The sequence below is a fragment of the Meles meles genome, chromosome 15 (assembly GCF_922984935.1).
Source record: "Meles meles chromosome 15, mMelMel3.1 paternal haplotype, whole genome shotgun sequence".
NCBI lineage: Eukaryota > Metazoa > Chordata > Mammalia > Carnivora > Mustelidae > Meles > Meles meles.
The window spans coordinates 27,579,905-27,651,993 of NC_060080.1; the positions used below are offsets into that span (position 1 = coordinate 27,579,905).

The 72,089-nt window shown below is 38.3% G+C and overlaps 1 non-coding gene across 1 annotated transcript; it reads left to right on the plus strand.

Annotated features, from left to right (window-relative positions):
* The first annotated feature begins 27,807 nt into the window (after positions 1 to 27,807).
* LOC123926209 lies at positions 27,808 to 27,926 on the plus strand. The gene has a single exon (XR_006815170.1). It is a non-coding gene; the product is annotated as a 5S ribosomal RNA (ribosomal RNA).
* The last annotated feature ends 44,163 nt before the right edge of the window (positions 27,927 to 72,089 follow it).

Below are 72,089 nucleotides of genomic sequence, written 5' to 3' on the forward strand. Positions count from 1 at the left end.
TCAGGGCCAAGGAGCCAGTAGCACCATTCTACCTCAGTTTCTCTAGAATTTACTGAAGTGGTTAGTGAGCAACAAGAGGTAGCAACTGCCCAATCAGTGAATAACTTAATTCACCTGGAGAAAACTCGTAATGTAAACCTGCCATTCTTCTCTATTTTATCTATTTCACTCTTCACTATTTCACTGTTTTTCTTTATTTGCACCAATAAATGCACCTGGGCATTTACTGTGGGATGCTGGTTTTATCTCAGACCTCATCTTTACCTGTTTCTTCTTCCCCAGAGCCCTGGGACAATGCCTGATGTCACGGACACCAGCAGTGCGCTGACCCTCCGTGGAGCAGAAATGACTTGCCTCCAGATCCTGCTTCTAGTGGCTGTCACACTGGCCTTCCCAGGTAACCACTCCTTTCTGTATCCTTAGAGATATACAAGTAGTAAGAATCTTAAGAACCGAAGCTCAAATTAAGACAAGCATCCGAAGTCTAGTGTTTATTTTTCATGTTCCAGTACTTTGGGAATATTTGAAACATGGAACCATACAACTGTCCTGAAAAATATTATTGAGCTTTCTCATTTTGCAGTCCTGTCTGAGACAGTGATAAGGTGTTTGTTTGTTTTTTAATTATCATTTGTAAGCTGAAAGCATTTTCTGCTTTATAAGTGGTTGACACTTGAATTCACTTTTAGAGCAGGCTGTCCCTTTGTTTTGGGAGAAAAAAACCCCACTTGAATGTATTCTTTAAGAACCCATTTTATAATGCAGAGGTACCTCTCAATTTTCCTAAAGAAAAACTATTTTTTATTTTATTTATTTTTTTTAAGAAAAACTATTTTTTAAATGCAGCTTTTGTAGCCCAAGATTCTGAATGAAAATGGGTAAAGTAAATCTTATGGAAGGTTGATGCAGAACTGTGGCTGTAAGACTTTTTTTGGAGTGTATGTGGGAGATTTCCTTTTCTTGATACAAACAGCTTGTGTCTGTAAATTTTGCCTTGCAAATCTTGGGTAGATGCGTATGTCTGTGCAAGTGAGAACGTGACAGAGAAACAGAGGTGGGTAGAGAACTTTTGTCTGAACAGCTCTACACTGGAAATAGGAGGGCAGGAGATGGGAAATCAGTAGGAGGGCTTTCAGGATTGTTGTTCATCTATGGGCACCAAAGACTGTAAGAAAGGACCAGCCTCTCTGCTTGGCTTAGTTCAGTGTGGATTGGTCAACCGATATTCTGCTCATCCTGCTACACAAGGACAAGTAATTCAGTATAATGATTATATTCTGATATAATTGTTATTTCGGGACCAAAGGGTAAGTCACCTTGTGGTGGGTATTAATGGTCAAAATTATAATAACTAATACCTATTGAGCACTTACTTTGTGCCAAGGAATGTTCTAAATGCTTCACATATGTCAACTGTTGCCCCCATAACAGCCCTCTTCATTGGGGACAAATTTATCTCCATTTTATAGACAAGAAAACTGAGACTTACAGAGATGACTTTCTCATGGCTCCAGAGAGAAAAAGCTATAATTTGGGAGGCAGCTGCCTCAGGGTTGTTGAACCTGGGTTGCGTGTTTTGTCTTTTTTGGGTTACCAAGGAAGATAATTAGTTATGAGAGCACTGAAGAAGGCCTCTCTCACAGTGGGCTTCCCATCAGGCTTTCATGAAAAATCCATGAAAACAGCCCATCAGTGGAAGGGCCAGCCACACATACACAACACATAGAATTCTGTCAGCCCGGTAAGATTTCTGTGGCACCCTTTCTTTGTCTTGATCACTTTTGCCTGAAATTCAGGTTTCCTGAGTCACTGTGCTATTTTCTTCTAAATCCATTTTTATGTGTTGATCAATATCAAGCTATGCTTACTGCTGGTACCTTAATATAGACATAGTTTTGAATAAACGTGACCAGTCTTATCTTTTTTTTTACTTGATATCTTTCTGTCTTCCTGAAGGCAACAACTGTTCTCACTTTTGGTGTATGTGTGTGATTGGTGTCTAGCTTTTACAAGTACTGAATTCAGGTGGTAAAAGCAGACATCCTTAGTTTGTTCTTAATTGCAAAAGAGAATGTATGGCTATTCATTAAATAAGCTTTTTGCTGCAGGTCTTCTGTAAATATCCTATAGAAGTAGAAGAAATGTTCCTTCCATTGTTATTTTCCCAGGATTTTTTTTTTTAAATCGTGAATCAATATTAAATTTCATTATACTTTCTTCTATATTTATGGGGGTGATTACATGATTTTTCTTCTTTACTCTGTTAAAAGGGCGCAGGACAAGGCTTTTCTAATGTTAAATCAACATGCGTTTCTGAAGTAAATGCTACTTCATCATGCTATATTGCCTGTGTTACTGAAATAGTTTTGCTAATACTTTGTTTAGAATTTTTTGCGTCTATGTTCATGAATGAGCTTGACTTATGTTTTGCTTTCTTGTACTGTTCCTTTTGTAGTTTGTCATCAAGGTTATGATGGCCTCATAGAGAGTTGAAGAGTGACTCACTTTTTCTATTCTCTGGAAGAGTGTATGTAATATTAGTGTTATTTCTTCCTTATGTATTTGGTAGAATTTGCTGGTGAAAACTTATTTGTCTAGAGTTTTCTTTGTACAATGATAATACAGTCCAATCCCCTTATTTACAGAAAGGGGGGGGAGGCCAGGAGAAAGAGTGACATATTTATCTGACAGTACCCGGTGCTTCACTTTCCTCATGTACCTGAAATTACTGAGATTATCTTTAATAGTTAAAGAAATATGTAGATTTTTCTTTTTCAGTTTTATGAATTGTGTTTTCTACAACTCAACAATTGAGTTGTTTTATTTCATCTAAAATTTTATTTATCAACAGATTGTTTATATTACACTCTTTAATGTCTAATTTATAGTGATGTTTCTTTTTTGTTCTTCATATTGGTTATTTGGCTTGCTCTTTTTATCTTGATCAAATGTTATTGGAAGTTCTTCAAATTTATCATTTTTTAAAAAAATCAACATTTGGCTTTGTTGCTCTTCTCTACAGCAGTACCCCATTGAGGTGGCCAGAATTTGGAGGTTCTGCCTTCATAGTGTGTTCAAGAAAGCACTGTCCTAGGCACATGGGGCAGAAGTACATAGTCACTAGCGGCAAGGAACCAATATTGCTGAAGATGTCAGGGGTCACTCAGAGAGGTTCAATATTAGAAATCCGTTCTTTGAATATCACATTGGGGATCTTTAAGATTCTAATGCAATATGGGAATGGAGAAGGAAATTCAGTAATGACTAAGATGTAATTTTCCTTCCATCCCAGAAGTGCAAGCTTGGAGATAGAATTTTATTGGTATTATCTGACTTTTCATTGACTTATCCTTATACCATCTCTCTCTCTCTCTCTCTTTCTAACATACCTTGGTAAAAATCAAATTTTCATGGACTTATCTTCATACGCTTTCATTTTTGGTTTCCCACATAGACAAATCACTTTAAAGAGAAGGGCCAGATTCTCATGAGTCCTGCCCCCATGCTGGCCTAATCAACTTGCTGCCATTGTTCCTTGTCACTCACTTCTGAACAATTTCACTTCCAGAGCCTAGAAGGGGTTATTCTGTAGATAAATAAGTTGTGTATGTGTGTATAAGGGGGATTTGATTATAATTTTTAATTAGTCCAACTTCAGGTTTATATATCTCAAAGGAACACTACAGGTATTTGGCAATTAATGTTTGTAAATCACCTTGAGATCCTTGAGGAAGAGAGATGCTATATAAATGAATAATGTGGTAATGAAAATAATAATACGTGCACTTAACATTCCCAAGTCATTTGCCTGAATTAAGTGTTGAAGTCTAAGGAAAGCTTTACAAAATGTCGCTTTTGAAATAAATATTTTCACTCCCCTGTTTAATTCATTATCCAAAATATCTGTAAAATACAGAATACAACCATAATGCATAATTATGATTTATAATACATTTATGAATGCTTATTGTTTAGGTAACTAACTGGTTCACTCTTTGTATACAATTATTAGATTAAGAACTACAGAACATTATCAGTTCTTTGAGATGATAGTATGTAGAAGCTAACTGGCAGTTGTCTCAACATAATTGCTAAATGTTGCTCAATAATAAATTATGGTTCTGTCATTAATTCAAGTTTTGTCAATGGCATAATAGCTTTTTTTACAAAGATTTTTATAATTTTTGGAAAGACAAAAATTTCCCAATTCACCCTCAAACCATAAAAGAAATTGCTTTCTCTCCGCCTGATCACCTTTCATTTCACTTCAATATTGAAGGTCAATGATCAGATGCCTTTGATAACATCCCTGACCTATGGCACTGCACAAGAGGTTAGGGGGAAGAAGAATATACCTGTTTATTTTGCATATGCCACCAAATTCCGCCATTTTGTTTTTTGGTCATTTGGTTGCCGAAAGTTCTGAAAATGGCATCAAACATCACAGCACAAGTAAAAATGAGTTGTTTTCCATAACTATACAATGTCAGTTAAAGCACTGGGTTTTTACTGGGACTGAGAGAATAGAGGAAAGAGCCATTCTGTTAGATATGAACCACTACTATTCTCTAATTTCAGAACTTCATTTGTTTCCTACTTAGCCAATTTTATTCTGAGAAACTATTTTTTTGTTGTTGTTGTGTTGTTTGATTGTTGTCTGTCTCCCTCAACAAGAATATAAACTCTTGTCTGTCTTTTTCACATGTATTCCCAGCACTGTAAGTTTGCCTACCGTGTCATAAACATGAGCTCTACCACCTTGGGAGAGCTTGTTGTTAAGTACTTGACAGTACACCACTTGTTGGAATAGAAAAGAAAATAGAGGGTTCCATGATAACAGATAACTCATGGAAAATTATAATATAGGATAATATAACGACTGTTTTTCTTCTGTGCTGGTATCAGAACAGGAAGAGAAAATATGTCTTAAACGCTGGCGAATTTAAAAACATAAATAGCAATGAAATATCCTTATGGTCTTTACAGCATTCTCACATGGAATATCACCAGTCCCAGCAGGATGTATCTCAGTTCCAGCAGAATAACAGTGTGAAAAGAGAAGTTTGAACAAATGAGAATGAGTGTTTTTGGAAAAAGAAAGATCACATTCTACTCATTAATGAAATTTTGTAGACTAAAAGATTTATGTTGAGGGTGAGGATTGGAACAACACATAATTGAAGGACTCTCTAAGCAGTTGAATGTGTGCCTGGATTTGGGTAGAAGTACAGGTCCAACTTAAGGTTTTAGAAACTTCTATACAGTTTATAGTCAATGTTTAGAAGTAGATGTGGCCACAGATTCATGGAGAAAGAAAGCTCAGTTCATAGAGTTGAGAGAAGCTCCATCATTTAGAGCATGAGGGAATATATTAAAAAGTTTCAAAAAAGTGGGGTGCCTGGGTGACTCAGGTAGTTGAGTATCTGACCCTGGATCTAAGTTCAGGTCTTGATCTCAGGGTTGTGAGTTTGAACCCTGTCTTGAGCTCCATGCTGGATGTGGAGCCTACTTTAATTCCCCCCCCCCAAAAAAAGTTGAACAATGAAAAACAGTAATTGAAATAGGTAGGACTCTTGGATTGTATAGAGTCCCCTAAACCAATAGAATGGTCAGGAAGGGAATGTTACCTGTCAAATTTTACAGGAAGGCCAAAGGTAGAGGATGGAGCAATAAAGCTGATTTGGAAATCCAGTCTTAAAAGAGAAGTTTCCAGGGGCGCCTGGGTGGCTCAGGGGTTAAAGCCTCTGCCTTCAGCTCAGGTCATAATCTCAGGATCCTGGAATCAAGCCCCGCATCGGGTTCTCTGCTCAGCAGGGAGCTTGCTTCCTCCTCTCTCTCTGCCTGCCTCTCTGCCTACTTGGATCTCTTTCTGTCAAATAAATACATAAAATCTTTAAAAAAAAAAAAAAGAGCAGTTCCCACTGAATAATAGGAGTGGAAACTAAGTTATAAAGGATTTACTAGTGGATGGAAGCTGTGGGGTAGTGAACAAGAATTTTTGAGAAGCCTGGATATAAAAAGAGAACACAAAATTTCATGAAGGTGTGAAAGAGTTTATAACACCAATCTTGCAGAGTTATTTTACATTTAGGGTCACCGTGACTAACATTAATTGAGCACTTTCTATCTACCAGCCTCTATTTTAAAAACTTTACATAAACGAACTCATTAAGTTGTTAACTTCTGAGGTAGGGGTTATCGTTATCCCGATTTTACGGGAAAGAAATTGAGGTATCTAGATATTAATAACTTTTACAAGGTCACAGATGCTTCCCAAGGCAGACCTAGGGTTTGAATGCAGGTAGGTAGTCTACAGTCTCTAATGTACCTAAAAAAGCTTAGCACAATGCTTGGCATATAGATGATTCAATAACTAGGATTTGTAATTACTGCTAACTTTATTAAAGACTTGTAAAAGTACTTCTAATTTTAAACTCTGTTAAACCTGATAGAAAATCATCCAGTCAGGAAGTAAACACCATAGGTTAATTCTGAGTTCTTACCTGAGGTTAGGTATTTATGACTTTATGTAGGCAAAGATGAGGGGCTAGGTATGTCTTGTAGTACCCTAGATAACTTTTATTTGCTCTTAAATACATTTAATTTCTATAGTGATTCCATCCCAATATTATTAGTCAAGTTATTTTTCCCCAACTTCGTTTCCCTTGAGGATTTATAGCTATCAAGGTATTGTTTGGGATATATTGAGGGACTGGTCTTTACTAATTAATCATCAGGTAAAACTCATATCAACTGAGATGTTCACTACCTTGGATCCTTGGTATCACCATATCTCCCTGTTCTGGAACTCTGCCATCTCGAGATCTATATTCACGCCCTCATTTACAAACAGCACCTTTTGTTTTCAGTGGTAGTCTGAGTAGTTTTGAATACCAAGTACAAATAGATGAGTTGAACAAATGTATTAACAAACAAAACTTGGGCTTGAGGGGTTAAAAAGCTGATAGTAAAGAAGTCCTGTACCAAAATCAGAGAGAATAAGCAGATCTCAAATGGCAGTGAGCCCGGACTCTACAGACACAGTTCCCCTAGGGGCATTTTCCAATTCCAAAATAAGTTATCAAGAAGTGACACAATGCATGACAGTTTTGTGTGACTCAGAGAACAAGAGTTGGAAATGTCGAGCCTCTTAAAAGTAGGAAAGGATCCGTTAAACTCTCCACTACTTCATTTGGGACGCTGAGGTTCTGCTTTTTAGGAATAAGGATGAATTAGAAATAGAATAGCCCTCGCAGGGAATGAAACCTGGCACCAAGTCACCTAACATTGCAAAGGGAATTACAGTTATCCAAGATTTCTGGTATTCCCAGGAATCTGGCAAAAGCAAATAGAAATTCTATTCTATTCCATCATTCTAGGCGCCAGATTATTTTATTTTGTTTTTTATGACTTTTAAGGATTTTGTTATATTATTATGAATTTAACATGTTTTGCTAGTTTCCTGTGGATGCTGAAACACAATAGCACAAATTTATTCTTATATAACTTAAAATATTTGTATTATTTTGTAGTTCTGTGGGCAGAAGTTTCAACCCTGGTCTCACTGGGCTTAAATTAAATCAGGGTGTTAGCAGGGTTACATTCTTCCTGGACACTCTAGGAAAGAATCCATTTCCTTGCCTTTTCCAGCTTCTAGGGGCTGCCTACACTCCTTATTTCATGACCACATTCCTCCATCGTCAAAGCTGGCAACATCTGGAGGAATCATTTTCATACATTCATTTCTCTCATTCTTTCTCTTTGGCCTCCTTTTTCCATTTAGATAGACCTTTTTGATTATATTGGACCCAGCTGGATGATCTAGGCTCATCGTTCCATCTCAAGATCAGCAGGCTAGTAACCTAATACCACCTATGAACTTCAGATTATTACTAAAAGCTGTTACTTATATGCAGTGTTTGGCATGCAATAAAAAAATAACTGGATGCATAATGCTGTGAGACAACATGAATGAGAATCAGGAGAAACAACAGAAAATAGAAACAGACTTTTAGGAGGTTGAGATATTGTAGTTATGAGAAAGATTTTAAAATAAGTATGCTTATGTATTCAAGGAGAGAAAGAACAAGATAGGGAACTTTAGTAGGTCACTGGGAATTATTTTTAAAAAGGAGATAGCAGAATCAGGGGCACCCAGGTGGCTCAGTGGGTTAAAGCCTCTGCCTTTGGCTCTGGTCATGATCCCAAAGTCCTGGGATCGAGCCCCACGTCGTGCTCTCTGCTCAGCGGGGAGCCTGCTTCCCTTTCTCTCTCCTCCTGCTTCTCTGTCTACTTGTGAACTCTGTCTGTCAAATGAATAAATAAAATCTTAAAAAAATAAAAAAAAATAAAAAGGAGAAAGCAGAATCAAAAAAGAAAAAAAGGATATTTTAGAACTGAAAAAATAAATTAAAAATTAAGATTTCAATGGATATGTTTTAAATAGGCTAAGGACAACTGAGGGTATAATTAGTGAAATATTACATTGAAAAAAATACATTCAGAATAAAAAACAAAGACACAAACGAAAATTACAGAAGAAAAGTTTAGTGATCAAAAAGATACAGTGACAAATCTTAATTTAGTGTAGTTAAGTTTCTAGAAGGAAAGAAATAAGAAAATGGAACAGAAGGGATATTTGAATGGATAACTTTTTTTTTTAATGATAAAATATATCAAGTTAGATGTTCAGGAAGACTTGTGAACCCAATGGAACCTAAAACAAATATGCAACATACTATGAGACATAGCAATGAGCTAAGAATGGTAGTGACTCTCGGAAAAGGTCTTTCTATTGTAGCAGTACTGAAGCAGAGATCTAAATAAAGAACAGAGTTAAGTAATAGAGCAATTGGTGAGCAGACCTTTCCACATAGGAAAGACTGTACGGGAACTCTAAGGGTATGTTTGAGGACCACAAGGCAGGACAGTGTCTCCAAAGCAGTCTAAGAGAAGTAGAAAATGCTAGCTGGGCCAGACCAGGTCATCTGTGGACTTTGGACTTATTCTGTGAGGATGGTGAGGAAGGAAGAGGGTGCTTGGAAGACTTTATGAAGGAGAGTGCCATGAAGAGATTTAATAGAATCTGTTTGACCGTTGTTAGGAGAAGGACCACAGGAAGTACTCAAAAGGGGAAGGAAGTGTTAAAGACGCAGAAATTCATATGTGAGACGTTGGTGTTTTGCACTGGAGAGCTATTGGTGTACATGGCAAGAAGATTGGGTATATACTTCAACTCTCTGCTGAGGGTTAATATATGGAGTATTTTGATGAAATGTTTGTATCAATCCTGAAGGATATATTTAAAACATATAAATTGAATTAAAATGAGAAAGCTTAGGGGCAACGGTAATAAAATCTTATTAAAGTGAACCATAAGAGTTCTAAAATTGTTATCTTACTTGAGTGGCTTCAGATTATCACCTCTTCAGACATGGAACAGCAATTTTTTTAAATTCAAAATATATTTCAATGGTACATTTCCAATATAGCATTTGCTTTGAATTAGGATCTCTTCTAAATTAGTCAATATGAGAAGTTTCTCTGCATTACAAGGTTTTTCTCAACAACAGAAGAAAGGGGTTCAGAAGATATTGGGTTTCTGATTCTCTGAGCTCCGGAAATACTGGTCTCGTTCCAGAATAAATTTGTGTCATTATATGGGTGGTGAACTCTATTTTAAGTTAGGAAATGATCCCCAGAAGATGTGTTCATAGAGCTATTCTTTTTCAAGTAACGAAATCACCAGGTGTCTGTCTTTGTGGGATCCGGCATTTTTTTCCTCCACCTACCTCATTACTCTAGATACGCTTGGAGTAGCATTCCAGTTTAAAATGAATATTGGATGAGTTACCGCTCGTGTTCCAGGTCTGGCAGGAGAATCACCATCCAGGCAGTAATTAAATTTCAGGAAATTGCTGCAGTGAGCCATTATTGAAGCAAACATGGAAACAGCATTTAAGTGGTTTCCTTCAAATGATGAAATTACGTACATAGCTATTGAAGTACATAATCCTAGGATTAACCTCTAACATTGAGATTCACTCACTCTTTGTGTCTCACCTCAGTGTCTTACTTCACTTTCAAAGTCAAAAGAGTTTTGAGAAAGGATTTTTAAATGGCACCCATGAGTTCATTATTAAATCTAATTTTAATCCTGTAACAAGATTAATTAACTGATGGAGAATTGAGTTCTTAGGTTTCAAAAATAAATTATTGAAAGTTTTTTTTTTTTTTTTTAATAAAAGGGATTAAAAGGTGGGATCTGTGACTCTCAGGTAGCCTGAATGAGCACAGGGGTGGACTTTTAAAAAATTTCTGAAATGGAGAAAGCATTGATAAAGTATCATTCCTTCGTGGGGGAGAGCTTCACAGAGTGTTGTAAATGCACACCAGATAGGCTTGTTTGACTTTGATATTTTTTGGAGGTATTTTTTGTTGCCAGTGCTGATTTATAAAAGTAATACCTGTAAATACCAAGTCCATTTCCCCGACCTACCACCTCCCCACCTCCCCACCTCCGCACGCTCTGAGATAATTGTTGCTAATAATTTAATGTGTATTTTTTCATGATATTATATATGTAGTTGGGCATGTGATAGAAATATGATCTATCCCTTGTGTGCACAGGACCAGGATCTTTGTAACATAACAGTGTATCATCATTTTTCACATCAGGCTATGATTTACGCTCTTTGTTTGAAGAGCTAAGTAATACTGCATTGAACCAGTATATTGGCATGGATGTGTGAATGTGTGCGCATGTGTGTTACACGAAAAAATTAGACTTATGAAAGTTAAGACATTGCCCAAGATCTTAGCACTCAGAATAATGGAGTTCTGATCCCAAAGCCCGTATTTTTAAGATTATGCTATAAATCCTCCCACATTTTACTTGTTAAATAATTAATTTCTCAGTTAAAAAAGTAAGAAAGGCTCCATTAAAGATAGACATGCAAATATGCAGATTTGCATATTTCCATTTCCTTCCTTTGGATAAATCTCTAGAAGTAGAGTTGTCAAGGTAAAGGATTGTTTCAATTATGATAGTTATTGGGAAAGAAAGGCTCCTACCAATGGTATATTTGAGTTCCTATTTTCCCAAACACTTGCTGAGTCTAAGAATTACTGATCTTGTTAATTTTGACATATTGATAGATGCTTAATTAAAAGAATTTAAACGGGGGCGCCTGGGTGGATCAGTGGGTTAAGCCGCTGCCTTCGACTCAGGTCATGATCTCAGGGTCCTGGGATTGAGTCCCGCATCAGGCTCTCCGCTCAGCGGGGAGCCTGCTTCCCTCTCTCTCTCTCTCTGCTTGCCTCTCTGTCTACTTGTGATCTCTCTCTGTCAAATAAATAAATAAAATCTTAAAAAAAAAAGAATTTAAATGTCTTTTCAGAAGTTTAATGCTTTATTAGTATATCCTTCTTTTATGAACAAGCCATGCATTAGAGGGTACTTATCTTCATACTTACTAAATTATAAAAATCCTAAATAAAAGACATAACACTTTGTCCCATAGGTTGCAAACATATTGTAAAGATTATTGCGTCTCCTTAAAAATTTGTGACATTTTCCACATACAGTATTTAAGTACAAGGGAGACATTACTGTGACTTTTTATAAATTAGTTTTCTGACCCTGGCATTCTGCTTAGAAAGTCTTTAGCCCAGAATTACTGAAATATTCTGCTCCTTATTCATCTTATCATGATTTTATTTTTAGTGTTAAATTCTAGCCCATAATTAATTTTTTGTGTAGATGGTAGGCATTCCCCCACACCAAATGAAGGGTTAATTATCCCAAGATTTAATGAGGAATCTATTTATAAGTGTAATTTTCATTAATTTCTAATTCTCACCTATCTACTTTTTTCCCTCACTTAATGTATCATCAATTTTATTTTAATATTATATATTCTGTTTCAAAATCCTTTCTCAAACTGTACTAAACTTCAAAGAATTAATCAGCAACTACATGGACTTAGCCCTAAGTGGATATAATTTCATTGCTAGTCCTTACTTATAAATCACATTAGTTCACATTGTTTCTAAAAATATTTGCCCTTCTCTCTGCTTAGCTGGGAGCCTGCTTCCTCCTCTCTCTCTGCCTGCCTCTCTGCCTACTTGTGATCTCTATCTGTCAAATAAATAAATCTTTAAAAAAAAAAAATTTGCCCTTCTCTCTTTGACTCATTATTATGATTCAGTTCTTGTTTGGTTTGATTTAATTCTTAAGCAATTCTTTTCAGGACTGCTGTATGGGTATTACACATTCCAAGCCCCTAAATGACTGATAAAGTTTTTCTTTTACCTCAAAATGAAGATGAGTTCGAATATGCCAAAATTCCTAAATTGTGCTTCACTGAATAATACTGTTCAATGAGGTATTAACATGTTTCAAAGGGAAGGGAGACATTATTGTCAAATACATTTGAGAAAGAGAATTAAGAAATTAAAACTAGTTCATTGATTTTTTTAGAAGTTTGGTTTTATTCCAGAATTTCTCAGAGCTCTTAATGAAATGTGCTGTCTGCTTTTCTAAGAAATAAATGTAATGTATATTTCTAAAATGTTATTATTCAAGCACGCCCTTTAGTAACAAACATAAGATCTCATAAAAAATAATTGGAATATCCCCCTAACCCCCCATGTTGCAAGATGGAATTGGGAGGGAGACAAACCATAAATGACTCTTAATCTCACAAAACAAACTGGGGGTTGCTGGGGGGAGGTGGGGTTGGGAGAGGGGGAGGGGGTTATGGACATTGGGGAGGGTATGTGCTATCGTGAGTGCTGTGAAGTGTGTAAACCTGGCGATTCACAGACCTGTACCCCTGGAGATAAAAATACATTATATGTTTATTTAAAAAAAAAAAAATTGGAAGGGGAGGCGAACCATAAGAGACTATGGACTCTGAAAAACAACCTGAGGGTTTTGAAGGGTCAGGGGTGGGAGGTTGGGGGAACAGGTGGTGGGTAATAGGGAGGGCACGTTTTGCATGGAGCACTGGGTGTTGTGCAAAAAGAATGAATACTGTTACGCTGAAAAAATAAATAAAATGGAAAAAAATAATTGGAATAGTTTGGAAAATACTAGAGTATGAAATTCTAGATACTCTGTTCATGGAGGCTTATGGAGGATTTCCTATCAAAATGTAAGGAAAATAAAAATTCCTTGCTTAATCCTACCAGTCTGTTAATGAATTGAGTTCTTTTGTATGTATTGGACCTATCCTTTTCTCTCTGTATCATTGCCTTTCATTCATTCATTTCTCATTCCTCCATATTTAATTAGTACCCACTGTGTTCTAGAAATTCTTCTGGACCTTAGAATAAAGTAATGAACAAATGAGAAAAAAAAAAATCTTGTGGAGGTTGGTGAGGGAAAGAGGGAAGACAGAAAATAAATGAATAAAATACAGTTTATCATGAGGAAATCACAGACATAATATGTAACAAAAGAGGCACAGGACGTGTGTGTGTGTGTGTGTGTGTGTGGTTGGGGGGTGAGTTTTCATAGGGTTCAATTTTATTTTTAAAATTAATTAATTAATTAATTTGACAGAGAGAGAGATCACAAGCAGGCAGAGAGGCAGGCAGAGAGAGAGGGGAAAGCAGGCTCCCTGCGGAGCAGAGAGCCAGATGCAGGGCTCGATCCCGGACCCTGAGTTTATGACCTGAGCCAAAGGCAGAGGCTTAACCCACTGAGCCACCTAGGCTCCCCTGGGTTCAATTATAAATTAGTGGTCAGAAATATTGTGCTGAGACTGTCATGTTTTATCAAGGGTATAAATAAGCAGAGGTAGTGAGCCATCCAGATGTCCAGATGAACCCCAGCATGAAAAACTTCAGGCAGAAAAACACAAAGTTATTTTTTTTAACTTGGGTTTGTAACAGCAAGCTGGCATTCTTTTAATCAGAAGGACATTTGTTACAAGAAATATGTACAGGTCAGCTATAGGAAGGTTCGAGCTACACAGTAAGTGACTTTGTCCTGACAGAACATTCTTTCTTCTAGCGGAGTTGCAAAAGCTTTTCCAGTTGCGGTGTCTGCCCTTTGGGAAACACCCAGCAAACCATCTGAACCTGTCCTGGAGCTCTGCTGGTCAAGGGACCGTATTCTTCTTCAGGCCCGGACAGGAACCTCTGATTTCTTCACGTGACACATTTTTGTACTTTCTAAGAAATAGAAGCTTCTGCTACTCTGAATGTTAACTTACTGCACTACCATCGATGGCTGGTAGGACAAATGCTGCATTGATATTTCAATCCGTAGCCAAGGGAGAGAGGTGGTTATTGGCTTCATGCCAGGCTGTGGGGAGAGTTGGGGTTATCTACGCTCTCGGAAAGCATGGTTAGCATCAAAGTGAAATAAGTCAGTCAGAGAAATACAAATATCATGTGATCTTACTAAGAAACAAAACAGATGAACGTAGGGAAGGAAAGGAAAAATAAAATAAGATAAAAACAGAGAGGAAGGCAAACTGTAAGAGACTCAATTCTAGGAAAAAAACCGAGGGTTTCTAGAGGAGTGGTGGGTGGGGGTTGGGTAACTGGGTGACAGGCATTAAGGAGGGCACTTGTGATAAGCAGTAGGTATTATATGTAACTGATGAGTCACTAAATTCTACTCCTGAAACCAATACTATGCTATATGTTAAAGAACATTTATTTTAAAAAAATAATAATAATGAGAGCATGTTTAGCATCATAAGTACCATAGAAGCCAGATTGAGACTGTCTGTTATCATTCATGAATAGGAAATTCAGAGGAGCAAAAGTCTGTATTCTTCATCATTTTCACATATTTTCATTTGGCTTATCACTTGACTTATTGTCTTGGTTTTAGAACCTGAGTTAGTACTGTGAATGGGATAATAGAAGTACTCTTTGCATATGAAATTTTAAATGTTCTGTGTGTGTAATGTCAAAGAGCGAAAAGCTTTTTTTTTAACTTTTTAAAAATTTTTATTTATTTATTTGAGAGAGAGAGACAGAGACAGAGATAGTGAGAGAGAGCATGAGCGGGGAGGTGAGGGATAAGCAGGCTCCCTACTCCCTTGATCCTAGAGCTTGATCCCAGGACCCTGGACTCAGGACCTGAGCCAAAGGCAGAGACTTAACCAACTGAGCCACCCAGGAACCCCAAGAGAGAAACATTTGAATGGGAATTCCAGAATAAAGAGCTAAGTTCTTCTTTCATGATCATTTGGAAGAAGTACTAAAGAATTTGAGAATTTAATACTAAAGATAATTCTAATATAAAACTAGATTATTTTTCTATCTGATCTTTCTTTATCTCACTCTATCAATAAATGATTTTCCTTAACAGTTTTATTGAGGAGTGATTTATATGCAATACATTTATTCATTTGGAGTGCGCAAGTTGGTGTCTTGTCAATTGTAGACACATAACACCATCACCACATGATGGAACAGAGTATCCCCACTGCCTGTAAAAGATCCTCCTGTTCTTTTGCAGTTGGTTCTTCCAACCCTGACCCCAGGTAACCACCGATCTGCTTTGTGTCAATTACAGATTAACCTGAATCTTCTATACATTTAAGTATTGAGTCTTTACTCTGTATTTCTTTTGCTTCTTTCACTCAGCAGAATGTTTTTGCGAGTCATCCATGATATCAGTACCTCATTGCTTTTCACTGCCAAATAGGGTTTTAATTCTCTGCGTATACAACATTCTGTTTATCGGTTGGTAGATGTTTAGATTATTTCCAGTTTTTGGCAATTTCAGGTGATGCTGCCATGAACATTCATGAGTCATTTCTCCTGAGACTAAATCAATTTGATTCATTTCTAGGATTTAAACTTTACAAATTGAACTACCTGCTTATATGGCAGAGCTATAAAAGATCCGTTAACACTACAAATTTAAAAATTTCTCAGCTCTATGTGGCAGGAAAAACTTTGCCTTGGAGTTGATGATAATGTTTTGCAATGGAGTTTCTTCACTGAGTGAAATCTGAAATTTAAAAAATCTACAAAGAAGAAAGTAGAACTTCAATGTTCTCACCAAATCAGCTAAGAGAAAGCGATAGGTAAAGAGACCAAATTACTATCAGTCACAGAAAAGAAAAAGGAGTATATGATATGCATGGTACCTATAATGTATACAAGCTTGTGAACTCTTCAGGAGAACACAGAGATGCAAACCCTAAAGTAGCTAGATTGTCAGCCACCTAGGTCAGCTGTCATCCTGGTACGAATTATAACACCTTGTTTATCAATAAAATGGGATGAAGACCTACAGTAAGTCTCTGTACAGAGAGATGATAGGGAATGGTGTTTCTAGGGAAATGTAGATATGCATCCAAAGAGGATATTGCTTAATGTGTATCACCAGAAGAATTCGAGAATGAGTCAACAGTTGGACAGAAGAGCGAGATCAGCTGCTCTAATGGAAAGTCCCTATCCACAGGTAATGCCTCTAGGAGAGGAAACAAATACTTCCCTTCTGTGAGAGCCACAAAGAACTAGAAAATGCTGCTCTCTGTAGCAGTGAGTAGGAAAAAAAGAAGAGTGACAGCATTTGGGGACAAAGCAAAATGATGTTTGTCTGGGTACTCAACGTAATTAGACAGCAGACCAAGGATTCCTGAGCAGTTAATGATGAAGGCATCAGCTAGGAGATGCATCAGCAGTGAACAACTCAAGGCTTCATCTTACAGAGCAGTAGGAATCATTAAGCCATACTGCTATCTCGGTTTCTTCTACATCCTCTCTGAATTTTGAGAAGTTAGAAATGAACATAGACACAAAGAACTTTCTGCTGAAATGGAAATTAACAGAGATTGGTGGTTGTCTCCCCACATTTATTCTCCACTTCTTCTTCATGGAAATAGAATCATCTGTTCTAGCTCTCACATGACCAACCAGAACTAAATTTTGGACAATAGGTTGTTAGCAGAAATGAAGTATGGAATTTTTCTTTTCTTTTCTTTTTTAAGATTTTATTTATTTATTTGACAGAGATCACAAGTAGGCAGAGAGGCAGGCAGAAAGAGAGGGGGGAAGCAGGCTCCTCGTTGAGCAGAGAGCCAATGTAGGGCTCGATCCTGGGATGCTGGGATCATGACCTGAGCTGACGGCAGAGACTTTAAACCACTGAGCCACCCAGGCGCCCAAGTATGGAATTTCTAACTCATGTCCTAAAAGGGAGGGCAAACCTTTCTCAACAGGATGGCTGTTGCTTGGAACATGAACATGATTACACTGTATCCTGAACCATGGGACAAGACAGACATCCAGGAAAGGCAAAACAACATTGCCCTTAAATGACAAATGTAGCATAGCCTTTGTATCAGTCTGTTATGGTTAGGGTATAAAATACTTCTTTTGCTTAAATCACTGTTTTAGGTCTGTGTTACCTGCAGCTGAAATAATACCCTAGCTATAAACTACATAAACTTTTTTTTTAAAGATTTTGTTATTTATTTATTTATTTGACAGAGAGAGAGAGAGATCACAAGTAGACAGGCAGGCAGAGAGAGAGAGAGGGAAGCAGGTTCCCTGCTGAGCAGAGAGCCCGATGCGGGACTCGATCCTAGGACCCTGAGATCATGACCCGAGCCAAAGGCAGCGGCTTAACCCACTGAGCCACCCAGGCACCCTAAACTACATAAACTTTTAAGTTGGGCACTTTTATCTGCAATTTCCTGTATTTTCTGAATTAAATCTCCACTCCAAAGTTTCTAAAATACAAAAATGAAAGCAAGGTAAGCAGGTAAGACCTGATCCATATAAAAGATTTTTCCGAGGAATACTGAAAGGGATATATAACTATAAATTACTAACTGAGGACTGTGCTGGAAAAATAAAGCTGATGATAGTAAAAATATGTGACCTATGGTATACAACCATGATTGCTTTGGCTCCTGATGTTGTCCTTGGTATTATAGGGTTTGGGTCTATATAAGGCCCAGAAAAATGATAGTAGTATGTGGTATCACTTTGTTGATTAGCATGAGTTGGTCCCAGAGAAATTAATAGATGCAGAATCTTTAAAAAGTTCTCAATCAGCAGGCACCTGGGATGGCTCAGTTGGTCAAGCATCTGACTCTCTATTTCAGCTCACATCATGATTTCAGGGTTGGGGGTTGGAGCCCTGTGTCAGGCTCTGTGCCCAGTGAGGAGTCTGCTGGAGATTCTCTCTCTCTCTACCCCCCCCCCCCCCACTCTCTCTCTGTTTTTCTCATATAAATAAATAAAAAGAGCTCATTCAGGTTTATTTTTATGTATACCCTTTTTGGCAAACCCATTGAAGACTTATCTGACCAAAAACAGGTACAGAACAATTATTGTCTATCTCTTGCAATTGCTGAGTTAGAGTCACGTTTTTCTGATATTGACTAGTACATTACAGAGTCAGCTTGTCAAATAATGAACCTTTGATATTAAATAGTGCTAAAAGCTAAGTAAAAAGGGGTCAGATACTAGGTCACAATTTAGAGTTTTATTTTTGTGAGGTGTCTGTATTTGAATGTCTGAGAAATTTTGATTGGAGTTTTTCCCAAGTTGCATTTTGACACCAAAGAGATATTTATTAAACACCTGATCCCTAACCTGCTTTACTACTAGTACCACTACTCCTACTACCAACACATAACATGGATGTTGACAGGTCAAGAGAGAAAAGGAAAAAGTTGAGGAAAGGGAAGAGGAGAAAATAGAACACAGATATTACTTGACTTACAATGGGGTTAGATCCCATAAACCCATTGTAGGTTGAAAATATCTTTGCAGAAATGTCTGTTCATGTCCTCTGCCCATTTCTTGATTGGATTGTTTGTTCTTTGGGTGTTGAGTTTGCTAAGTTCCTTATAGATTTTGGATACTAGCCCTTTATCTGATATGTCGTTTGCAAATATCTTCTCCCATTCTGTCAGTTGTCTTTTGGTTTTGTTAACTGTTTCCTTTGCTGTGCAAAAGCTTTTGATCTTGATGAAATCCCAACAGTTCATTTTTGCCCTTGCTTCCCTTGCCTTTGCCGTTGTTCCTAGGAAGATGTTGCTACGGCTGAGGTCGAAGAGGTTGCTGCCTGCATTCTCCTCAAGGATTTTGATGGATTCCTTTCTCACATTGAGGTCCTTCATCCATTTGGAGTCTATTTTTGTGTGTGGTGTAAGGAAGTGGTCCAATTTCATTTTTCTGCATGTGGCTGTCCAATTTTCCCAGCACCATTTATTGAAGAGGCTGTCTTTTTTCCATTGGACATTCTTTCCTGCTTTGTCAAAGATGAGTTGACCATAGAGTTGAGGGTCGATTTCTGGGCTCTCTATTCTGTTCCACTGATCTATGTGTCTGTTTTTGTGCCAGTACCATGCTGTCTTGATGATGACAGCTTTGTAATAGAGCTTGAAGTCCGGATGGCCAACAGACACATGAAAAAGTGCTCCACGTCACTCGGCATCAGGGAAATACAAATCAAAACCACAATGAGATATCACCTCACACCAGTCAGAATGGCTAAAATTAACAAGTCAGGAAATGACAGATGCTGGCGAGGATGTGGAGAAAGGGGAACCCTCCTCCACTGTTGGTGGGAATGCAAGCTGGTGCAACCACTCTGGAAGACAGCATGGAGGTTCCTCAAAATGTTGAAAATAGAACTACCCTATGACCCAGCAATTGCACTACTGGGTATTTACCCTAAAGATACAAACATAGTGATCCGAAGGGGCACGTGTACCCGAATGTTTATAGCAGCAATGTCTACAATAGCCAGACTATGGAAAGAACCTAGATGTCCATCAACAGATGAATGGATCAAGAAGATGTGGTATATATACACAATGGAATACTATGCAGCCATCAAAAGAAATGAAATCTTGCCATTTGCGACGACGTGGATGGAACTAGAGCGTATCATGCTTAGTGAAATAAGTCAATCGGAGAAAGACAACTATCATATGATCTCCCTGATATGAGGACATGGAGAAGCAACATGGGGGGGTAGGAGATAGGAGAAGAATAAATGAAACAAGATGGGATTGGGAGGGAGACAAACCATAAATGACTCTTAATCTCACAAAACAAACTGGGGGTTGCTGCGGGGAGGTGGGATTGGGGGAGGGGGAGCGGGCTATGGACATTGGGGAGGGGAAGCGAACCATAAGAGACTATGGACTCTGAAAAACAACCTGAGGGTTTTGAAGGGTCAGGGGTGGGAGGTTGGGGCAACCTGAGGGTTTTGAAGGGTCAGGGGTGGGAGGTTGGGGGAACAGGTGGTGGGTAATGGAGAGGGCACGTTTTGCATGGAGCACTGGGTGTTGTGCAAAAAGAACGAATACTGTTACGCTGAAAAAATAAATAAAATGAGAAAAAAAAAGAAAATATCTTATGTCAGAATGCATTTAATACACCTAACCTAGCAAGCATCATAGCTGAGCCTCGCCCACCTTAAATGTGCTCAGAACACATGCATTAGCCTATAGTTGGGCAAAGTCATCTAACACAAAGTCTATTTTGTAACAAAACACTGAATATCTCATGTAATATATTGAATACTATCCTGAAAGTGAAAAACAGAATAGCTGAATGGGAGTAGAATGGTTTGAAGTGTATAGGTTGTTGACCCTTGTGGTCGTGTGGCTGACCGGCCAGCATCACTCTGCCCCTGCCCAGCATCACGAGGGCGCTATGTATATCCCCAGCTTGGGAAAAGATCAAAGATTCATAATTCAAAGTATAGCTTTTACTGAAAGCGCATTGCTTTTACACCATCGTAAAGTCAATAAAACATAAGTTAGGGACTGTCTGTATTAGGAGAGAATGAAGGGAGGAATAAGTGAAAAAAGAGAGCGTTGGAACCGAACTACGAGAGGGAAAACATGAAGTTACAAGTTCACCTTCAACAGAAGTAGGTTCAGTTATGTAAAAGCCTTTACAGATACATGAACTACGCTGGGGCCAGCATTGTGGGCCTCATGTCTCTCTGTGACTAAAAGTCTCGCTGTGCTATAAAAATACAAACTAATATCAACACAGAATGAGGTCTGACTCGCTGAGCTAAATACGTCTTTCTTTGGAGCGTAACCTATGCTGGAAATTTATGCCAAATTTCCTTTGGCCATTTCTAGTATATTTTCCTAGAATTCCTTGATAAATACGATTAAGAGAAAAAAAATAGATGACGTCATAATGTTACTGAATCTGATACTCATTTTTTCATGATAAAGGGTTATGGGTTATATCTTCGATAGATTTTAAAGTGAATTTATCCAGTTAGCCTTGATCTCTTTAGTATAAAATGAAAGACCTTGATTCATTCAAGAAGAAAAGTACCTGGGAGTGTATTTAGAGATAATACTAACTGCATTTGGTTGTCATGGAAACTGAAATGTTAAAATGATGATGACTGATTGTCCAAAAAAAGAAAGCTCACTTGCATGTGCTTGTATGGTAACTACTCATTTTGACAAGTATTTTTTTTTTCTTTTCCTCTAAATTAGCTATGTGAAATACCAGCTTTATAAAATTGCTGCTGTGATGCATTTTATATAAAATGTGTTTCATACAAAGGATGGACATTTAGCTTAGAAATATCTTACACTTGGGTAGATTAACACAATATACATGTGTATGCATCTATGCATCTCTGCGTGTTTATGTTTAAGTGTTAGTTTGTGCCCAAAGACATCCCTAGATTCTGAGTGTTTCAGGCTAGTGGTTTTGGAAGCATCCTCAAGTGGTAGAAGATGGGCAGTGATTCAGGGAGGTGACTGGCAGAGAAGAAGTAGATTGTTGTGCTAACTGGTGATAAAGAGGGAGGAATGGAATAGAATTAATATTTATTAAGCATTTAAAGCATCAAGAACTTGACTTTTATATTTGTTTTCTTATTTAAGAAAAGATGACTGTTTGACATTAGTAGTGTTCTTATTTTACAAGTAAGGAAACTGAGGGTCAGAGCTACTAAATAACTTTCCCAAGGTCACAGATGAGTAAGTGTGGATCCGGGATTTAAATCTATATAGATCTGTCTTAAAACCCATTCTCCTTCTTTGAAAAATGGCAGATTCTAGGACCAGAGTAGGAAATATGCAAGATGAGCTAGAGTATCTGCTAGTGCCAGAAAGTAAGAAGGTTTTAGAAAAATAAACATACGTATGTACATGAATGAGGGTGTGCCGAAAGGATGGAAGGGACATAGGAACCAACCGGAAGACCTCCCAAAGGCTGAAACTGGAACAGTTTGAGGAACAAAGCAGGGTAATATTGGATTAGGTTAGACTGAATATCTCAAAGCATAAAATAAATATCCCCTCTCCATACTTTTATAAATGGTTGGATAAATTAATACATGAGAGAGAATAGACAAATTCCCATGCAAAAGAATTTATTTATTTATTTTTTAAAGATTTTATTTATTTATTTGACAGAGATCACAAGTAGGCAGAGAGGCAGGCAGAGAGAGAGAGAGAGGGACGCAGGCTCCCTGCCGAGCAGAGAGCCCAACGCGGGACTCGATCCCAGGACCCTGAGATCATGACCTGAGCTGAAGGCAGTGGCTTAACCCACTGAGCCACCCAGGTGCCCTGTGTTTTTATATCTTGAAAACTGATGCCACTGCAAGTAATCCAGGGAACAGCAATGGGGAAAGAAAAACTGAGACATGTAGACCTCCAGTGTGGCTTCAAGAGAGTGCCAGGTGTCAAAGGGTCAAGTTTCATTGATGTTTATTGCAGGATCCGCAGGCTGAAGGCTCATGGAACTGTCCACGGTATAAACCAAATTTTCACTTGTACTTATTTTATAAATTTTTAGTACTTTATATGATTTAGGCTCTCTCAAACATGCTTATATTTTCTCTCTCTTAAATAAATCTCCCTAATAACTGTGTTCCATATGACACAATAGAAATTACTTGTGGAGACCAAAGTAAGGGGACAATAGAAGTAATTTTTAGACTTAGTTTTATCACTTACTAATTAACTGGTTCTTAGTTTCCTTATCTAAAAAATAACTTGGACTGACTTTCAGCAAGTTTGTTGGTAGATCAAAGAAAAACAAAAGAAAACAACACCAAAAAAAAAAAAATGATGGGATCATTTGAGATAACATGAATGGACTTAGAAGGTATAATACTAAGTGAGATAAATAAGACTGAAGGAGACAGGTACCATATGATTCCACATAAGTGGAATCTAAAAAACAAAAACAAGTGAATAAACAAAAAGCAGAATCAGACTCATAAATACAGAGGATAAATTGAAAGTTGCCCCGGGGGGGGAGGCAGTGTTTGGGCAAAATGGGTAAAAGGGAGAGGGAAATAGAAGCTTCCAGTTAGAATGAGTAAGTCATGGGAATAAAAGACATAGTATAATAGATACAGTCAACGATATTGTAATAGTGATGTAACAGGACAGATGATAGCAACACTTAGTATAATGTAAACTTGTCAAATCACTAGCATAATGTATAAACTTGTCAAATCACTAAGGTGTACACCTGAAACTAACATAACATTGTGTGTCAACGGTACAAAAAAAAAAAAAGAAAAGAAAAATCCAGACCAATTCAGAAGACACAAAAAAAGTTTTATGTTAAACCATATAAATTAGAGAATTATTTCTATTACTGTTGGTAAAAGAAAATTATACAGAAAGGAGCAAAAACAGTCATTTAGAATATGGCATGCTTCACAATGAATGAAAACCAGCTATACATGAGGACCTGGAAGACCAGTTGTGTTACCTTCTACACATGGCATTGGGATCGTATCTCCTTGTTTTCTGTATAACATATTCATGGGCCGTAGTTGGTCTGAACTTCTAGAAATGCCTTGTCTACATGTGTTTGGTGCTATTCCAACTGTGTGGAGTCTGGCTGTAGGTGGAGGCCGTGGACAGGCGAAATGCCAGTTGGTTCCTATCATTTGGGGAGAAAAACAAAGAATAGTCAATTTATTGATACATTGTACACATTGTGTAATGCTGGGGATATTAGCATTTTATTTTAAAGAGTTGGCTTGTTATCAGTTCACTTCTTCCTTTGCTCTTCTAGGAAACAACTGATTTCTCTTCTTTTCCTTGACACAATACCCAGATAAGTAATCTCCTGTTGCCAATTCTCCTTTAATTCAAATTCCACTCTGAGAAGCCCTGAGTCGTGCTATTGAGTTAGAAACAGACACAATACAGTAGTGAAAAGGTTTTTGGCCATCTCTGAGGTCCTGAGGCTAAAGAATGTACCAGAGATTTAGGGGTGGATTGGAGTGAGTCCATTCTTTTGAGAAATTGAACTGAAAGAGAGACGAATAGAGGGACCAATTTCCACACTTGAGGAAATATCTACCAGTCAGAAGTGGGAAGAAGAGCTAATGAGATAAATAATTCAGAGAGGTCTGAGGGGTAGAGCGAGAGTGGAAGTAGAGCAATGATAGAGTCAGCTCGTGGAAGATTGCACATCAGCTAGAACAGCTTTATTTTATTGGATTTCCTTTTAAAATTGCTTTTGAATAAAAGCTTTTGCGGATTAAAAAAATGCTTGAAAATCAATGGACTAGAAAACCTCTACCTCTCAATTCGGATTCAAGTGTCATTTCCTCTGAGAAATAAAAAACAAAAATAAAAATATGCACTATATTGCAAAATCTAATTTAAATATCTCTTCTTTCCTTTGACTGAATCATACTGTCTGTTTATAGCCTTATTATAAAATGGATTGTATTTGAAATTCCTCACTGATGAATTGGGAACTGTAATTAAATGCATACTGGGAGAACATATTATTGGGAGGGTGGGGGAAAAATAAAATAATGTTGGAGCATCGAAGGTAATTTTGTCGGTAATGACACCCTCCAACTATTGAGGAGCTTTGGTAGTTCTTACATCTCATTGTATCACAAATATTAACAAGGATAACAACACGGTGTATTGTGATATATTTTTTCCCCACTTGATGGAATAGATCCTGGCTAGTAGAACACAGGTTAGTGTTAGCCCAGTGATGTTTCCCAATTTAATATATCTTTAGCTTATCTCTTTAAACCTTGCACATTTTATCATAGACACCAGTGTAAGTGAGGAGTTACAATCCTTTTGGCATTATCCACCTTCTGCTCTGGGAGCCCTGTGGAATTTCTATTTCTTTTTGGAACCAGTGGGGTGAATAGGCATAGGAATAGGAAATCTTAGCCAGTCTGTGAATTGGCATGAGAAAGGGTAATAACTATTAGGATGCAAATATTTTTGGATTCATGGCGTTCTGTTTCTTATTGAAATAAGAAATGGGAGCAATTATAATTGTTACGCTGAGTACTTCTCTTTATCTGAACACCTCAGCTCCAATTTCACTCCTATTGTGTTTTCAAATTCAGGGCATATTGGGCGTCAAGTAGGAAACCTTCACAGAGGCTGACCCAGACGCACCCCTAGAGTGTGCGCACTTGGAAGTGGTACTCTATTCTGTCTTTGAAAAAAATGATGCAAGTAGATAATCCGGGTTCTTCGTTGTCATAATGCTATATATAGTTCATGCATCCTTTTTTCACACAAGTACAGATAGAAAAGCCCAAGTGGCCCTGGCCAAGTTCCAGGAACATTTCAGTGCTCTTCAAAGCCACTTGGAAATGGACTTCAGTAATGTGAATGTCAGATTATCTGTGACTAGAACTAAGCAAGATAAATACACCCTTTACACAGCAACCAATCACATTGGCCCCCTTTTTTCTTTCTACTTCATGAAAGTCATATTCTTAAGGGCTGCTTAGTTCCCAGGCACCTTTGTCTTTGTTTTGTGGGCTATTCTCAATTCCTACAGGTACTTTGTAGTACCTTTCTTTAAATTTGTGGTGTGTTCATCTAACCAATTTATTTTCCTAAATTGGAAGCCCCTAAAAAAGGTGTTTTGAATTTCCAGAATCGAAAACAGTGCTCCATAGACAACATCAAAACTTTGCTGAACAACTGAGTGGGGGTTTGATTGATGGGTGGGCTGTACTACCCTGATCTATGGGCATATACTAGAGTAAGTCTCACAGATGGATTAGTCCCTTTTATGAAAATTCTTTTTCTCAAATCCATCTCCCCCCCCCCCCCCCCCACCGTCCTCTTCTTCCATTGAGCCTTTCAGTCTGACAAATCAGAGACCAAATGCCTACTGGTCTAAAGAAGACTCTGTGACCCTCTTGACCCTTCTACCCTATTCTAGCCTTCCAGCTCTCACACAATCCGGCACAATCACAGACTGTTACGTGACTTTTAAAACTGGTTGGCAGTCTATCTTCCATAAGAAAACATATATTAAAGTTCACAGAGATCCACAGAATTTCTGTTATCGGTATATCTACTCCTTTCTTTCTGCTCCTCACTGATGCCACCGAAATCAGAGACAACGTGCTTGCTTTATGACCAGAAGGGCATGTGAAATAGGACCATTCACCTGCCTTTCCTACGTATCCAGACACACAGAATAGTTTACTGCCTGCAAAAGGGTTATTTCTTGAGCTCTTTGTACCATGTGGATGGGAGGAGGAAGGGTGATCCTGGCAGCTTGAGACATGACTAATTCCAAAGAGGAGAAAACCAAACAAATGTACCTTTAGTATCTAAAAATCAATATTGATACTGAAATACTTTGGACTTGGAAGGAGTTTTGAAGACACGGAGAAATATGCACACTGAAAGAGAGCTTGTCTAGTTCTTAGTTTTCTCTGCAGAAATGGGTATGGCAAATATCCCAGTGTAATCATAGCAAGACAGAATCAAAAGGGAGACCAGAAATAATTAGCAAAGGTTTTGTGATCTAGAAATCTTAAGTAACAAATATTGAGTACATCCCTTTTGTTTCAAGAAAGATTTTATTTACTTATTTGACACAGAGAGAGAGAGCACAAACTGGGGGAGCAGCAGTGGGAGGGAAGAAATAGGCTCCCTGCTGAGCAAGGAGCCCAATCTGGGGTTCAATTCCAGGACCCTGGGATCAAGACCTGAGCTAAAGGCAGACACTTAACTGACTGAGCCACCCAGGCACCCCAATTTCATTCCATTTTATACTGGGCCTCTCAACTCAGTCCAGCATTTGTAGATATACTTCCTCCTCAAATCCTCAAATGTGCTGCCACGATGATGAGCTAGGATGGAAAGAGGGCTGACAATCCCTACCGCTACTGTACATGAGTAAGTGTAGTTCTGATCACCACTGAACACATATAAAATAGCCACAGCCACCTGAGGAATAGTTGAGAAAGTAATAGATTTTATTTTATATAAAAAGTCCTTTTAATGGAAACCCTGACACCCAACTTCATTATCAAACTAACACTAAAATTAACTTGACAGACCAGAAAGAGAGGCCAGGATCATACTCATATTGGGTTGAATGAAGCAAAAAGAGGTTCCTTTTCAGAATTGCAAAATGAGATGCTGAGTGAACGTTAAAGAGTATTTTGAGGTGTGGCAAAGAAGTCTCACTTTTCTTTTGCTTATGTAAAACTATGGTCTCCCCTCCGTCAGAATATTTAAGGAATGCATCCAGATTTTGTCACTGCCCTCTAGAATCAAAATAACTCAAGTGGGAGGTAGTCAAGGAACGTAAAACAAAATGAGTAAGGGAAGGAGGTGAGGATTTATATAAAATAGCTGCTATCAAAGACAAAATTAATGATTAGAACTTCCCATTTTAGAAAAATAAAAGTTAAGATGGATTATTATGTGAGGGATAAAGAAGCTCTTAAAACTGAAAAATATATGTATATAGTAATCCCGTCTTTGATGATGAGCCGATATTAAGGATCACTCTCTTGAAGTTCATTTATACCCAACACTAAACAGTTTATGTTCTGGCATCTACGGCCATATCACCCTGAATGCGCCCGATCTCATCTGATCTCGGAGGCTAAGCAGGGTCGGGCCTGGTTAGTACTTGGATGGGAGACCGCCTGGGAATACCAGGTGCTGTAGGCTTAAAAAAAAAAAAAAAAAAAAAAAAAAAAATAATAATAATAATAAATAGTTTATGTTCTGGGACACCATGAATTTTAAAATAAATGTTTTAAATGGGCTTAGACAAGTTTTTGGAACTGTAATACATAAGGAAATTTGTGGAGATGTATGCTACTTGGGAAATAACCCTAAATTTTGGTACTAATCGAAGGAGTGTATTAGTCTCCTCTACACGTAGCATGTACGTTGTTGTTTCTATCATAGAAGAAGTCACTGAACTTGATGGACCAAGGATTTATCCTAGGGGATGTTTATCTTTTTATTGGACCTAATAATTTAGGAAATGTCTGCAGTGGGGATGCTTAGTATGCTGATGTATGAAAAATGGAAAGAGCGGTATGCCATTAAGCTGCACCAGGGCTCATTCCTCTTCCAGCCACAGCTGGCTGCAGGCTGACTGCAGGATGGAGAAGGTTTAGGGATAATTACATGCTTGTTGGGGCACCTGGGTGGATCAGTGGGTTAAGCATCTGCCTTTGGCTCATGTCATGATCCCAGGGTCTTGGGATCAAGGCCCACATCCGGCTCTCTGCTCAGTGGGGAGCTTGCTTCTCCCTCTCCCTCTGCCTTCTGCTCTGCCTACTAGTGCACTCTCTCTGTCAAATAAATAAATAAAATCTTAAATACATACATACATATATACATACACACATACATACTAGTTGAGCATAGCTTTCTAGATTCATACCATAGTCACCTTCAGAGGAAAAAGGAAAGGCCTTCCTTTCCTTTCTGGAAAGATGGTGACTATACGTGTGATGAGCACTGAGTAAGCATTTATGAATCTAGTTATATACCTGAAACTAATATAGCACCATATGTTTATTATAGTTCAATAAAGAAAAAGAAAGTATTGATGTAATCCATTTCTGTGTAAGACCAAAGCTCTTGGATAAAGAGTATGCTTTCAAAGGGTCATTGCACACATCACACTTTGTTGTACAGATAAACACAGATGTTTAAAAGATTTTTTTGACATCACATGCATAAATTTTCTGGAAGACCTCACTGATTTCTTTTTAAAAATACGTGAAGATTAAAAATTTTTTATCTTTACATCTTTTGTTTTGATCTTGTTTGCAAAAATCTGGTTCTATAAATGCAAGCAGTCATATCACAGTTTACTTCATGTATCCATAGTTACTAAGTACCTCGTCATGGCAAGCAATGTTCTACATCCTTTTAGACACGCCAGCATTCTCTCCTGTCACTACTAAAACCTACTCAGGGGTGTGTGAGTGGCTCAGTCTGTTAGGCACCCGACTTTTGGTTTCGGCTCAGGTTGTGATCTCAGCATCATGAGATGGAGCCCCATGTCAGTCTCCATACTCAATGTGAGGTCTGCTTGGGATTCTCCCTTCTCCCTCCCAGTCTGCCTCTCCGCTTGCTCATGCTTGCTTGTGTGTGTGTGCTCTCTCTCTCTCTTTCTCTACAATAAGTAAGTAAGTAAGTAAGTAAATAAATAAAATCTTAAAAAAAAAAAAAACAAAAACTACTGATTTAGTTTAAGAATTTCAAGGGTAATGACCAAGACCAAAACAGTGAGAGGGAACACAAGCAGGGGGAGTGGGAGAGGTAGAAGCAGGCTTCCTACAGAGCAGGGAGCTCGATGCGGGGCTCAATCCCAGGACCCTGGGATCATGACCTGAGCCAAAGGCAGATGCTTAACTGACTGGGTACCCCAGTTTATAGTTTCTCTACAAATATAGAATGCATGAAGGATTAGTGTGGATAATAGGCTCATTGTTAGAGAATTAAGTAGCTAGATAAGACTATGTATGTATACTATGTATGTATCATTCACATGCCATGCATGGATAAACGCAAGTTTACAAGAATGTGATTGCATCAACAGTGGGTCCTCTTCCCTATTGATTCGTTGTTTCATTTTATGAATACCCAAATTCAAGCTAATATTTATAGCCATTGCGTAAGATCTCCCTGACTTCAGTAATGCAACTAATTTAAAATGGCTATAGTTGTTTGTGTCTTTAAAGGGCACTATTGGGGCGCCTGGGTGGCTCAGTGGGTTAAAGCCTCTGCCTTCGGCTCGGGTCATTATCTCAGGGTCCTGGGATTGAGCCCCAGGTCTGGCTGTCTGCTCAGCGGGAAGCCTGCTTCCCTTCCTCTCTCTCCGCCTGCCTCTCTGCCTGCTTCTCTGCATACTTGTGATCTCTGTCTATCAAATGAATAAATAAAATCTTAAAAAAATAATAAAATAGAGGGCACTATTCCCTTTTTTTCACTGAAAACCCAGCAGACCTATGAAACTGGCTTACTTGCACAAAATGCAGACCTCTTGGGCCACAAGTAGAAGATAGGTTTGCATTAGGTGGTGTAAGTGGAGGAATTATTATAACTGCACATTCTTATTTGTTGCACTGGCTCATCATCAACACTAACAAATGGTACGACCTGGAAAACCGAAGCAGAACAGATGGCCTGAAGAAATGTTTCCTGTCTTATTGACAACAGGCCAGTTCCCTGGTGGTTAAGACTAAGTTCTGGTCGGATATCCCTACCTCATGCTCAGTGCTACCAGATGATGAGCTGTTTCATGGCAGGGTGAATATTATATTAATTCTTGATTCCGCCGTCCAGCACAGATTTGCATAGATGTAGATACTTTCTAAGAATCCATAAAATCCAGCTCTATGCTTTAATTTCTACTTGGGGAGGAAACCTTTGTAAGGAGCAGTTACCTGTGTGTGGTGTCTGTCCTGCACTGGGTTAATCACATTGCTAGGCATCTTTAGTTACCCTGTCTGGTTTTTGATCCACATCTCCCAGGACACAGACTCCTGAGACTCAGTTTTCCCTAGGTCTTCAGGGTTGAGTCATGTGTCTGTTGATCCACTGCTATTCATCTGGGCTCCAAGTCTTTACCTCACTTAGTGAATATTTGGATCTAAAGCTCCATCTCCATTCATTCTCCAAAGATATCGCTGATTTATGCAGTGCCATTAAAAATCAAAACAGATTTGGGGCACCTGGATGGCTCAGTGGGTTAAAGCCTCTGCCTTCAGCTCAGGTCATGATCCCAGGGTCCTGGGATCAAGCCCTGCATTGGGCTCTCTGCTCAGCAGGGAGCCTGCTTTCCCTTCCTCTCTCTCTGCCTGCCTCTCTGCTTACTTGTGATCTCTGCCTGTCAAATAAATAAATAAAATCTTAAAAAAAAGAAATCAGAACAGATTTATTAATTTCTTCCTAGAAGAACACTGTTCTTCTATTTACTTAATAAGAGAATCCTTCCTATTTGCTCCTATATCATTCTAAGCCCCCATTCACCGAAGAAGTTGAAAGCAGGAAAGGCCTTAAAAATAACCCACATCTGCAAGCATCTCTTGTTTTGAGACAAAGGTTTTGAGGCCTACAGAGTTTGCAATTGTACGGTTTCACATAGTGAGTTGGAAGTAGTAGCTAAGATCCCTTTCTCCACACATCATAGGCTTCTTCTGTTTCTACAGATGGCCATCTGTGTCTCAGACCTTGCTATTGTCTCTCTTTCTCAGATGCCAACACTCACTTGATTGTCTCAACTAAGCTGGGACAACAGGTAGACATTAGCCCAGTTTAGGCAAACCACAATGAATGATCATCCTCTACGGTACCTCAAACTCAGTATGTAACATGGAAGTAATTTTGTTTCAAGCCTCATCTGTGTCCTGTACTCCCTCGTTATCTGTTAGTGCCTCCACCATCTACTCATCCAAGCAGCAAACCTGACAGTAATCTCTGGTTCCTTTTCATCTTTTTCTTTTTTTAAAAGATGTTATTTATTTGTTTGACAGAGAGATCACAAGTAGGCAGAGAGGCAGGCAGAGAGAGAGGGAGGAAGCAGGCTCCCTGCTGAGCAGAGAGCCCGATGTGGGGCTTGATCCCAGGACCCTGGGATCATGACCTGAGCCGAAGACAGAGGCTTTAACCCACTGAGCCACCCAGGCAACGCTCTTTTTCATCTTTTACCCTCTGATATTCATCCCCTCCTTCTGACTTCACCTCCTGACTATCCCTTGAATGTATCTGTTTATTTATTCACAATGAGCTAATCAGTATGGCTTACAAAATATTGAAAAATAGAAACTCATGTAAATATTAAGATGTTATTTTTTTGTCAATTTAATTTTGTTTGAAATCTGTATTTTCAGATGCATTATATTAACTCCTGGCCCCCTGAGGAGCTTGGGGGAACTCCAGTCTCCTGTTGGCCTGGCACCATCAGACCTTCATGATCAGGTCATTGTATCAGCATACACCCTTTCCTCCCTGACTTGTCTAATGTCATCTAGATAGATAAAGGTCATTGCAAACAGCTAGCTTGATATAGAGAATAAAAGCCATTTCTCTCAGTGGGTTTTCTGGTATTTTGTTTGCCTGCCTCTCTTGTCTTCCCACTTAAGGCCCCCTGGACTCATTCCCTGGACTACTATTTACAGAGTAGTCAAGCTTTCGTTATGCAACTGGAACACACAATAAATCCTTTTTCCTCCCATATAAAGACTGTTTTTGTCCTCTCTCTGGTGTTCGAGCCCTTCTGAGGCTGGTTTCTCACATCCATGCAATTGTATGTTCTAGTATTTCTCAGCACACACAATTCTCTTCAGCACACATTTCCCTGTGCCCATGGCATTCTTATTTCTACCCTATCAGCTTTGTACTTACAGCCCCCTCTTCCTGCATCTCTAAATGATTTTTCTTGACATTTAAAAATCTCATTCATTTCTCGAGAACCAACTCAAGTAACTGTGTCTTTAGAAAGCATCCTGGAGAACTTGAAGCCAAATTAATTCCTCCTCTCTCTGAATTCCCATAAATGTTTACTCAGGCAGTTTGTTGTTGATGGAAAAAGCATACAGTTGTGTTAGAGATTCCTAGATTTGAATACTGACTCTGACACTTATTAGCTGTGGGCAGATGATCCTCTTTGAGTGCAGGAAACATTTCTGATGTCCCAGGTCTTTGGTCAGACTCAGTGAGTTCTCCGTGGTTGACTTGTCGATGGATATCCAACCAGATAACGGAATCTACACATTGACATCCTAAGCCACCTAAAGTGTTTCAAACGGAGTAATAGCACTTATAACTAAATTCAGTTTCTCTTTGTAAATTCTAACTGCTTATAATCCTTCGCATTAATTGTCACACCCTATCTCCTACCTTCTCCTTTCTCCTAGCTGTATATCCTGTTCCTGTTTTTAACTGTCACAATTGTTTTCTCATCCTAATTCTAACTGAGCATGACCAATCTAAATGCAAAATACTCTTGATATTTGAATCCTACCAATCATAGGATTTGTCGCTATTACGGAAAGAATAAAAGACACGAATGGCTGAAATCCGATCACAGCATTGCCATATATAGCTTTTCCTAAATCAAATCACATTTCACAATTTTTAGTTAAGCTTCTGTTAAAGCAATTGCTATAGAGGAAGGAAATAACAATAATAGAAAGTGTAACTGATGTGAAGTTACCTTATTTTGGTAATATTCGAAACTCTGGGCTTTCTGAGTCAGTGTTTATGAAGATACTTTTATCCATCACTGTGGCAATTCTATATAAAATGGGTGACTCTGGGCTAAGGCTTATTGCTAGGTAGCTATGGTCAGGAAAGTTTGATTGAGCACTGCCTGCTGTTGGCATGAATGAGTGTGTGTGTGTGTGTGTTTGTATGTGTTTTCTGTGACATGAATTATTGTCTAGGAAACAAGAATCTGCTGCAGAAAACAATAAAACCTTCCATCAGTGAAAGATAGGAAAAAAGCAACTAAAATCCAATGGTTACCAAAATAATAATAAGAAAACAAACATCTCAGACTCCCTGTTCTAGTTTCTGGGACTTCTCCCAGGAGAGGCAATTATTATTTGTATTGATTTTAGTTTGCAAGCTACCTCTCTAATGTGCCAATGGATAGCCCCAAACTAGTAAATAATTACATATTATACAAAAATACTGTGTCTTTTTACTGTAAGCTTCACAGCCCCAGAGCAAATTAATCTTCTCACTGTATGCTCTGTTACCTACAGTAAATACATCACAAAATATAGCACATAGGGAAAATAAAACCTTCTGATCACCAGAGGAAAACTGTCAACAAACTAGTCTGATTACTATTAAGTGTTGAGGCCTGTCTATGTTCCCATGTCTAGAAAACACAGTGTAGGAAGTAGGCTTAAGTTTGCTTTTACGCACATTTTTGTTCCATGAAGAACTTTATTAGCAAATGAAGTAATTTTAATAAAGTTTAGAAGTAACATAGAAGTTGCATTATCCCTTCTGTCATTTTTTTATCAGCAATAATAATAATTGACCAAAATGGCTTCATTTTTCCCGCACAAGATCTAAAACCATAACTTCTATGTGTCCATTTTCTTGGTCTTTCCTTTGATTGCAAAACAAAGTTTCTCTTTTTATTCAATACTAGCCTTTCTCCACCCCACCTTTCATTTTTTTCTGTTCTCCATTCCCTCTCATGTCAAGTGTGTTTCCATACCACGCCCTTCCTTTGCATCATAAGTTGCCTCCCTTTTCCTCACATATTGAGTCTTAGTCTTCTCCATCTTGGCCAGTGGCACCAACACCTACTTCGCCATCCAATCCCAAACCCAGGAGTCGCCCTTGACTCATCGCTTTCCACCATCTCCCAGCACCTAAACCATGCTGAAAAATGAAACCATGTTCTTTGAAACATCGAAGAACTGTCCAGCTCCCAATCATTTTCCTGTCACAACTCTAGACTAAGCCATCGATACCTCTCACCTGGGCTCTCTTGTTTCCCTTGTAGGTTTTACATCACAGCCAGAGGAATATTTTTAAAACATAAATCAAATCATATTACTCCTTTAATGCAAACTCTTGTAAACCTTTTAATACAACCCAGACTTGTTACCATGGCTCTACCAGGACTTTTTGGTGCTGCATGATATGGTCCAGCCTCTGCTCATTATCAACTTCCATCAGACCTTCCCATGTTCATGTTCCCTTAGCCATGCTGGTCTTTGTCCTTCCCTGAAACATGCCAGTAACGCTACAGGTGACACCCTGTGTATCTACTGCATTCAAAGCCATTCCTCAGCTCTTCAGAGAGCCACCCTTTCTCCTTCTCCAGCTCAATGTCACCTCCTTAGACTTTACCCCATACCATTTTCAAAATTAGTCCTTCCATAGCCCTCCACTGTAACTCTCACTTATGCCCTCCTGCTTTGTTTCCTTTATGGCACTTATTAAAAATTATAATGATCTGGTTTTGTTACTTGATTACTCAGTATTGGCTGTCTGTTCCCACTTGAATGTAAGCCCCAGGAGGGAAGGGACTTTGTCTTTTTTGTTACTAGTCTTCAGTATACAGAACAGTACCTGGTACACTCAGACCTCCAGGCTGATTATGAATTGCACCCCCTAGAGCTTTTCAACATGGCATGACTGAATACATGTGTCTTTGGTTGATCTGGTATAATTTTTTGTATGTGCTTTGGGTTTGTACTCAAGCTGAATCTTTTCTTTCCTTTAGTTTTACTAGCATAATGAGCTTGCCATTGTATAGACAGAGAGAACCACAAGAGATCTGCAGAATTCCCATAGATACCATTTTAAATTCTGAAAAGTCTACACCCTGAGAGAGAGAGTGAACTTGAAAAGAATGACTAATTCCTATGATGTTATTAGATCGATACAGTTAGAGCCAAAGAAACAAAAAATTTGATTCAATAATGCAGTCTAGGTGCAAATTTGCCAGGTTATATAAAAAAATAGCAGAATGAGGTAAGGATGTGACTCAAGCATAGGAAAACCACCCTCCTTCTTTAATTTAAGGAGTCTAAGATAAAGTGCCTAACAGCAGAACTCAGCCTGAAAGTTGAGATTGTGGAAAAGAAATCATTCTAGATATTTTTAGTTCCAGATGTCATATTCCTGGCCTTATATGACCCTAACCCTTGGAGAATACACATAGGGTAATGTAATCTTTTCCTTAACATCCTTAACCATAGGAAGATTTAGGATTAAACATACAATTTTTAAATAGAATCATACCTATAGTATTAATATTTTGGGGCTAAGAAAGATTTTGTCCAAATTTAGTATTTTAGCTATTTGTAATACTAAAGAAAATTTGGCTTTTTCAAGTAAGGAATTAACCTTGTGATTCTAATTTAAAATATGCCGTTGAATAATGGCCTTAGATTTATAATTTACTAAGATTATGTATTGTATGTATTGGGAAATAAAATAATTTAAAAATCACCACATTTATAGTTTTAATTCTGCTGGTTTTACAGAAAGCATTAAGGGAAATTTTATTTTATAAGTTAGCCAAAGTACTTAAACAGGAAATGAAATATATTAAATTTGGGGTACCTGGGTCACTCAGTGGGTTAAACCTCTGCCTTTGGCTCAGGTCATGATCTCAGGGTCCTGGGATCGAGCCCCACATTGGGCTCTCTGCTCAGCGGGGAGCCTGCTTCCCCCTCTCTCTCTGCCTGCCTCTCTGCCTACTTGTGATCTCTCTGTCAAATAAATAAATAAAAATCTTTAAACATATATTAAATTTATGAATGCAATTTAAAATATTGATGATGTGAAGTATGTGAGACCATTGTTAAAATTTGCTAGTAATATAATTAGGATAAAAATATTTGTATGCTGGATCTAAAGCATAAAGGCAAAACAGGGTTTTGACTATTGGAGCAAACCACTAAATAATATTTTTTGGACTCTAAAAATTACCTTGGAGACATCAAGTCTACTAAAATGTATGGCAAAAAGACATTTGCACTGATCAGAGAGTTTCTTGAATTAGAAAGTCTAGCTAGCCAAAATAAGTTACATTTTTAGGTTAGGAAGTGTATCAGACAGTGAGAAGTAGGTGTAATAAGAGATTCTCAGTTTGAGTCTTACCTTCAAGTTTTGTTTACTGTGTTAGTGTTGTCTGCCCTCAAGTAGCCTATAGGCAAGTAGAAAGTTTCTAAGTTTATAACATCTCTCATGAACATCTCACTGTCCCAAGCATTCTGTCCCTCTGTCCTCCTTCCAGAAAACTACAAGGTTGGTAATGTTATTCCCATTTTTAAATAATTTTAAAAAGTAAACGGTTTACCTAGTCATTCAACAAGAAAGTGGCAAAAACAGGATTCGGACCCAAGACTATATCTCTGAAGCTCTTGCTCTTTTCCCTTTATCCAGTTCACTGATGTGTTAATTAATGTGTCATTAGGCAGGGTTGCAACAAATACGATCAGCCTTTATTGTATGACAGTGCCTTGACCTGGACCCTCAGGTAGGTAGACGGGTGAACTTTTCTAGGGTGAAAGAATGAGAAAAAGAGAAATGATACTTATCTTCCCTCAAATTGTACCAAGTGGGCAAATGCTTAAGGAAGTTATTTATTGGATTTGTATGGTCTTTTGTTATTGTTTTTAAAATTTTTTTAAAAACAAGGGTAACAACCACTGTACCCTGACAACGATATGTAAAATTGTGATGGCCATTAATTTAGAAACTTCTGTAAATCCTGTGAATTGTGGGAGAGAATTTCAGTACTTTTTATTATTTCACAGGTAAACTGGTTAAGATGTGTGTGTGTGTGTGTGTGTGTGTGTGTGTGTGTTTTCCAGTCTTCTGTGAATTCTGTATTAGCAAGAAAATGTGACGTTGGCATTCAGTCCATGTAGATTGGGATGTTGGCCTTTGTTTGGAACAGGGTAAAGAGTAACTGACATTTCCAAGGTTTTACTGAGTTGGTCCTGACCTGCTGGAGAGAGTCACCTGTATGCCTCCTCTGGAGCTGCAGGAGGAGACTCATTAGGTTCTCAGCCTTCCCTTATTCAATTTAAATCATGAATAATGAGTAACAGGGGTTTTTAATGCAATGACACTCAAAGCCCTGATCATTTGTGTTAGACTCACTGTGGCCCTCAACTAGTACTAAGTTGGGAAGACACTTATGTGGGTCAGTTTGCTTGAGCTTTCTGGCCACAGATCCTCAAGTATAATGAAGCTCGCGTTCAGATCAACATGGAGGATGGCACGGTTGAGTAGTCACACTGAGTCTGTCTGGTAACAGTCCCTACATGTATTATGTCTTTAGAAGAGCAAAGGAGTCATTTCTTACTTTATTCGTAGGCTTCTGGTTGATGTAAGATGCCACTCTGGCCTTAGTGATAGTGACAGCATTGTATAAGGCTGGGAGACATGAAGAATGACAGAAGTGACAGAAACTTTAAGGAGTGAGGCTGGGTGGTACTCACCAATGTTCCAATAGTGTAAGGCACTGGGAAATAGTGTAAGGCAGTGGATGAATGCACAGATTATACCAGCACATTATCTGGCTTCAAATCCTAGTCATTCTAGTCCAACCACTTATTAGCTGTATGACTGTTAAATGAAAAAATAAATAACACATGTACACACACACAATGTAATAATATAATATATAATTTTATAGTATATATTAATATAATATACAATCATATATAATATATAAATCATATTAAATTTTAATCATATATTTATATTAATATGTAACATTAATATATTACTATTATATATTTATATCCTATATAAATATTTTTATATTTATATCCTATATAAATATATATGTGTGTGTGTGTATATAAATATATATATATAATGAGAGAGAGAGTGTATTGTTTTCACCTGGAAGAAACTACCTAAAATTTGCATGAGTTTTGGGCAAGGGTTGCTAGCTCAACCCTTGTTGAGCTAGTGTTGTGGCAGATTTTGTAAATGACTGAAGACATACTGAGGAGAAAGGCATGACTCAGCTAGCTGTGAATTATCTCTTTACAATAAATTTACTACCAAACATGATTCCTAATTTGCTTTATGTATTAGTTTGGTTTAGAATTCACCATCTTGATAAGGATTACTGCAATTAGGGGAAGAGAAAAATATATATATATATAAAAGTATGAAAATATTAAACAACGAATTTCTCTAAATTGTCTAATATACAGGTATATGTTAGGTGATTTTGAGAAATTGGTTCTTCAATATTTTCATACGTTAATATAGAATTATATTTTTATATTAAATAATAGGGTAAGAAAGCATGTACTTTAGTCTCTGGGTTATAACTTAAGCATGTTTCATGTGAGGCTTATTCTTGGTCCAAATGAGTAGTCCCTGGCAGTAACGTCATTGTCACCTAGGAATTTATTAGAGATGCAAAATATTAGGTCACAACTCCAGAGCTACTGCATCAGAAATACTGAGGATAGAGCTAGACTGTCTGTGTCTTGATAAGTTCTGTGGGTAATTCTGATACCTGCTGAAGTCACTGACCTAAATTTTCTTAGTTAACCAGCATCCTGGCTATTGTTGACTTTTATCTGCCAAGAACAGTCATCCTCTCTAGCAGTAATGTCCCAAACGAGGTGTATATATAAGACAATCCAGTAGAGTCTGGGGAAAAAAATACTGAAGTTGCAACTTACATACTTATTTTGCCCTATTTTATTTTATACTTTTTGTATGTATTATAATATCCAAAATACAAACAAACACATAAATATATAATACTCTCTCTATATATATTTAAATTGTTAACTATACTTTCTATTGGAAGGATTGTTAATTTTTTTAAACAGGATGTAGGTTTAAATAGTTTGGACACCGTTTTTCTGAAGGATACATGCAGTTATGAGTTATATTCAGAGAATCACAGGGATCAAAGTGGAAAAAGGAAACCAAATTACAGTAAAGTAATTCAGCTCATATTTGTAGGTTACAGTTAAATTCTAGTTAGATCTCTGTGGACTTACAGGCATTTTTTTTTTAAGATTTTATTTATTTATTTGACAGACAGAGATCACAGGTAGGCAGAGAGGCAGCCAGAGAGAGAGGAAGGGAAGCAGGCTCCCCGCTGAGCAGAGAGCCAGATGCGGGGCTTGATCCCAGGACCCTGGGATCATGACCTGAGCCGAAAGCAGAGGCTTTAACCCACTGAGCCACCCAGGTGCCCCTGGACTTACAGGCATTCTTAAACATTGCAAATAGTCCATTGTTACCACAATTAAAGCTGAATAGTTTATTAGAGAATGAGTAATGATCACTGCCTGGGCTTTCCCCTCAAATGAAATGAATGACCTATATTTTGTTAAATCCTATTGACTAAAGAAAATCAACAAGACATATTTGAGTAGAAAATTCCAAATGCCTTTTGCTAGATGCTTTTTAGCATCAAATTAAATATAAAGCAGAATTGGGATTTTGAAGAGAAACAAGCACTCAGTATGGTTTGCATTATTCTGGGAATGCTATGCAAAACCTGTGCTTCTAGGGTGCCCCACTTGGGTGGCTCAGTCAGTTAAGCTTCTGCCTTTGGCTCGGGTCCTGGGATCCAGCCTTCAGTAAAGTCATGTTCCCTGCTCAACAGGGAGCTTGCTTCTCCCTCTCCCCACCCCCTGCTTGCCTTCTCTCACTCTTTCTCTCAAATAAATAAATAAAATCTTTTAAAAAAGAACAGAAAAGACCAAACAAAACCAAAAAAACCAAAAACAAACCTGTGCTTCTATCACTTCTTGTGGTTAAATGACTTATTATTTTGTTAATTATTAGTTCCAGACAAGGATAGGGGAAGAAATATATGAATTTCAAGTTAATAAATTAGACTCTGTGCTATTGTCCAAGTAATAATATGGAATAGGCTTCAAGGTATGGGATACATTAGAAATACCTGTCCTCGCCTTTTGTTCCATCCGTGAACATTAATAGTCGACTGTTCACTGTGCATGTAAATGATACCTGTCCCTTGACTTCCTGAAATTTCTACTCCATGGAAGATTTCTTGAATGATTTTTACAGTTTCTCAAGACATTCTTCTGGATAAAATAGAAATATATGGAATGATACATACCCACGTAAATGGATTTAGGACTTTGTTAAATAATTTAAGGATTATTGAACAGAAACTGGCCTTAATGAAATATTTCTTGAAATAAAATCCAGAGACAGTGTAAAAATTACGGAGAGAAATTAAAGACTTAAATAAATTCAAATATCCATATTCCTGAATTCATTTTCAATATTATTAAGAATTATTTCCTCTCAACAAATTCTGAGAAAAGTTGCTAAAATGTTAGGGAAAGACTTTATTCTTTAGCCATGATAACAAGTGGCCACCAGAACTGGTTTAGACTAGTTTGGTCGATCAGTGAGGTGGAGATGGACATACACGGACAAATGCCATGTGATGAGGGAGAGAGACTGGAGGTTTGTCGCTGCCAGCCAGAGAATGCCTAGGAGGGCTGGTGGCCACCCCCAGAAGCTAGGAAGAGGCAAGGAAGGATTTTACCAAGTCAACAGAGGGAACATGGATTCACTGACCCCTTGATTTTAAACTTTTAGCTTTGAGAACTGTGACAGAATAAATTCCTATTCTTTTAACCATCCCACAAATGGTATTCTTTTTTTTTTTTTTTTTAACAGCAGCCCTAGTAACTAATACATTTGGGTTTTAATATTGGACAATCTTAGGAAGATTAGAAAAATAGTTTCTTTTTTATATTTATTTATTTATTTATTAAGATTTTATTTATTTATTTGACAGAGAGAGAGAGAGATCACAAGCAGGCAGAGAGGCAGGCCGAGAGAGAGAGAGGAGGAAGCAGGCTCCCTGCTGAGCAGAGAACCAGATGCAGGGCCCTGGGATCATGACCCGAGCTACAGTCAGAGGCTTTAACCCACTGAGACACCCAGGTGCCCCTCTTTTTTTATTTTTTAAATAAATGTACCATTGTATTTTTACTTCAGATATTGAGAAGTAGTCTCATCATCTTTTGACATTTCAATGCAATCGCATGCAAAATCCCAGCAGACTTTTTAGTAGAAATTGATAAGCTGACTTTAAATTTTATATGGAAATACAGAGAACCTAGAATAGCCAAACAGTTATGGAAAAGGAAAGCACAATTGGAGGATCACTTATTTTTTTTTTAAAGATTTTATTTATTTATTTGACAGAGAGATCACAAGTAGGCAGAGAGGCAGGCAGAGAGAGAGGGGGAGGCAGGCTCCCCACTGAGCAGAGAGCCTGATGTGGGGCTCTATCCCTGGACCCTGAGATCATGACCTGAGCTGAAGGCAGAGGCTTAACTTACTGAGCCACCCAGATGCCCCTGGAGGATCACTTATTAAAAAGCTACACTACTCAGATGTAGTATAAGAATAAACATTTTTTAGGTAGATAAAGGGAATAGAACAAAAGGTACAGACATAGACCCATATTTATACGGTCAGTTGATTTGGGACAAGATGCCAAGGCACTAAATGTGAAAAAATCATCTAGCAGTATCATTGCTAAGTATTTACCCAAAAGAAATGAAAACATATACCCACAAAAAGATACATGACTTTTTACAGCACCTTTATTCATAATAACCAAAGACTGAGGAAGAGAGAATGTCCCTCATCAAGTAAATGGATAAACAAGATGGGCTGTTTTCCTATACTGAAATAATGTTCCGCAAACAAAAGGAACAGACTGCTGATATTCATGGATACATCTTACAGAAATCATGTGGAGTGAAAGAAGTTAGAGACAAAGTTGTTCATACTCTGTGGTTTCATTTGTATAAAGATCTAAGGCAGTCAAACCTAATTTATGATGATTGAATTAGACCAGTGGTTGCTTGGTACCGAGGTGAGTCTGAGTGTTGATTGCAAAGAGGTGACAGATGTTCTCTGTCTTGACTGGGGAGGTGGTTATTCAACACATACATTTGTCAAAACTTATTTGTTAAATAGTACGCTTGGAATTCCGTTTTACTGGGTGTACATTATAGCTCAGAAAAGTTAAAAATGTCTCGAGAGAGGTCACTTCTATTTTTCCTCAATTAATTTGTGATATAATTAATTTAGGTGGGCTCAACCAGAATTTTTTAGATAGCTTAGACGAGACTAAACTAGAAAACACCAGATGGCACCACACACAGTAAGTCTATTTTATGTAACCCTTGTTTTATGTTTGTGTGTGTCTCTGTGTGCTTTCTCAGTCACACAGTGAAATATATTTCTTACTGTAAATCATAGAAAAAATGTTTGAAATACCCTGCTTTAGGGCACTTTAATAAATCCAATCCTATTCAATATTTATCATCGATCTGGATGAAACTGCATAACGTTTATCATATTTACTGTGGGCACCAAGCCATCAGGCACAGAATGCTTTGGTGGTCAATAATTTAATTTTTTTAGGTACAGATATCCAGTTTGAGTGAAAGTGTAAGGAATTGTATATATACATTCTGCTGATGGAAATGTGAATTTATATAAGAATTTTGGAGGGCAGTTTGGGAAGTTTGATTCAACTGACATACCTTCACACTCATTATTTCTTTCCTCAGCTATGTCCAGTCCATTGGTGAGCCCATCAAAATAATTCTTCATTTCCACTACAGTGTTAATATCCTTTTGATTCGTAGAGTTTTAATCTCTGCTTACATTACCGATCTTTTCTTGCATGTTCTCCACTTTTTCTGTCAGAACTCTTGCATATTGATCATGGTTATTTTAAATTCCTGGTCTAATAAATTTCAAAACCTCTGTCATATTTGAATTTTTTTTTGTTGTTTCTCTTTCTCTTCAAATAGTGTTTTTTTCTTGACTTTTAGAATGATTTCTAGTGTTTTGTTAAAAGTCAAGCATGATATATTAAATAATATTAACTGAGGTAAACAGGTCTTTAGTGGGAGAGTTTATGTTAATCTGGTGAGGATTTTGTTTATTTTTAATGTCCATTTTAACTGTAAATATGGAAGACTTCAATTTCCTTTCTTTTCTGTTTTTTTTTTTCTTTTTTAGATTTATATATTTATTTTTGAGAGAGAAAGCATGAGCGGGAGGGGCAGAGGGGGAAAGAGAGAAAATCTTGTGCATCAAGTGACTGGCACTAAGTACAGAGCATAACATGGGGTGGAGGGCGGGGGGCAGGGCTCAATCCCATGACCTTGAGATCACAACCTGAGCCAAAACCAAGAGTTGGATGCTTAGCCAACTGCGCCACCCAAGCACCCTGAATTTTTTCCCCTCCCTTGCTGTCTTTAGGTTTCCTTAGAGACTTTTTTTTTTTTTAATAGATCCCACATCTTCTAGTTCTTTAAGCTGGAATCCTCTGTTATTATACAGAAGCCTTGGTGAGGTATGGGGGAGGGGATGCATTCTATCGTCTTATGATTAGGTCTTAGTCTTTCAGTGAGAATGTCACTGTATCTCACACTTCCTGTGGCTGTTCTCACTCAGTGACTAAGCAGGGCAGAGATCAGGCAGGCCTTTTTCTGGGAATTGGAGGACTTCTCTGAAAGATGATTTTGGATCAAGTACTTCCATTAGTTTGTCAAGCCTTCATGGAAGTGCACTGTTCTGAGACTTTCCGCTCAGCCTCCCGCCCTTCCCTCTCACCTTCACAAGAGCAAGAGGAGCATGTGATCTGACAGATCTCCTGACTTCCCTCAAGTCCCTTCCTGTGTCCCTTCACAGGTATTTCTTCTAAGATAATCTCTTGCGTGTTTAGTCATGTTTTGGCATATGCTTCTCAGAGGACCTGGACTAATGTATCCATTCCTATTAAAATACAGAGATTAATTATAGAGTGCTAACATCAAAATTAAACGTCAGTTTGTACTTTTGGTTAGGTGTTTCACACTACAGTTGAAGACCCTTGGAATTTAAGATTTATTTTTTTCTTCTGCTAGAGGTATGTTTTTGGGAAATTTTTGTTTGTTTTTAAAGATTTTATTTATTTATTGGACAGACAGAGATCACAAGTAGGCAGAGAGGCAGGCAGAGAGAGGAGGAAGCAGGCTCCCTGCTGAGCAGAGAGCCTGATGTGGGGCTCGATCCCAGAATGCTGGGATCATGACCTGAGCTGAAGGCAGAGGCTTTAACCCACTGAGCCACATGGGTGCCCCAGGAAAAATTTTTTTTTTAAGATTTTATTTATTTATTTGACACACAGAGAGAGATCATAAGTAGGCAGAGAGGCAGGCAGAGAGAGAAGGGGAAGCAGGCTCCCTGCTCAGCAGAGAGCCCTATATGGGACTCGATCTCACGACCCTGAGATCAGGACCCTGAGCCAAAGGCAGAGGCTTAACCCACTGAGCCAACCAGGTGCCCTGTTTTTGGGAAAATTTTTTAACACACTGTGCTGGTCTAACCAGTAGGTTCTCCTCAAATGCTTATGGAGTAATATAGTACTTCTTATAATTAAAATATGTAATATCTAAATTACCTCTCTTCTACTTACTAATGTTCTCTCTGTATCTTGTGCAAGCACTCTGAGGGACTCAGTATGGCTTCAATGGAGCTAATGTGAAGTGATAGTCTCTGAGGTTCTGGCTACAGCTCTTGTTATCAATAAGCAAGTAATCATTTAGCATGTGCTCTGCTGGGAATCATTTTGATCAACTTAAAAGATTAGATTAACTTAATGAGAGACTAATTTCTCCTGCTAATGAGATGAGTTTCAAATACTAGGGTATCACTGTTTAACTTCTTTAACATTGAATGATATTTTTCCTACAATCTAATGCATAAAAGAGCCCCAAGCTGATGTAACTTACCAACTGTTACCAATTTAACCCTGAGGAGTAGCATCTCCTTGCAGAATTCAGAGGTGTTTTATCTCTATCTTTTTTTTTTTAAGATTTATTTATTTATTTGACAGAGAGAGATCACGAGTAAGCAGAGAGGCAGGCAGAGAGAGAGGAGGAAGCAGGCTTCCCGCTGAACAGAGACCCTGATGTGGGGCTCGATCCCAGGACCCTGAGATCATGATCTGAGCTGAAGGCAGCGGCTTAACCCACTGAGCCACCCAGGCGCCCCTGTTTTATCTCTATCTTGATCTTATTTCCGCTTCTGTTATTAGCTGTGGCCATGGGGGCATTTCTCTTCTTTTGTCATAGGTAAGTGAGGATGAATATCAGCATACTCCAAAGGTGATCAAATACTTTATGCAATTCACATACATTTCTTTGATTTGCCAACCCTTTATAAACAAAACATTAAATAAAAATCTTATGATGAATTTAGGTTACTCATATTTTTGCTTCCTTTTAATTTTTCCAGGACATAGTCAGGTGGTAGACAATTAAATCTTTTTTTTTTTTAAGACTTTATTTATTTATTTGACAGACAGAGATCACAAGTAGGCAGAGAGGCAGGCAGAGAGAGAAGGGGGAAGCAGACTCCCTGCTGAGCAGAGAACCTGCTGCAGGGCTCCATCCCAGGACCCTGAGATCATGACCTGAGTCAAAGGCAGGGGCATAACCCACTGAGCTACCCAGATGCCCAACAATTAAATCTTTATATAGATTCCTCAAATGTTCTTAATAAGAACTGAATATGCTAACGTTTAGACATATACAACCATATCTACCAGATATGAAAGACAAAAATGTGCATTTTAACTAGTGTACATTTTGAACAGTTGTAATTTTAAGGTAGTCAAGAGATATTATTAAAGTCTACCTATTCACTAAAATGTCTCTATCATATTAATTAATCATATAAATGTTTTCTTGGAATATGTTATAGATTTGATCATTCCTTTCAGCCAGAAAATTATGAATTTCAATTACTGTTACCAGATATAATTATCTGGAAATTCAGATGTGGTCAAATCAAGGGGAGTGCCAAAGAAAAAAATATATTTTAGAAGTAAAATTGGGGGGCGCCTGGGTGGCTCAGCGGATTAAAGCCTCTGCCTTCAGCTCAGGTCATGATCCCAGGGTCCTGGGATTGAGCCCCGCATCAGGCTCTCTGCTTGGCTGGGAGCCTGCTTCCTCCTCTCTCTCTCTCTCTGCCTGCCACTCTGCCTACTTGTAATCTCTATCTGTCAAATAAATAAATCTTTAAAAAAAAAAAAAAAGAAGTAAAATTGGGGCCATCTGAGCAGCTTCAAAGTACGTGAAAAATCATTGCAAATTACTGAAGCTTTAGGGAATTGCTACAATCCTGGAAAAATGATGGCTAGGGCAGATAGGATGCTTATACAGGCACAGACTGGAGCTATTTTATATGTGCATATCTGGTATTTACATTTTTAACTTTCAAAGAAATGCAGTACTGTTTTAAATATTTTAATATTATCACTGTATTTTTATCAATAATTATTTTCAAAAAATTTTATGTATCTATGTATCTTAAAGGATTAGTGTGTTTTTGAGACATTTAAAAACCACTTTTAGATTTTAAACACTTGTGAAGAACTGCACTTCCAATTTTGTAATGAAAATTGTTAAATAAATGAAATTAGCTTATTTACCGTAGTTCTACTTTCCGGAATTTTTTCCCCCCACTGGACTGTATTGTTGTAAGGTATTGACGTTAAGAAACCAATATCTGCCCCTTCGTCACAGGTTAGAGAAGAGTGAGGATTGGTTTAAAATGAGTGTGGAGGGGCGCCTGGGTGGCTCAGTGGGTTAAGCCGCTGCCTTCAGCTCAGGTCATGATCTCGGGGTCCTGGGATCGAGTTCCACATCGGGCTCTCTGCTCAGCGGAGAGCCTGCTTCCCTTCCTCTCTCTCTGCCTACCTCTCTTGTGATTTCTCTCTGTCAAATAAATAAATCTTTAAAAAAAAAAAATGAGTGTGGAGAGGCCCTGCAAGGAAGAAAAAGGCTTTCTTTCATCTCAAACAGTAAAAGAACACAATTACTTTATAGGATCTGGAATATAAAAACTATGTGAATCCTCATTTTTTATTGCTGCACAAATGAGTGTTTACAGGGGGAGTCCTATCAAGTCTCCAAGATATCAGACAATGTGGAAAGCCAATGTGAGTGCTGTGTTTGCTCTCCCAGTAAAAGGAACCCATGCTTTGTTTTTTAATGAAGAGTATACCTACAGAACTGTCATGTGGTCTAAGGGAAATTTTGCGTGAAAATCATTTTGCTGAAGAGTAGTAAAGTCATTCTGAGTGTTAATTGGGGAAGGTAGTATTGAGATTAAGAAGATTTAACCATGTTGCATTTTATTTCAGTGATTACTTTCTTAACCATTTTTAGCTAAACCTGCCCGCTTAGTATCTGTAATTATGGCATGTATTAAAACCAGCCAAGCTGTTAAGTACACACTCCGATATGTAGCTACCGCTCTAATATATCACTCAATCATTTTCCATTATACCATGCAACATTAGTCACCATTATTGCGGTGTGCAGCCTGATAAACACTTCATGCTAAAGGAGAAAATGTCGGGAATATTGCCCAATGTTTCTTATCTCTACATTATGTTTCTCGTGTGGTTCTCCTTGCTTCAATTCATCTGGTTCCCTTTGTGAAATTTGCACAAATTCTTAACATGAAAGTATCCCCAAATGTCTTTGTTGTAATTAGGTTGTAATTCTGAGCAGAGGTTCTAGTGACATTTAAGAGCAAACTGAGGAGCCGATGGGATACCACCAACCCTGGGGAGATGAGAAAGGGAAGAACAGAACTAATTTATGTAAGTCTGGGAGCTGATTATTTTATGCACAGCTACTTACAAACTAGAAATTTCCTCCGTTGTTGTCCCCTTATTTTCTCTAGGTTCAGTTTTTACATCATGACTGTTCAGTAGCTGGTGTTTAGTTCGCCGTGGTTGAAATAAACTTCTTAATGACAGTTTGCTGTGTTCAGAATATCGATATCCACCTCTAGAAGAGCACTGCATTGGTGCTTCTAGATTTTAATCTCAACATCTCTGAGAGATCCCACAAGTTGCTTTTTTTTTAATTAAATTGAGGGTGTTACTATTTTTTTAAAAGATTTTATTTAGGGGCGCCTGGGTGGCTCAGTGGGTTAAGCCGCTGCCTTCGGCTCAGGTCATGATCTCAGGTCCTAGGATCGAGTCCCGCGTCGGGCTCTCTGCTTGGCGGAGAGCCTGCTTCCCTCTCTCTCTCTCTCTCTCTCTGCCTGCCTCTCTATCTACCTGTGATCTCTCTCTGTCAAATAAATAAAATCTTTAAAAAAAAAAAAAAGATTTTATTTATTTATTTGACAGAGATCACAAGTAGGCAGAGAGGCAGGCAGAGAGGGGTAGGGGGTGGGAAGCAGACTCCCTGCTGAGCAGAGAGCCAGATGCCAGGGAGATTCCAGGACTCTGAGATGGTGACCTGAGCTGAAGGCAGAGGCTTAACCCACTGAGCCACCCAGGCGCCCCAGAGATTCCACAAGTTTTAACCATTGGCAAACAGAACTCTTTTTATATCAAGTTCAGGTGATGTATTTGCAGAATAGACATATTCTTATAGAATATACATAGAATTATGGCCGAGAATTTAAACACACACACACACACACACACACACACACACACAGAGCCATTTATTTGTTATACAAAAGGAAAGTGGAACACAAACTCCCCGACACAGAAAGGCAGTCGGTGCGTGTTTGGGGTGTGCGGAGAGAAGTTCTAGCTGCAGCTTCAACTGAAGAGGGCACGTGAGTTCCAGCCCTGCCCGGAGGGGAGCCTGCGCGCTCCCTTTGCCTGAGGCACCTGCCGCTCTGCGCCCTTTGTTATTCCACCGACCAGAAGCGTCTGCGCCTCCTTGCGTGGAGCCTAGATGTGTCCCAGCCCTCGTCCTCACCAGTGGGCATCGTTTGAGGGTGGAGTCTCCCTGCGAACCTATTGTCCTTTGGGGGGGGGTGTCTTTTTGTTTGCATCTCTGCCCTGCGGCCCTAGGATCTTGGCACTCCAAGTGCGCTACTAGATTCGTGAGGGCGGCACGAGGACATCATTGAGTACAGGTGCTCTGGGTCTTTATCAGGATGCTGCGTGGCAGCCGCAGTCTGTGCTTCCACTCGCCCCGAGGGGGTTTCGGCCACTTCCTGTCTTTGGTTTGGAGCGCCCAGTCTGCGGTGGACAGAGGTTAGTGCCTTCTCCCACGGCGTGTTTCGCTTCCCTCCTGCACCTTCAGCAGAGCGGACACCACCTCTTCATAGCCAGCCAGTTGTCAGCGGTGCTGGCAGAGGCTCTTTCTGTTTTCACTGTTTTTAGGTTTTCACTAGCGTTGCTGCCACCATCTCTGCGGTTCCCCAGCACGTCGGACTGCCTGGGCATGGCGAGGAAGGGGTCTCAAAAGAACCTCTTTCCCTTGAAAAGTAGGTCACCTAACAGAGTATCCGACCATGTGGGAAACGGAATCAGCGTGTCATTTCCTATTCTCGGTCTACGATAAGGATCCGGGAGAAAAAGGAGAATTGGGGAAGGCATTTAGGCTGGATTCTGCAGGGGCGGTTGAATATAGAAGTTTCCCTTGAAATTTATCATCAGCCTGTGAATCTCTGGGTTTAGGTCCGTTCTGTGTTTTCAGTGTTGTTATTTTCCTGAATTCCACATGCTTTCCCCCTTCTCATCGGCTAATCCCAAGCCTATCTGACCTTAGTCCTGCTCTCTCCATTAGGTTTTTATCAATTAGGTTAGTTCACTTTAACTTTTTATTTTTCTTTTGAGGCTTTCTGTTTGCCAGTGGTTAGGGTGAGACTATACAACCTAAACGCAAAAGAACTATCTTTAAAATACATATTCTGAATTAGTGCAACTACGTTTCTGCTTTCCTGACCAACTCTCAAGTGAGGGCGGTGCTTCTGGTCTCTGGACGATTTGGTAGGACGCACGTGGTTCGCATTCGCTGATTCCGAAGTATTTACTGTGGAGAATAGCTGTGTGGGCGTCACCTGGAGCCACTTGGAAATGCTGGTTCTGGGGAATTTTATTTACATCGGATCAAACCCGGAATCTCCAGGTTAGGTTCCTAGCATCTGTTTCTTCACAGAAACAACAGGTTGTTTCAGCCACTGAGTCTAGTTTAGCATCCGTATTCTGGCAAGAAAGGAGAGTTTCCCAGATGCCAAGACAGAAGCATGAAGACAGCAGACAGCTTGTGCAATAGCAGTTAACAGGGCGCCTGGGTGGCTCAGTTGGTTAAGTGTCTGCCTTTGGCGCAGGTCATGATCTCAGGGTCCTGGGATTGAGTCCCGCGTTGGGCGCTCTGCTTATCCGAGAGTCTGCTTCTCCCTCTCCCCTCTGCTCCTCCCCCCACTCATGTTTTCTGTCTCTCTCACAAATAAAATCTTTTTTTTTTTTAGATTTTATTTTTTATTTATTTGACAGATCACAAGTATGCAGAGTGGCAGGCAGAGAAAGAAGGGGGAAGCAGGCTCCCTGCTGAGCAGAGAGCCTGATGTGGGGCTAGATTCCAGGACCCTGGAATCATGACCTGAGCGGAAGGCAGAGGCTTTAACCCACCTAGCCATCAGGCGCCCCTCACAAATAAAATCTTTAAAGAAAAAAAATATTAGGAGTTAACAGATATGGAATGACTCCCTGTCCCCTTTTATATACTTAGTGGTATGAACTGAAACTCAATCTCTCTAGGTATTTTTCTCTATAAAATGGAAATAGCATTACCTCACCTCACAAGATTTGTATTAGGGTTGTAAGAGATAATAAATATAAGAAGTCCAGGCCATAGCAGGTACTGAATTTACCGTGATTGGGACAGTATTTTCTTTTTAAGTATATTAATTATTTTCTAAACTAGATTACAAATCATTTGAGGGAGGGGATTTGAGGGATTGCTCTCCTTTTTGTTCTAACCTTTGCTAGCCCAGGGCTGAGAACAGAGCAAATGCTCTGTAAATGTTTATTAATGTGGCTCAAAACATCCTCTTGACCTTTCAGTATTTAGTGTCCCAACTCAAATTAGTTGGTATCAGGTAATTCTCTTTCTTGGACCCTGACCCAAAGGCCACTGAACTTAACATTCATGTCCTGAGCAGCTCAGGAGTATACTCAGGTCCTTAGTAAAGTGACCTAAAGCTGGGGTCCACTTGAAGGACGATATGAGATTCAGATCTAGTCATTTGGGGTTTCAGACTCAGAATTTAATCCTGCTTCAAACTGAATTTCTATTGCAACCCACCTATAACTAACCTGACCGGTCTGGATTACTCTGTAGTAGAGATGAGCTAATATGAACCCGGTAACTGCCTCATCACATTACCAGGGTCCTTATCTGTTTTCCTGCTCTGCACCATTAGCCTGGAAATACCCTGAGGGCGGAGTGTATCTTTTACGTTTAGATCCTCAGTAGTATCATAGTATAAGGTACATAGTAGTTTCACGTGGTAACTCTAGACTTTTGTACCTTTTCTGGGTTGGAATGAGAGAAAATATAAACCAACCTGGTATTTATTAGGCTTCTGTTCAGAAGTTAAATTAACTTGTTGTAATTAAGTCATTTGCCTTTGATTTTCACTGTAACCCTGTGTTTGTGTCCTTGCAGAAGTATTTCTGAGCCACATCATTGTAAGTAATTTTAATAGTGGTAGGAGCTCCTTGATTTATTTGTCATGTCCTGTGCAAAATTTTTGACAAATACCTTGATTAAATACAGTAATCTTGTGAGAAGCATTATCTCCATCTGTATAGAGGAGAATGCTAAAGCCCAGTGTTCTCCAAAGTCAGGGATTTAAACTTGGGTCTGCTTGAGTGGAAAGCTGTGCTCTGGATCATTCTGATCTACAGCTGCCATACACTCTGATTTTAAAATTTGACTTGAGAAAGGAGTAGATCTTTTAGTATTATATTTAATGAAGACATGAATAATTTTCATCATAAATTGTTAACTACATTTAAGGCAGTATATAATGATTCCTAACCACTACACACCAGAGTAAGTTTGGCAGAGTGGAGTTTGTACAGACCTTGACATCAAGGGGAGTACAGTCTGAATGATCTCTCCACAACCTATTGGTTAAGTAGACATGGGCAAGTTTCATAACTTTATTTCAGTATTTGCATCTATAGAATGAGGATGATAATGATTGCAGATTAGTGCTAAGATAGAAGATAAGTAGATACCTGGGGTAGGCCTTCCATATAGGGCACTCTCTCCATTCTTCTACTCTGTACCTGGACATCCTATAAATTCTTAGGTCAGAATTTCCCAACCAATGTATTGTTTTTTCTCCAAGTTTCTGCTTTAATGTTTTCCTGCTAATTTGATGACAGGCATGTGGCAAATTTTATGTCAAGCTTCCTCGAGGGGGTCACCTGGGTGGATCAGACAATTGAGCATCTGTCTTTGGCTCAGGTGGTGATTCCAGGATCCTGGGATAGAGCCCCACATAGGGCCCTGCTCAGCGGGGGAGTCTACTTATCCCTCTCCCTCTGCCCCTCCCCTTGCTCATGTTCTCTCTGTCTTTCAAATGAATAAAATCTTAAAAAATTCCTCTAAGGAAAGAATCCTAAGAAGATGAATTCAGAATCCCCTTAGTTGGGATATCTTACTACAGGAAAAGAGAATGACCAGATAATGGTAGTTAGACTAGATACAAGGAAAAGAGAATACACGGTTCAGTGTCATTACTCTGGACTGGCCATTGGCTAGATGAGTAGGTAACAAGTTTCCCAGAAGGGATCCCAACCCATTAGATTTTAACAGAAAATTACTTAAGCATTTTACAAGGTATGCTAATTTTACTTCAGGAGGAGATTGGGCATGTCATCCTGAGAAAGGTTCAGTCTTCTAAGAGGAGGGGGCCATGTTTAGCTCCTTCTCCATTAAAGACATCCTGCTTTTCTGGCCCAGGATGTCTCCTCCCAGACTGTGGTCTTTAATTAACTGCAATACCTTTAGTTCCTTGTTTTGGTTCATTTTCTGTAATCAAATTATCTTTCTAATATGCCAGTCTCATCATAGCACTCATAAGTTTAAAAGCTCTCCGTTGTCTGGTCATTGATCTCAAAAGTCCTTAACTTGCTCCTTCACAACTTATTTTCATTCTCATGGCCAGATTCCTCTTAGTTACCCTTTATAATGAAGGTTTTCTTCCTTTGTAGGAGCATACTAACCTGTTACTAAATCTCCTAAGGACTCGTACCCATGCGTCATTATTTATGCTTTTCCTTCTTTTCCTTTTTAGAAAACCGGATTCATCCTTAAAGTCTTCTATTAACTAACACCAGTTCTCTGAAGTACTCATCCTGATCTCCCCCTGGGATTAGCTTTTCTCTCATCCCCTGAACCATCCGTCAACTCTCTATTATTTTATCCAGCAAGCATTTATATAACTTCTATTACATGAAGACATTAGAGTAAGCAGTTTATAAATGCTAATTCATTTATATTTAGTATAAATATGACACCATAAGGTAGGCACCAATTTTATCCTTATTTTACAGTTTGAAAACCCGAGTCCCAAAGAGGTTAAGTTACTTTCTCAAAGTCACACGGGTAGTAAGATCTAGAGCTAGGATTCAAACTCAGGCAATGTAGTTCCGAGTGAGTCCTTTCAGAGCCCATGTTTTTTCATCATCAAATCATGAAAATGATTTGTACAGATAATTAAATGTTGCATTCCAGATCTATTTCAGTGCTAGAGTTTTCATGTTTCATACCAGCTTCCCCTACTAAACCTCTTGAATAAAGGAACAAATTCTGTTTCCTTAATTCCTTGCTCCATACCTGGCTTGAAATGGTTGCCTAATAAATACGTATGGAGTTGAATTAAGAGTAAAAATACTTTTTCTTTCTTTTGCTGATAAACAGATTTGCATGCCAGTAGCTGTCCTTGAGATTTGTTTGTACTCAGTGGGAAGAAAGGTAAGAAGATAAAAGTAAGTCAGTTTAGCAAAAAAAGGCAGTACTAGCAAATGGTCAGAAAATAACACTAAATACTATTATAGAAACTCTTTTCAGAAATGGATAATAACTTTAGCCATGTAGTAAGGATACAGAGATTATACAATAATAGGGTAACCAGCAAGGCATGCTTTAGTAATGTAAATTGTCTGATGAGATGTTGATAGAGGCCCATACACGGTTCATACATGTCATTGAAACAAATGTGTAGACTTTGAGTATTGCTAAATGAGGTTGACCTGTATTTTTTGGAAAGGTAAATACTACTTAAGTAGAGATCCTGATAGCTCAAATAGGAAAAGCTGGACTAGTTGAATCTTCAGAGGGGAAAAAAATCACAAATCTCTTTACAGGGGGGAAAAATATAATAAAAGGGGATCAAAGAAAAAATAATCACTTAGGCTTTGTCACAGATAGTGAATATTCTCATGAAAGCATTTGATAAGTATGCAAAGTATGATAAGTATGCAAAGACTATAGGATTGCAAAGCGGTTAGAGCAATTGATAATATATATGATAGCACTGAAATCAATTTTGTAAAATGGATATTGGACTGGAATGAATAACAGTGGTAATAATGGTGGGAGGCATCAGTTAAGGAATGATAACAGTCTTTTTTCTTATGTAACTCAGTATTTGGGTAACTATATCCCATTATAAACCATTTTTGTCTAATTTTTCTATTCTTCACTATAGATTTAATTATATAAAACTACTGGAGCTTGATATCTAGTAAAGCTACAGAATCACAGAATTGTTGAGATGATAGCAACTTTAGAGTATGAGTTCAAAGTGCCACCCAGTATAGATTTTTTTTAATTTTTACAATATTCTTGATAAACCGACAACAATCCTTTCCATTTTAACACAGCTTCAGTTGTTAGAATGACCATTGAGTAGAACACTATTAATTGAGGTCTCCTCTAACTTTCAGTGCTAAAGATGGAAAAAAAGAAGTTTGTTACTCTAAGGAGATTTGCTGCAGGCATCTGTCATTTAAAAAGGAAATAAGTACATCATCACCAACAATTTTATGTAAATTAGACAATTTTGTAGTATACCTTTGCTTAGTCTTAATGAAAACTCTACAACTTTTGTTGACGATAGGGTTCTTGTGTCTCAAAATAGGACGTCTTGACATGCCTTAATTCAGCTGTGCTGTCTTAAACTTTATACTGACAAAGTATACATAGGCTTTGTCCCATCTTGTTGGAAAATATCTAGGTTTTGTAGTCCTGAAATTACTGGAGTGAAGACATTTTAAACACTATCTCACAAAATGCTCAGAACCATGAATTTTCTATTTAGTTGGCACTTTCTAAGTAGGTATCCAGAGAGAAGTGTTCCTGTTGTTATCTGGCAGATTTTTTTCCATTGCATGCATTACTGTTAAGTTTAGAACACTTTTTAAATTGTTGACATCATAAAGCCTTTTCATTTGAACAGCTGAAATAAAATGTTCTTCCACTTCTTTTGCATCATTAACTTTAATTTAGCGTCTACTATATGTCAGATCTTCAGTACCTCAGAAGTTAAGAGCTTATCAGTGTTGGAGGCAAAGCAAAGAAAAAAACCACATAATATTCTCTATATTAAGCACTTAGGATGAATAAAACCAGCTGCTAAGTATTTTAAGTGCATTTCCTGTTAAATCCGTGGGTAGATTGTCTTACATGCTTGCTAAACGGCAGCCACTGTATTGTTTTATAGATACTCATTTGTTCCCCAAAGCAATCCTATAGAATAGATACTAATGTTTTGTCTATTTCACACACAAGAGACATGGGGCACTGGGAGCCTCCTGATATTTTCAAGGCAATAGAACATCTAAGTGGCAGTGTGAGGACCCCATAGCTGTATATGAAGTGTCACAAAACAAAGCCCCAAATTACTACTTGAATATTTATAATTATCTGTGGCAGGTTCTTTCATCCTGTTTCATTAATGCGCAGACCGTAACCATAGAAAGGAAGAAAACCATGTCCTAGGGAAGGCAAGATAAGTAAAAACCAGAGAATTTAGACTTGTCACCAGATTTGCTGATTGGAGGGGGGGAAAAATCTATTTTAGTGAGAACATGAGTATCTACAGAGGAAAATGATTCTGTAACATCTCTTCAAGAAACAAAATAACCTGAATTCCATACTTAGGAGAAAGTATAAATTTCTGTGTGACAGACTAGTTCAAGTCTAACCCCAGTGTTAGAAAAATAAGCTACACAAAGCAAGGACCGTAGGTGGCATTTCAGTCAGAACATCTTCTCACAAGATGGTTTGTATAGTTCAGCTCGCAAATGGCTGCTGTCAGAAGCTGCCTCAATTATCCCCTGGGTTTCTCTGTTCACAGAGAATAACAGAAATATAAGGACTGAAGTTGGATCCAAGTTAGTTGAGGAAAGTCCTCTCAGGTGAAGAGATCTATTTTTTTGTGTAACTGTCAGGCTTTGCGTCACACAGCTGAATACACTTGCAGATAAGCAAACCGAGGCTGTGGTTTTAAGGTGATCTGATACATTGTGGAATCCATGGGAAACCCAGAAAGATTTCTTGTGAATCGTTAGTGGCATCCATGTTTCTTCAAAAGCTTTCACTCCGTTACTCAGGGCTTTCTTAATCTATCTCTCTTGGGAGTTAATCTCTGTTTAAAGGCCTTTTTCCCAAGTTAAAGGCACACACAATTGGATTCAGCCTTCTGGGAAGGGTTTAATCCAGGACACATTATGGGATAATAAGATTCCTATGAGACACCTCATTGTTGAACTGTCCTCAAAAAGCGAATGATGAATATGAATTTGCCAATTCTAAAGAGCATTCTACTTATTTGTGAATTAAATCTGACATGTCATCATAGGAAAGAAATGCCCATGCCACCTAAAAATGTGCTGATGTTCCATAAATGTGATCTACTATTGGCTGTCAAGGAGAATTAGGTGAGGAAAGGATAAAGAACTGTGCAAAAATTGTAAGCTGACAGTGTTATTCAATACAGATTGTAAAGTAAGACAATGAATTCTTTCCAAAGACGCCCCTTCTCTCTCTCTCTTTCTCTCTCTAGACATGGATTAGTGGCATACTATCATCAAAACACATACATGCTTTTGTCACAGTACAAAATAGTCAATGGCTATCTAAGAGAGCTTCAGATGTCTTTCTAGACATGATTAAAAAACCATTCAAATTTGTGATTTTATAAATAAATGTTCAGAATAAGAGGCATTGAGAAATGTTCAGAATAAGGGGGCCATTTGGAATATCAAAAACTATCCCTAGGGTTATAAATTTAGTAATAATTGGATAGGAGGTGACAAATGACACCAAGGCAATAACAGGGTCCTGAGCACCTTCATTTGACTGACTTAGCATGGGGATAACCTGAGTCAATGATAGCAGACCACTTAGGAGACAGTGGAACTATGGACCAACTCTATAAACTGTACAGACACCAGCTCTTAGTAAGGCCTTGAGCCATGTTCCCTACACAACTGTGGGCATTTTGTTTGACATGGATGGCCTCTGATTTTGATGGAAGCACCAAAAAAATCACCCAGGGTAGAGCCATGATGATGAAAATCCCAGCTAGAAGGGCAGTTTAAGCAAATGCTTTATCATCCGTGTGTTGTAGCAACAAAATGTGACTGAAGACCTGAGATTTGTATAGAGCACATGAGTTCCTGCTCTTTCACTTATTATTTAGGAGAGGTCTTTGAGTCTCGGTCTCCTCATCTGTAGACTACAACTAAAGAATATCTACTTCATGGAGTCATTGGGAAGATTATTTTGCTAGGTGTAGAATGGCAATTGACAAGAGGCGTTGTTGTGGTTATTAGGAACATGAGTTGAACATCTATGGGTGCCTGTCCAGCTTTGTGCTGGACAGCTCTGAGTTAGAGCATGACTTTTTAGCCATATGTCTTTAGAAGATGACTATTTGGGGAGGAATGGAAAAAAAAAAACCCCACAGTTAGAAGACTATAGGCAAGGGCTAAAATTTTGGTCAGTGCTGATTGGCGCACACACTAGAACTTTGGGTATTTTTTTATGTACATGGTCAGTTATTAGCTAATTTTCCTGGTTTCCTTTTTACTGCAGGCACACACACACACACACACACACACACACACACACACACACAACCTTACAGAATGAGGTGATTATTTGTAGCTTATATATGTATTTTAACAACACATATATCATGGTAAATAACACCCAGATCAGGGTGCAGAATTTCTATCACTAGAAAAATAATTCGTTCTCCTTCCCCATCAGCCTCCGTCCAAGAGTATTCTAAGGATATACCATGTTGGCTTCTGTTACCATAGACCTCTTTTGTCTGTTTTTGATCCCCATATGAATGGAATCATGCAGTATGTACTCTTTAAAATTTGGCTTCTTTCCCTCCATTTGTCTATCAGATATATCCATATCCGTGCTACATCCATCCTGGATTCTTTTCATTGCAGTGTAATATGTCATCCTATGCATGAAATACACATTATTTGCCCATCTTGTTACTGATGAACATTTGAGCTGTTTTCAGTTTTGTGCTCTTATAAATAAAGGTGCTATGAAGGTTCTCATACCATTTTCAGTGGCCATAACCACTCATTTCTATTAAGTATATTTGCAGGAGTAGACTTGTTGGGTCATAGGGTCTATATATCATGAAACATTTTTTCTAAAATGGTCTTATTAATTTCTGTTTCCACTAGCCATGTAAGAGGTTTCCAGTTGTTCTGTGTCTCGGAGAGTACTTGGTATATTCAGTCTTCTGTTTAATCATCATGATAGCTTCTGTGTAAGTATGTGGACGATGCTATTTTACCAGGTGTTAAGGGATGGAAATCACATATTCACAGAAATTTACAACATATCTGACCCACAGTTCTTGCCTTGAATTTTTAGCCTGGCTTTTCTAAGTTCCATAGACTCTCCAAAGGGATTTTTGTTTTGTGACCTGTACAAACATGAAAACATCTGCTTCTTACCTGCTGACCAAATGTTGATTATCAGTGCCCCAAGAGCAGATGAAAAATTGTCCCTTTCCTGGAATACATAGCAGAAAATTTTGTCTGCATTTCTAACTTCTAGCTGCCTCTTGCATAGTGGACATTGACCAAATATTTGTTGAAATTAGTTGACTTTCTTCTTTTCCTGAATAGAATAACGTGGGCTTACTTCTACTATAAACATTGCTTTTTCCTGGAAAATTGCTTATAACTTGCACATTTACCTGAAAAGCCTTAATTTTTTGTCTTCAGTGCTTTCAGTCTCATATGATATGATTGGAGTGAGCAATATTGTGAGCTTCCCAGAACATAAATCTGTACATAATTGTGCTCAAACCAAGGTATAAACTATTTATTTGACAGAGAGAGAAAGATCACAAGTAGGCAGAGTGGCAGGCAAAGAGAGAGGGAGAAGCAGGCTCCCTGCTGAGCAGAGAGCCCAATGCAGGACTTGATCCCAGGACCCTGGAATCATGACCTGAGCTGAAGTAGAGGCAACCCACAGTGCCACCCAGGTGACCTGGTATTAACTATTTATAAGAAAGATCTGGAATAGCAATGTAAGCAACTTAACATTTTGAAAATTATTTGGTGGTATTTGCCTCAGGCCTTTAAAAGAATTGGGTGAATATTGGGGACAGTATGTTTAGAACTCTCATAAAAAATATTCATACGGGCGCCTGGGTGGCTCAGTGGGTTAAGCCGCTGCCTTCGGCTCGGGTCCTGGTCTCGGGGTCCTGGGATCGAGTCCTGCTTCGGGCTCTCTGCTCGGCAGGGAGCCTGCTTCCCTCTCTCTCTCTCTCTCTCTCTCTCTGCCTGCATCTCTGCCTGCTTGTGATCTCTCTCTGCCAAATAAATAAATAAAAAAAAATATTCATACATGAGTAATATGTGGGAACTAACCATTATCACATATAACATGTCCGACAACATAGGTCCTCTCTGACTCTTTGAACAGTAGAGCTCTATAAAGTCTTCATTTTAGGAGCACCTGGGTGGCTCAGTGGGTTAAAGCCTCTGCTTTCGGCTCAGGTCATGATCCCAGAGTCCTGGGATCAAGCCCCGTATCAGGCTCTCTGCTCAGCAGGGAGCCTGCTTCCCTTCCTCTCCATCTGCCTGCCTCTCTGCCTACTTGTGATCTCTCTCTGTCAAATAAATAAATAAAATATTTAAAAAAAAGAAGTCTTCATTTTATAGAAATAAAATTTGAGTCTGAGACTTAAAATGTTATTTGCCCAAATGATGCATAATTCAAATAGGATTGTCTTTAAAATACAAATAAATTTGATATCAAATTTTTGAGAGAATGAGAAAGTGAAAGTTGACCAAAACTGATATAATTTAAAATAATTTAGCCAGTGAAAAGAAATGAGAATGCTCCTTTTTTGTTTGTTTTTTATTGCAGGAGCCCCTATTTCTACAGGGATAGATAGATACTTTGATGGTCCATGGTGCAAACTATATTGTCCAAATGGGAATAGGGACTGGGAGAAAATCAAAGCTTCTTACTTGTTTTCTTTCTGTTCTTTACTCGAATCACAGGGCTTTATTTGAATTGTTTCTAAAGACTATTGGAGCACATTATTTTCCTTTCTTTCTGAAAAATATCTTTGCTTCTTACAGCTTAATTTCTATTATCCTGCAACACATTTTGTGTTGTCCTTTGTAAAATCTCAATATGGCAGTTTTCTCTTGATGATTACTTAGTTGGGAACCTGCATTATTTCTTTTTACTGTTCACTTCATAAAGTAAACATCTGCATATATTTTCCTTCTATTTTTGTCAGTGCTATTTAGATACAATCATTTTATGATTGTGTCTATGTGACTGTAAGCAAGTGGAGTTGAAGAATTCTAGGGTATCAATTCCTCTAGCCTTATTTGGACATCTCTAAAAATCTTCCTAAGCCCCATCAACTATGGGACTAATAGTCACTTATGGTGAGAGTGACCAGAAAGTCTCACCTGAATTTAACCTTAAGTTTAGCTGAGGTTTGTTATATATTTGACTTTATAAGATTTACATATTTGACTATAAACACCCATTGGCACTAAAAATAGGCTTTTGATAATATGACCAGTTGATACCCCAAATAAGGAATCAAAAAAGCTTGTAGAACCATCATCGGATGAATTTTTTTACTCTACCATTTCTTCTGTTAATTTTTACTTCCTTGAAATTCTGTGTTAAAATTTCCATTACAGTAAAAAAAAAAAAAAAAATCTGAAAGGGCTCCACTTGTCTAGTTAATAGGAATTCTATCAGGACTCTGGACACCTGTGTTTCCTAGTATACTGCCCTGTCACTTAGATGCTACACCCAGGCTAGCTAACTACACATATAGGGGCCAAATTTGTCACCTGAGCTACATGTCAGGTAGAATTCCTACCTCCTTGTTTCTGGAGGAAAGAAACCATAAATTCCTGCCTCAAAAGTAATAGTAACAGGCTGATGACAATGTGATGATAATCACAACCATATATTAACTGTTGTAAGTTGCAGAGTTAGGGGAAGGTTTTTCCCATCCTTGCTCCCTGAGAACTTCCCATGTGACCATCTGTTACCTCCTAATTCTAAATCATTATTGAGCTGCTTTCCCCCATCTCTTAACTATTTTATATCTTCTTGTCTCACAGACATCAAAGCATTTCCCAGACTTTCTTTGCTGCACAGTCATCATTATCACAGATACCCAGATGAGAATATCTTGTCTGGCCCACTTTTCAGAAGTGCAGTTTCAGAGTATGTGTTCAGAGAAAGGGAGCTCTGTGGCTGAATTACCACCAATCCTTTAACATCTTTGGCTGAATGACATCTCCAGTTCTGCCCAGGGGGGGAAAATTAGCTTTCAGAACACTTATTCACAGGCTTCCTTGAGGAATATGTATCAAGAAACTTCTGGTTCCTATAATCAATATTTTAAAATATTTCTGGTATTTTAAGCAAAATGACAAATGTCCATTCTATATATCCTTTTGTCTTTTCAGAATTTAGACTTACTGGAAATGAAGCTTATGAACATGAATTGAGGTCTTCCCTGACTCTATAGTCCAGGGATTTTTTTAATTTTAAAATTTCAAATGCATGGCTTAGAATTACATGTTTTGTGCATTAAGGACAGCTTGTTGTCATCCCCCAGCACTAAGTTACCTTTATAATTGCTTATTGCTCCTGATTTGGACTGTGGGAAGGGGAAGTACAATACTGGCTAGAAGAATTGACAGACAAGGGGCACTGGGTGGCTTAGTCGCTTACACATCCGCCTTTGGCTCAGGTCATGATCCTGGAGTTTTGGGCTCAAGCCCCACATTGGGCTCTGCTCAGGGGGGAGCCCAGGAAGCTCACTTCTCCCTCTCCCCCCTCACACTGCTCTTGTGCTCTCTCTCTCTCTCTCTCAAATAAATAAAATCTTAAAAAAAAAAAAAAAAGACAAGTCCAAAGCCCTGGAATTTTGTAACAACTACAGGTTTTCTCTATAGTTGAAATGTATTAATAAGACAACTAAAGCAAAAAGTCGTCTGTAGCTTGAGGTTGCAGAAATTGTTTTTGTGGGGAGGCTTTTTCCTAAGAATGTTCAACTAGGAGATCGCAGTGGGTGACAGCTCTTCAGGTACTGGGCAGATGCCCGGAGGACAGCTCCCACCACTCTACTCCAGGGTGTGAAAGGTGCAGTTGATAAAATTTTGAGTCCTATCATGTAGAAAGTTCCTGAGGATGAGCCATCCCACCTTGGCAAATAATGCTGCTCAAATGACTTAGGAATCTTTCCACCATTTAAAACTTTTTAAATGTGCAGCTCTTTTCTTAATAACAATACCATTTTTATGAAACTTGCCTGAGTAATCCCTTCTGTATCTGGAGACTGAATGGAATTTGTGGAAAAGATCAGAAACATTTAATGACTGCATTAGAGAAACATTCTTCCCTACTGGTGTAGTATAATCTAGATGCTGCCTCTGATACTTGGGAGAACCTTCACAGAGCCACTTCTACATACCGAACGGGATGTTGTTCTTATAGCTCCAGTTGCACTAACTTGGAAGGAAGCTTTCTGCATGGCTCTGCCTTTAGTGGACAGGTAAAGGAAGGCCAGGAATTCTGACAGTGCAAAGGTGACAGGAGGTTTTTGCCTGTGAGGGGAAATCGTCTATTTCAACAAAACCATCTTCCTGACAGTTTTATGTGTTTAGGAAGAGCCTATGATTTTCAAAAATGATTCAAAAGACCGTGATTTCCAGTTATAAGCCTATATATATATATTTTACCTATTACACACTGACTCAGCTTTCTGTCACCTCTAGAATCTGTCCATGTCTTGACCTAGATGATGCTGAAAATTTCATGCATTTGTCATTTCACTTCATCATTACTGCATTTTTTTCTTGTTGTTTTTGTTTAGTGGTGTTTTGTTTTAGGGGAAAAAGTGGTTAGATTTACAGCCTTGGGAATGAGAGCTGTCTTGTTTCAGAAAACAGAATTAATATTGCGGATAGTGAGAGTATCTGTACTACTCTCAGCGAGGAGCTGTATGTGCTCCTGTGGGCTCTTCAGCATGTGGATTCCTGCCAGCACTTGCTGACATTTTTTATAACCATTACAGTGGCCAAGAAAGCAACTGAAGACCACCTTGTGGCTAAGTGGGAAAAATGCATAATAGAAAAAGGAAGTGTAATTAAATTGTCTCTCTGGGATAATGCAATCAGAGCACTGGAGCAGAGAACCAAATTATCACTGTTGAACTTACATTCCTTTAGGATGTTTTCAATAAAAGGTTTTTGTGTCCGATTCATTTGTATAACTCAGAAAATAAAGGATCTTATCCACAGCACAATTTTAGACTATCTAGGAGGATAAAATGCATAAAATCTAGAACTCTTCCCTTAATAATAATGGTTAAATCATTACATGAACGAAGTGCAAAGCTATTCGTACAGGAAATAAGTATAGTTAAGAATTCAGAGTCAGAAGAGTCAACCTGGGGCCAAGTAAGCAAGAAAGCTTCATGGGAATAGATGGAAATTGACCTTCACCTTCAACAATGTGCTTTTTGTAGGTATAGAGGGGGAAAGGGTAACAAGGAACACTGAAAATGCAGTTAAGAAGAGACTGGAATGAAAAGAGTGTTCTTGAATGATAGGGAGGTCACCAACACCTGATAGAAGGAATGGGATGGAATCGAGCTGAGGAAGTCAACCTATGCTTCGAGGAATGGACAGTGGTTTAGATGTGACTTTTAAATGGATTTCTCTTTCTGGCTTATCTGGACTATGAGAGATAGAGTAATAATTTCTTTGATCACAAGTAAGCAGAAGAGATGTTAAAGAAGGTCAGATCCTGAAAATCAATTTTGGAGGGAATGAGTTGGCTCTGAAAGTTTGCCTGAGTATATTTGGAAGGTAGAATCCATCCCATCTCAAACTGTTCACACTTGGAAATATCCTCTGTGAAAATCAGGTGAGAAGATCCGGAAATCCTTTTGAAAATGATCATAAAGAGCCTGTGGCTGTCCCAGATGCTCATCCGGGTGCTTGACATAAGTTATAAGTTAGATCTTAACAGCAACCTTTTGCGGTAGGTATTGTTATGCTCATTTCACAGATGAAAAATTTCAGCTTCAGAGAAGTTATTTGACTTGACATCCCACAAATGCAGGGTGGCAGAGCTGGAGCTGAATTTCAAGACAGTCTGACTTTGCATTCACACTCCTGTTGCGAACCTGCCTTGCTTTGTCATATGGTGTGGTATGTACACCAAAAGGGAACTGTCAAAATACTGGTATTGATTTTAAATTTCACGTGTATAACAATCATATATAATTTACAAATATATATTTATAAATCTGTATTTATAAATATAATAGAAAATCATTAGGTAATAATCATTATACACATGAAATTAAACCAGAAACAGATACGAGTAGTACATAATTTCATGCTCTTTCTACCTGTGATTGTCCTTGGGCCACAAGTAATGTCTACAGATAGATAAGGTTTGTGCTAGTTTGTCCTTCCTCCCATCAGTAAGCACTGTAATCCCAGCTCATTATTCATACAGTTCATAGGGTACTTAAAAAAAGTTTTTTTTTTAAATCTTCAAAAAAGGCAAGGTATGTCCACTTCTACTTTGCTGGAAAGAAAAATTAAGACCCAGGAGGTGATGAATGGCAGAGCTAGCAATTAAATCCAGTTTTTGAGGCTAAGTCTAATGGCAACTTAATTCCTACTAAATGTCTCAAATGTCAGCACTAAATTAGGCATCTTGGCTTTTGGAAAGATGATTGGATATGATCTATTTCCTTTTCTTTGTTTCTGTCCATTATGGCTATTGTAGCTTGAAGTACTTTTCCAAGCTTTACTCAAAATATTTCTCTGCTTATAGTTTTATTATTTTCTAAGCCAGAGTAATTCATATTTCCCAGTTGGCTATTCTTGGAATGGTCCCCAGGTTAGGTGTCTAATTTCACCTAATTTTTCAGTTACTAGTTTTAAGATCTCTCAATAAATGTAAAACTACCACCCTTCACATAAAAGAATGTTAATAGCCCTGATTATTGGTTAGGAGGAGTAGGAACCTGGTGTTAGTGGAATCCTCTTTATGTCCTATTTCTTTTTAAGTCCAGTCAAGGTTAATTATTCATTGAATAATTTCATTTCATTGAAAGAGCAGAAAACAGCACAGAGAAAACCCTGGTTTCTTAAGTTGTACTGCTCTTTATGGATAATGGTCCTTTTAGAACTAAATGAGGTTACAAATTAGACTTACAGCTTGTCACAGACTTGGCCTCGCTTTTAGCACTCAGGACCCTTAGAAGTCATTTGGAACCTCCTGCTGATCTTTCTACCACATTTGTACCCTGACAGCCCAACCATGTTTAACTCTGCCATGTAGAGCATGAGGGATAGTCAAGGTCAACCCTTTTGGCATTTCTCACATCAGAAATCAGAGGAAGCAGGTGACAGCATTTCTTAGGAAGTGGTATGCGTTTCCTGTTCCCTCTAGTATGATATGAGGCCATGCCTGCAGAGCCTCCTGCTTCTAAATTATTCTTTGCCAATCTCTGGATGAAGGGAGGGTGGGGTGGGGTGAAGGGGAGGAAGCCTGCAGAAAAAGCTTTAAGTGTTTTATCACACCATAAACAGAGGAGACATAGGGAATCCTGAGAGGTATCACTACTGCAAGAGATGCAGAAAATGCAGTGGAATCTTCCTCAGCATTACCTGGATTTAAATTTCCACTAAAGTGCAACAATTTCCACTAATAATGAGGATTTTTAAATGAGAAAACTATGTTCTGACTCAGCTTAAAAATAATTGAGAATGAGGAAGCAGTGGAAAGATTTCCTATAGCTCTGCTATATCACCGGACTCCACACAATTGAAAAAGAAAAAAGTAAACACAGTATCTGAAGAAGACACAAAGAAGGAACATCAAAGAACTTGGTAGGAAAAACTGCCTCCCCTAAGTGTAGCATCAAGGAAGCTCTGTGGGGTAAAAAAAGAATTCATAATCCCTCCTCTCAGGGGAATAAGCAGAAGCGAAGGCAGGCATTTTCAAGACTAGTGGAAAGTACACAAGAATTTAAAACCGAAATTAATAATCTACCTGAGAGAGATCTATGGAAGGTATTTATTTTTTCCATGGGGGAAATAAAATCAATGAAAGAATGCACATACTGCATTTCTACACATCATGTTTTATGCCATTCTAGTCTTCACACTGTATTTTTTTGGTATTCCAAATGATGAAGGACCCACTCTAACCCATTATGTTTTTGTTGGAATGGTGATCTAGAAGGACAAGTGAGTATTTTGAAGTTCTCCACAAAATTTTGAAAGGCTTTGAGACTTATTGTATGCTGCAAGAAAAGAACAGCAAATATACCTTACACATTTATAAATACAGTTTTTCTTTAAGGTAGTATGAAACATAAGTTTGTAGAAGAATGGGGGTCCAGGTATTTGAGAACCAACATCCTTTCTTATTGGTCAATATCCAGCCAGAGCCAGTTATTTATAATACTATTCTGAGAATGGGCATTTAGTGGGCTTATATGTTCCTTGATAACAGTATGAACTATTGCAACATGTTTGGTCATTAATCAGAAGAACAGCAAATTGTATTTTCATGTTATATGTTTATTTAAGCTCTTAGCAGATACCTTTTCTCCTGTCTCATGTTAAATGAGAATATGAATATAATTGTAATATTTTCTTTACTTGGTTTTTTAAATGACCTAAACGATGATTTTTTTCCACTTAGCCTTAAAGTACTGTCTTGTATACTATGTATATTTTATATATATGTATATTATATATTTATATTAATATAATTTTAATTTTTAAAATTATAATTACACAAGTTCTTTTAAGACTTTTCTGGAACAAAACACATTAAATTTTGTATGATGAAAATGTGTTCATGGCTTATTTGTGCAGAAAATAAAAAGTAATGTCAAAAATTATTTTCTCATACATATTAATTATGAGAAATCTGGTAGTATTAGAACATTAATTATAGGATATGGGGTTTGAATTTCTTCTTTAGTAGTGATGAGAATTTAGTTTCTCACTTAATATGCATTCACTGACTCTTACGGGAGTATCAGATGCTATTGGAGGCAATGAGATTCCAGAGTTAAAACCCAGTTTTTTCTAGGTTTATGGATCCTACCCCTGGGTTTCTTGTGGGCTTAGAGGTTTATCCTAATCCTTCTTTACATGACTCTGACCTTGTTATGTACAGTTTGACAAAGGACCAAAGTAGATTACATGACTATGCACTGGGATGATATTAATCATAATGACATGGGTAAACATTTATTAAATGTTTACGATGTCCTAGACCTACTCTAAATGTTTTACATTAATCTTCACAGAATAGCCATAACTTTCTATTGTCTCCACCTTACAGATGAGGAAACTGAGGGAAGGCTCAGGATTAAACAAGTATAACTTGGTGAAACTGGTGTGAAGAATGCATTGTGATATTGATATGCTTTTGCATAGCTTCTAATAATCCAAGCAGTCAGAGACCTTTAATGTTAGTAAATGTGTCCTATATGAATATTGTCTCTACCCAAATGGACTTCCATCTCTTTGAGAGATATTTCTTTTGAACTGTCTCAAAGGATTAATTCAGTCTTGAGTGAACAGGCATTCTTCATCGGTTTACTGATAAAGCTGCAGGGCTCCTTTTTTCTGTGGTTAGGTTATGGCCCAATGCAAGCTTCTTCTGAATCAGAGGGAAACCTGGTTCTGCAGTTTCCTATCTTTCATCTTTGATTTCCCAGAATGCATCAGGCTTTGCCTTTAAAAATGGTCTGCTATGTTCCTTTTTGGTCTGTTACTTTCAGGCTCTCTCTTTGCTTAGAGGACCCCTTTCAATATTTCCTATAGGGCTGGTTTGGTGCTTGCAAATTCTTTCAGTTTTTGTTTGTCCTGGAAGCTTTTTATCTCTCCTCCTATTTTCAATGACAGTCTATCTGGATATAGTATTCTTGGCTATGTATTTTTCTCCTTTAGTGCTCTGAATATATCATGCCAGTCCTTCCTGGCCTTCCAGGTCTCTGTGGATAGCTCTGCTGCCAATCTAATATTTCTGCCACTGTAGGTTATAGACCTCTTGTACCGAGCTGCTTTCAGGATTTTCTTTCTGATTCTGAGGCTTCTAAGTTTTACTATTAGATGATGGGTGTCAACCTATTTTTATTGATTTTGAGGTGTGTTCTCTGTGCCTCCTGGATTTTGATGCTTGTTTTTGTCCCCAAATTAGGGATATTCTCGCTATAATTTGCTCTAATATACCTTTTGCCCCCTGCCCCTTCTTCTTCTGGGATCCCAATTATGCTAATATTGTTTTGTTTTATGGTGTCACTTATCTCACAGATTTTCCCCTTGTGATTCAGTAGTTGTTTATCTCTCTTTTTCTCAGCTTCTTTAGTCTCCATCCTTTGGTCTTCTATATCACTAATTTTATCTTCTGCCTCATTTATCTAGAAGTAAGAGCCTCCATTTTTTATTGCACCTCACTAATAGCTTTTTTAATTTCAACTTTGTTAGATTTTAGTTCTTTTATTTATACGGAAAGGGAAAGGTGTTGGTGAGGATGTGGAGAAAGGGGAACCCTCCTACACTGTTGGTGGGAATGCAAGCTGGTGCAGTCACTCTGGAAAACCATATGGAGGTTCCCCCCAAAAAGTTGAAAATGGGGGTGCCTGGGTGGCTCAGTGGATTAAGCCACTGCCTTCAGCTCAGGTCATGATCTCAGGGTCTCTGCTCCGCAGGGAGCCTTCTTCCTCCTCTCTCTGCCTGCCTCTCTGCCTACTTGTGATCTCTCTCTGTCAAATAAATAAATAAAATCTTAAAAAAAAAAAAAAGTTCAAAATGAGCTACCCTATGGCCCAAAAATTGCACTACTGGGTATTTACCCTAAAGATACAAATGTAGTGATCCGAAGGGGCATGTGCACCCAAATGTTTATAGCAGCAAAGTCCACAATAGCCAAACTATGGAAAGAACCTTGATGTCCATCAACAGATGAATGGATAAAGAAGATATGGTAAATATATATATAATAGAATACTATGCAGCCATCAAAAAAGAAAAGAAAAGAAATTTTGCCATTTGCAATGACCTGAGTGGAACTAGATTGTATTAAAATAAGTCAGTTAGAGAAATACAATTATCATATGATCTCACTGATATGAGGAATTTGAGAAAGAAGACAGAGGATCATAGGGGAAGAGAGGAGAAAAATGAAAGAATATGAAACCAGAGAGGGAACCAAACCATAAAAGACTCTTAATTTCAGGAAACAAACTGAGGGTTGCTGGAGGGGAGGAGGGTGGGAGAGATGGGGTAGTTGGGTAATGGACATTGGGGAGGGTATGTGCTATGGTGGGTGCTATGAATTGTGTAAGACTGATGAATCACAGACCTGCACCCCTGAAACAAATAATACATTGTATGTTAATTTTTAAAAAAATGGTGTGCTCACATTGAGAAATTGTACTGATAATCTTTTTTTTTTTTTTTTTTTTTTTTTAATCTGCTCTCTTTGAATTCTTCCTAGAATCTAAAGTTTGCTTTCTGGGCCTTTTCCCTTACCCTCATCAATTAGGTCTGCCTTCCTAGCAACCATTTTACATCCCTCTCAGCTCTGTCCTTCTGGAAGGGTTTTTATGAGATATTTGCTGTTATTTCTGAGATTATCAAGTATGAAATTAACAAAGCCCTTTTCATCTCTTAATGATTCAGTATGTATTCTTTTGCCCTCACCCACACTCAGAGGCCATAAAGTCTTCTTCCCTTTCAGCCTGTTACTCTTAGTCCATTTCCATGCACTCACTGCATTATCTGCTCCCTTTATAGGAATATGTTGTCTCTTTTGGGTTTCATCTTTGATGCCATTTCGTTTTCTGTTATTCCTGCCACACAACTGCTCTTTTTTCATTGGCCCTGCTATTTGGCGGCAGCAGCAGCAGCAGTGGGGGTGGTGGGGGTCTGATTGCATCCATCCATAATCTAGAGTTTCTGGAATTCCTGATCACCCATTTTAACATGTCCTCCCTGGTTCTCTCTGCTCCACTGTTCTTTCCTGATCTTGTCTGAAGAGAATACCTTTGTTTTCTTTCCTAAAAATAGAATTTCTGTTCTTATTCATTTTTAAAAAATTTTTTTAATTTGTTTATTTACAGCATAACAGTGTTCATTGTTTTGGCATCACACCCAGTGCTCCATGCAGTACGTGCCCTCCCTATTACCCACCACCTTGTTCCTCAACCTCCCATCCCCCGCCCCTTCAAAACGCTCTGGTTGTTTTTCAGAGTCCATAGTCTCTCATGGTTCATCTCCCCTTCCAGTTTCCCTCAACTCCCTCTCCTCTCCATCTCCCCATGTCCTCCATGTTATTTGTTATGCTTCACAAATGAGACCATATGATACTTGACTCTCTCTGCTTGACTTATTTCGCTCAGCATAATTTCTTCCAGTCCCATCCATGTTGCTACAAAAGTTGGGTATTCATCCTTTCTGATGGAGGCATAATACTCCATTGTGTATATGGACCACATCTTCCTTATCCATTCGTCCGTTGAAGGGCATCTTGGTTCTTTCCACAGTTTGGCGACCGTAGCCATTGCTGCAATAAACATTGGGGTACAGATGGCCCTTCTTTTCACTACATTTGTATCTTTGGGGTAAATACTCAGCAGTGCAATTGCAAACTGAAAGTGAAGGGATGGAGAAGCATCTTTCATGCCAATGGGCCTCAAAAGAAGGCCGGGGTAGCAATTTTCATATGAGATAAATTAGATTTTAAACTAAAGACTGTAGTCAGAGATACAGAAGGACACTACATCATTCTTAAAGGGACTATCCGCCAAGATGATCTAATAATTGTGAATATCTATGCCCCCAATATGGGAGCACCCAATTACATAAGAAAACTATTAAGATAAAGAGTCATATTGATATGA